This window comes from Castor canadensis, chromosome 11 (genome assembly GCF_047511655.1).
Source record: "Castor canadensis chromosome 11, mCasCan1.hap1v2, whole genome shotgun sequence".
NCBI classification, from domain to species: Eukaryota; Metazoa; Chordata; class Mammalia; order Rodentia; family Castoridae; genus Castor; species Castor canadensis.
The window spans coordinates 52,757,238-52,817,825 of NC_133396.1; the positions used below are offsets into that span (position 1 = coordinate 52,757,238).

The 60,588-nt window shown below is 38.8% G+C and overlaps 1 protein-coding gene and 1 non-coding gene across 3 annotated transcripts; one reads left to right on the forward strand and one right to left on the reverse strand.

Moving 5' to 3' along the window:
• Nucleotides 1–1,163: 1,163 nt before the first annotated feature.
• On the reverse strand, nucleotides 1,164–22,331 carry Znf286a (zinc finger protein 286A). 2 transcript variants are annotated; one of them, XM_020173057.2, is made up of 6 exons: nucleotides 22,216–22,331; nucleotides 21,649–21,899; nucleotides 20,612–20,700; nucleotides 9,262–9,376; nucleotides 7,581–7,673; nucleotides 1,164–5,787 (listed from the first exon to the last, which is right to left on the reverse strand). In XM_020173057.2, exons 2-6 carry the CDS (start codon nucleotides 21,701–21,703, stop codon nucleotides 4,547–4,549), a joined length of 1,593 nt encoding a protein of 530 aa, XP_020028646.2. In that variant the 5' UTR covers nucleotides 21,704–21,899; nucleotides 22,216–22,331; the 3' UTR covers nucleotides 1,164–4,546. The 2 variants fall into 2 exon arrangements, with proteins under 2 accessions (XP_020028646.2, XP_020028668.1); XM_020173079.2 differs by lacking the exons at nucleotides 9,262–9,376; nucleotides 20,612–20,700; nucleotides 21,649–21,899; nucleotides 22,216–22,331 and having other exon boundaries at nucleotides 1,164–5,845.
• A 16,056-nt stretch (nucleotides 22,332–38,387) lies between these two features.
• Nucleotides 38,388–38,578, forward strand: LOC141414204 (U2 spliceosomal RNA). Its single transcript, XR_012439282.1, has one exon. It is a non-coding gene; the product is annotated as a U2 spliceosomal RNA (small nuclear RNA).
• The last annotated feature ends 22,010 nt before the right edge of the window (nucleotides 38,579–60,588 follow it).

The window sequence follows — 60,588 nt, forward strand, 5'->3', positions numbered from 1 at the left end:
AACAATTCAGAATTGCCAGTGGACATAGTTGTTTCCAAATGAGGAGACTGAGGAAAATAAAACCAACCCAGAGGAACAGAGGTAGAGGTAATAGTCTTTGATTTGGCAACGCCTGAATCTCTGGTTTCACCTTTTAGACTCCCCAGGTATATGAACTTTTCCTGATATGACAATAACATATTTGTGGGTGAAATGGTAAGGATGAGAGGGAAATGAGATATGCACATTTTATATACAGTCAGCACAATCTAAGGGCAGATTATCAGGTTTAGGGATGAATAGAGGTTAAGAAGAGGTTATATTGTGAAAAATGTAAACAGCAATTCGGTGAAAGTATATTTTTGAAAGCATTAATTGGAAGTACAGCTTCCTCCCTTGCTAAGAAAACTAACAGTGAGGGTGAGGGGCTGAGTCCAGTCCTTGAAAGAATTAGGTAAGAAAGGGAAAGGGAGAAAGCTTCCAATGTAAATCATTTTTGGTACAAAAAAGAAAAAAAGGAGGGAGCCAGGCAGGGTGTTGTATACCTGTAATCTCAGCACTTGGAAGGGTGATGTAGTTTTAGGCCAGGCTGGGCTACATAGCAAAACCCTGGCTCAAAAAATGGACAAAAAACCAACCAAACAACAAAACAATAACAAACAAAAAGGAAACAAAGTGAAAATACATTTTAAGAAAATAAAACCCACGTCTGACTTTCATTAGATAACTGAACTAGTTAATTGCCAATGAATTTGAATGTTTGGTATTCTTATACAATCATTTTTAGGTGACGTTACATTCATTTCTCCCAAACCAGATGTGATTCAAAAATTACACTAAATCATTTTAAACCATATTTTGCCTAGTTTTAACTGTGCTTTTTATACAAACTCCCCACTCCCTGCCACCCCTTATAAGTGAATGGGGCTGTACTTGGCCTGAGGACTCAGCACTGTTTTGTAGAAGCAACCTTCCTCTATTTCATAATCTCTCACAGATACATGGGCTACTGAGGAAATTCTCCACCCCATGTCCTCAGAAGCTGTGAAGCCCAGATCAACAATTAAAAATCTGATTGGTGTTCTGAATGATATGGAGATGTTTTAAGCCTGGTCTTTCTTTACATCTTAAAATATTCTCAAATGAGAATTTAAAACAATTTACAAAAATTGTAAATTTTGTAATCCATTTACAAAAAACATCTTTATTGACAGATAGATGGCCATAAGAACAGTCAATTTCAATTTATAAGGTACCAAAAACATTTAAAACGCATATCATTAAAACTTGTAAGATTCATGTTGGGATACAAACAGGTAGTCATGTTGAACATCAGGCATAAAAAGGACAAATACTGAAGTGTAAAGGACCAGAGTTCCCAGTAAAACTAGCTGACAGCAAGTCCCTTAACATAAAACTGCAATTAGCTTGCAAATTAGAATATCTGGAATCATCTGCTAGCTCCTGCTTAAGTGATATTCACGTGGAAAACCAGCAGGTTCCACAAAGTCTTAAGGAAACTATAAGGAACAGCACCAGACAGAAGCAAACACAGAAAGTGAAGCTCCTTCTCTATGATGGTCATAGCTCTAAATCAGTAACCAAAAGTTGGGAGAAAAATCACTCATTCTTAAGGAACCTGTACTGTCCAATGCCTAACCACTTCATTAAAAGTATATATATTTAAAAATATGTAATATTATTACATGTTTACATATATATAGAGAAAGCACACACTTGTGAGCACACATGATCAAGGCTGTCTATATAATTACTTATTGTATGCTAAGCTCCTTTATATGCGTTGTCATTTCACAGAAAATTTAGAGTAAGTAGTGGGTCACATAATTGCTAAGTAGGAAAGGCAAACTCAACTTTGAAAAGCTCATGCTGGTCTTATTTCATTAGTTGAATTTTGGCCTCCAAATGAGTTTCTTTTCATTCAAGCTTTTGGAATAATAAAAAGAAGTTTTGATAATTGCAAAATTTTCTTGACAATATATAGTAAAATCTTAAGGTTAAGACTATTTTGATGCATCATTTCTCATCTCTTATTCTCCCCAGCTCACTTCTCTCAATATTCTGTAACTTTAAAAATAGACTAGAGTGAGAGTACTACTGGGCTCATGGGTAGTCTCACTGGGGATGTTCATCAGCCATACTCTGCTTAATAGTCTGCCTTACGTGGTAACTATAATGGCTTTAGTCTCTACTGACGAGCAAGGTCACCATCATTACAACTTTTCTATTCCACCTGATTTCTGAATAGTTTAATCCCTCAACCCTCCTCTTGACAAGGATGCTTTAGCACAGGGGCCAGCAAACATATTCTGTAAAGTATTAAGTAGCAAATATTTTAGGCTTTTTGGGACATACAATCTGCTATGAAAGAAATGTATCCCTCCAAAACTCTTATTAGGCAACCTAGGAAGCAAAGCTTTGGTGTTAAGAAATGGGGTATTTGGGAGGTGATTAGGGGCCCTATGAAAGGGATCAGTGTGTTTAGAAGAGGCTGAAGAGACCAGTGTTCTTGCCTTCTACCATGTGAGGACACAGAGAGAAGGTAGCTTCTATGAACCCTTCACCAGACCTACTGCTGCCCTCACCATGGACTTAAGCTGTAAGGCATAAATTTCTGTTGTTTAAAAGCTACTCAGTTTATGAAATTTGGTTATAGCAGCCCAAAGACACAATCTCTGCAGCAGCTACTCAATTTTGCTGTTGTATACAAAAGCAGCATGTAAATAACCAGGTGGCTGAGATCCAATAAAATTTATAAAACCAGGCAGTGGGCCAAACTTGGTCTACGATTTCAGGCCCTAGTTTGTCAGTACCTGCTCTCATCCACTAATAATACAGATTGAGGTGATCAAAGAGTTGAGTTCTTTTTCCTATATTGTCTCAAGTCAGTCATTCTCCTAACTTGACCTCTACCCCTAAGTCTTTCCACCCACCTTGACCCTCTTCAATGTGTTTCTCTATTCATTCTAAAATCTCTGTGAGGAATCCTTTCACCCTCAATTTCTGTTATTTCCATCTCTGTTGAACTTACTCCAATCACTCTTTATGACAGCGCTCTTCCCTGCGACAACTTCTTAAAAACTCTATTCCCCTAATTGTCTTCAATCATAGAAGTTAAGATCTACTAAGTGGCAATTAGAAGTGGTAATAAGAAGTAACAAGGATAATGTAGAGGAGCCAAGAATATAAACTAAAGGATAAGAATCAGGAGACAAAAAGGAAGAAGTCTGTGATAATTATTTTTTCTTTTTTTTCTATCATTTTGTATAGCTTTCTTTTCATAACATGTAATATGGAAGAGAATAAAAAAATTAACATTTGTATAGTATTTTTCTAAAAATTTATTTGAACTCCTGCTTTTGTGTTTCCAATCTCACCACTGATCTTTGGTCACCCATGTAATTTAAGTTAACAGATCACTGGGATTTCATGCCTTGACTGCTTTCTTAAGAAGTCTGGGATAAAGACCAACCGGACATATGGAGAAAAAGAGCCAAAACAAAAGTAGGTAAACATGAAGCCCAGAGAAGTGGCAACTTTTTCTTCAAGAAGGGACACTGCTTATCCCCAAGTGAATCACTTGAGGACTATCCTGTGAGCTTTTTCCATACACGACAAGAAGGTATGTCCCCACAGTTGCTTCAGTTCTCTTCTGAAATGTGACGCTAAATAAAATAACACATTGAACCTATTAACTTTTCAGACTCTCAATATCCTTAGGGCTTGTTCTAAATGTGACAAAGAGAAATGAAGTTTTCCTGATAGTTTCATTGTAGAAAAATCAAGGATTCAGTTAATGTCAGGCACAAGATAAAAAAAGGACCTGACCAATAACTATTGCTAAAATTTTGACCCATCCTGTACTTCAGGGTAAATATTAGGGAACTGGAAAATGAATCTCCACAACAGGATGATAACAACTATCTAAATCTATGACCAACCCAATCCATGTGAACATAACCTACAATATGCTGTAACATTTTAGGTTTGCTTATCGAATCAGACAGCAGCCTTTGTGAGTGGGTGGATCCAAAGCAACTTTCAACTCCTTTGGTGATTAGAGTTTCTATGGCTAACACGGGAAATGATATTTCCTAGGGAAATGATATAGGTGTCTACCTGGACTCAGAGTAACAACTCTGTGTCTTTCTGATGATAAGGACATGAGCACTCAGCCTAGCCTTCAAACTAAGAATTTCCTTACAAAGTGGAGGCTGCATCAAGGCTGTGTTATGACCAAGAATGGGAGGAAATGGATTTCACAATACCTATACAAGCATCCTCTCACAGAAATTTCTTAAATTTCCACAAGTGGGTATTTAGAAGGTTGAGGATAAAACTTTTGAGATATCTGGCTAGAAGACTTCATAATTACCATATCAATGCACTAGGAACATTCTTTCTATGGTTCAAAATTATCTATTAAGCAAGTGAGATTAGATGCATGTAGAAATGCTCCTCAGGATATTATGGATTTCCACCTAAACATTCAAGTATTTGACACAGTGATAAATCCAACTTACAGTTTGTCACATTCAATAATTTTTCAGGGTTGTTCTCCAGTGTGAATTCTTTGATGTCTGATGAGAGATGAACTGCACTTAAAACTTTTTCCACATTCATTACATCTAAAGGGTTTCTCTCCAGTATGAGTTCTCTGGTGTTGAATAAGAGCTGATGAATGAATGAAGGCTTTTCCACATTCACTACATTTATAAGGTTTCTTTCCAATATGAATTCTTTGATGTTTAGCAAAATTTGAGCTCCGGCTAAAGGTTTTCCCACATTGATTACATTCATATGGTTTTTCTCCAGTATGGATTCTCTGATGCTGAACAAGGTGTGTGCTCTGACTAAATGTTTTCCCACATTCACTACACTCATATGGCTTTTCTCCAGTATGAACTCTCTGATGCTTAGTAAGGGATGAGCAATGGCTAAAAGCTTTCCCACACTCTTGACATTTATAGGGCTTCTCTCCAGTATGAGTCCTTTGATGTTTAATGAGTGCTGATGAATGAATGAAAGCTTTATCACATTCATTACATTCATAAGGCTTCACTCCAATATGAATCAATTGATGCTGTGCAAGATGTGTGCTTCGGTTAAAACCTTTCCCACATTCTTTGCATTCGTAAGGTCTTTCTCCAATGTGAATTCTCTGATGTATTGCAAGGGATGAGCTTTCTGTGAAGGTTTTCTTGCATTCACTACACTCAAAGAGAATTCTAGTATGAGTTCTCTGGTGTTTAGTTAAATTGGCTCTGTGGCTAAAAGACTTCCCACATTCATTGCAGGTATAAGGTTTCTCTCCAGTATGTACTCTCTGGTGTCGAATAAGCACTGAATGGTAAGTGAAGAGTTCGCCACAATCATCACATTTATGAGGTTTTTTTTCTTTATAGGTTCTCTGCTTTTTCATTAAGTCTGATTTCTGCTTCAGTCTTTTTCCAAGTGTATGAAAAGCATAGGACCCTTTGGAAACTCTGTCTTGAGTCAAAAGGAGAGATTTCTGATTGAAATTTTTCCAAAATACATCATGTTCATGATCTCTTTCCTTGGGGAGCTCATTATTGTGGGTGAACATTTCTCTCAAGTGCCTCTCCCGATTTCCTTGCTGACTCTCTAGCCAATTTTCACATTCAAGGGCTGTTTCCAAGTTAGAATCATAGACACCATTCCTTGTCAGTCTGTCTATTGCTGCAACCTGATGTCTTTTGCTGCAACCTTCTTTGGAAAAATCTTGCTCTGAAGTTGAATTCTTGCTCTCAGGTCTACTCTCCATGTCTGAAATACATTGGAAATGCAAATTTTCTTTGTTTTCTGTGCTCAACAAAAGCCAGTTCTGTAATAGGCAAGAATTACTGTAGGTGAAAAATATGCCTTTATGGAATAAGTGTATTGACTCTTTCACTAGATGATTTGCAAAAAAACAGCAAATGGAAGGAGACAAATGCTCAGCGTATGCAGAGAAAATGAGTACACCTAATCAGGAGAATCAGAAGAGAGGAAAAGAACCAGAAATATAGAAGAAGAAATGCAGATGAAGCAATGTACCAGTGGACCAGTACGCAATGAGTACTCAAGATCAGGATAGGAGAAGCCACACTTTACAGAACACCTATAGCGACAATAAATATCCATGCAGTTATCATCTTAGAATAGAGTACAGTTTTGGTTTCTGAGTTTCTAGACTTTCGACCCTACTCAAGTTCAGATATGCATTCCATTACCAATTTAATCTTCCTGACAATGTTTTTTATAATATGCTCCTGATTTAAAAATCTCCTGTGACTTAAATACATGAAGTAATATATGCATAAAGCTTTTCACTGCAACACCATCTGAGGTAGCAAAATATTGATACCATCTCTAATAACCTAACATAGAGAAAGGATTGAATGAACTGCAGTTTATTCACACAATGAACTTACTGCATATTAGTTCAGAAACTATGAACTAATGTAATAAACATTAATTACATATTAACAAAAAATTAATAAAATACAATGTGAAGTTAAAAAATAGATTAATCAAAATATACATAATATTTTATGTACTTATATATATATAAATATATGCATATGCACATGGAAATAGTACAATGATTCAAACTTAACTTCAATACACAGTGTTTACTTCTAGAGAAGGAAATAATGAAACAACTTTAATAATATTTTTTATTTCTTTAAAAATATAAGCTATCACAAACCTATAAGAATGACAAAAATAAAGACAAGACAACATTAAGTGTTGACAAGCATGTGCTACAGTTAGAAGTCACATACTCTGCTGATGACAATATAACTGGTATGATTACTTTGGAAACCTCTACCAAAAAATGAGCATGCACCTAACCTATGAGTCAATTTTACCTGTATGTATATATTCAACAGAAATGCATATATGTGTTTATGAAAAGACAGACGAAAAAGAATGTACATAACAACACTTTTCACAGAACCAAAAACTAGAAACAATCCCTATGCCCATCTTCAGGATAATGGATAAACTAGAATGTGACACAATGAAAGCTGTAGGATGAGAATCAACAGTAACAATGAGTCATAACGTGGATATATCTTCCAATTAGTGTTCAAGGAGGGAAGTCAGACACAGAGTCTATACAGTATGATTCCATTCACATGAAGTTCAAGAAGAGTCAAAACTAAACAAGTTAGGACAAGGTTACCCTTGAAGGAAGTGACTGAAAGACGAGGGTACAAGGGTGCTTGTAGGGGTGCTATTAAAGTTGTTATCTTGATATGGACACTAGCTACATGAATGTGTTTGATTTGTGAAGATTCATAGAAAAGTTATGACACCTTTATGTATTTTATATTGCAAAAAAAAAGGAAGCGTCAAATGAAGTAAAATATTAGACGTGTTTAATTGTGGTGATGGATACATGTTATTTTATTTTCTGGATTTACGCATTTAAAATGCTTTAAAATTTAAAATATTTAAAAAAACAATAAAAGCACATAGGCACTTCTAATCTACTTTCTTAGGCACTGAAAAGTGCCATTTATTCACTGTCCTGCTGGACATTTCTGAAGATTCCCATCTATCTGACTCACCTGAATAGCTGCATTTGGGCACTATTCTCTCAAGCTTCAGTGGTTCTTTTCCATTATCCAAATTGTAGTTCTCAGATTTGGAAACAGGAAGCCCTATTTGTTAAAAAGAAAAAGGAAGGAAAATTTTTTAAAAAAGAAATTTCGCTATTTATGATGGATACAAAGATCTATACTGGAGTATAGTTCCAACCTCTTGAGCTACAAAGTCGAGCTATCGCAGGAAGATCTGAGTGAGAAAAGATGGACCCTAAATGCAGCTTAAAACACTTGGAGCAAAAGTTTATGCCCGATACACAGTAAAACTGGGTTTGTAAAGACGAATGATTTTTGTCTGTCGAAAAGGAAGAGAATGTTTTTTAATTTCCTTAGTGTGTGAGGAAATTTTAGCGTGATATTGCAGTTAGTCACAGATTAGTCCTTACTTCAGGGAAGAAGATGAAAAAAAATGAAATTTCAGTGGCACTACAAAATTGTGCTATACATTATATATGTATGGAAATACCACAATGAAATCCCTAAATACTGTTTAGGAAGGAAGGGCATTAAGAAAGAGCAATACACAGGTTGAATTTGATCAAAGTATGCATATGTACATATGGAAATGTCCATATGTACGTATGGAAATTTCAAAACTAAACCCCTTTGTACAGTTAATTTATGCTAATAAAAATTGTGACTATGGTTACTAGTTTTTGCCTTCTGACATTTTTCCTTTCCTTCTGTTTCAATTACTAAAAGTCACTTTCTTCAGGAATTTGTTACATGAGGTTTGGGAAGGGCTACCACAGTCCTCTCTGGCTCTATGATTGTTTCTCTGGTGGGCATGTGACCCTATTTGTTAAACTCCTAGGATAGAAGCATTTCTTTCTTTCCTCTTTCCCTTCCTTCCTTCCTTCCATCCTTTCCTCCCTTCCCTTCTTCCCCCTCCCTTCCCTCCTCCCCTTTCCCTCCTTCCTTCCCTCCCTCCCTCCTTCCTTCCTTCCCTCCCCCCCACCTCTCTCCCTCCCTCTCTCCCTTCCTTCTCTCTTGCTTAGCTATCTAACTGGGAGAATAATGTGATCCTACAGCTGCCAATGGCCACCTCTGTTACATAGGAAGATTCTAAGAATAAAGCTAATACAGGGCAAAGTCATACCAATTGACTAAAAATTAATATATGGATGAAGTTCCTGATGATATATGTGATTTTGAGTCAAGATATATATTTTTTCCTTTAACCTAGTATGAATTAAGTTGTCACTTGAGTCTTCATATACAACAAGCATACATTTTACCAAGAACCTAGAGCAGAAACAGATTTTTCTCAGGTTGGGGTTATGGATCAAGTGGTAGAGCACTTGCCTAGCAAGCATGAGGTTAAGTTCAAACCCTAGTACTGCCAAAATAATAATAATAAATTAATTTAAAAACCCTAAAACCCAAGCAACAACAAAACACAATTCTTTCTAAGGTGAGGATGTAGGTTGGTGGTAGAATACATGCTTAGCATATGCAAGGACCCATTATTAAACAAAACAGAACAAAACGCAAGAAAAGATTTTTCTCTAGCTCAAAAGAACTAATACTTTATGACTTCTGAATGCAAAAATGAAGGTTTTTTAAGTTATTCCATTTTTAACGAAGTAATCATTTCCCCATAAGCAGGTTTCAGAGTCACAAGGAGAACAGAATCCGTTCTTACAAAGTGAGACCAGGTTTCTGTAGTTCTCCAGCATCACGTCCCTTTGTGTAGGATCCAGCTTCCCCCACTCCTCTGGTGTAAAGTCCATGGCCACATCCTTGAATGTCACTGTTTCCTAAGACACAAAACATAACTTTGTTCACCGACTTTCATTTGATAGCCTTCCTTTCATCTGATTTCTGCACTGGGACAGAGGCCTGAGATACATTCAACAAGGAAATGGAATATATTCTAATAGTGCACAGATTCCAAATATTCTATGTAAAGTCACTGATTATTATTGGTGTGCCAGGCACTATGTTAACAACGAGAACCAAATAAAATAAGACCATGGTTGCTCCATTGAGAGATTGCAATTTTTCTGGGAAATAAAGTATTAAAATATAAACCAATGAATCAAAAATGTTGTTTGCAAAGGAAATAAACTATACGTAGAGAGAAAAAAAGGCATGTCTGCATAATTCACCTGTAAGTCCTTAATAAAAACTTGAAAAATCAATCTAGCCTTCAGAAGATAACTGCAATATAAAACTTGCAAACAAGAGAAGTCAAGGAATGAAAAGGCTGACAGTGACCATTAAATTCATTTAAACATGGAATTCATTCAAGATAAAAGGCATTAAATTGAAAAATGAGTGCAATAAACTGATTAAGATTACAGATTTCACTCAAAAACATTTATGTGTAAAACTTCGTAAGGTTGTATTTCTATAAGGCAAAAAATACAAAAAGAATAATGGTGTGATAGATACACATCGGTAGTGAACATACCCCTGTAAGTAAAACCACAGGGAATGGAAGTATTTTTCCAAGGTGCTGGAACAAACATATGCCAAGTGCTGTAACCAGACAGAAAACACCTTTTATTTAAATATTCATGAAGCATTTGCGAAAAGTAATAGTGAATTTCAATAAATTCCCAAACAGAAACAGAACAGAGCAATGACTGATAACTGAAAATCAGAATATAAAAATAATGAAATATTATTTCATTAATAAAATACAAAATCCAATGCCAAATGGATAAAGCGTGCTCAGAAAATTTCATAGCCTTAAAACTTTCATTTTATTAAAGAAAATTATGTAAGTAAATGAGCAGAGCAACAAAGACATTATAAGGAAAAATGATCTTGATTCTAGAATCTGTACATACATAGCTAAATACTCAATGACAACTGCTAAACTTTTGGAAGAAAAAAATCAGAACAAAAATGCAAACTGCTGCATAAAAGGTAGGAAGAAATACAAAAGGAGAATCAAAGAAAGCACAGGAAATAGAATTATAAACATCACATGGCAAGAAACATTTGAAACACACATATTAAATGTGAATGTGCACATTTCCTTATTTTAAAAGTTTTTTAAAAGCTATATCCTGTATATAGAATAGGCTACCCAAAACATTATCCCAACATTGGTGACTGACAGGAAAATGGAAGGAAATACAGCATACCATGTACATGCATACAATAGTGCAAGCTCAACAAAAATGGAAAAATACACAACAGACTGTTACTCTCCATAGGAGAGGTGAGGGACTGAATTTGGGGAGGGAAGTAATAATACCTTTATATTATATTCAGTGTTGTTTGCCTTGTTATATGAGTAAGAATTAAAATTACTATTTTAAAAAATCTAATAAGTAAGAGATTATTAAAAAGGCCAAATTCTAGTAAGTTGCACTATTAGCATCAAATGAAATCTAATGAAATAGAAAAGAACAATTTTTCTAATTTCCATAAAAGATTCAACTTACCCTGATGCTGTAACAGTTTTGAACCTAATATCAAAGTGTTGAACTATAAGAAGCATTCACCCTTCTTTTGGTACTGGTACCCTGATTTTCCTCTGGCTGCTGTGTCTGGTCACTTTTAGTCTATACAGCTCAAGTAATACTGGTTGTATCTTGGAGTAATGGGTGGAATGAGCTTGTATATGTGCACACAGGTCTATTTCACAATTACTCTTAGACAAGGTTAATAATGACTCAGGAATAGGGCTGATATGCTGTAATCATCACAGCACTTCTGCTGGAATGATTAGGAGAAACTGTTCTTTTTCTCTGGCCTTCAACACTGCAATATGTAAGCAAAAACTTATTTGAGGCCAGACAAAAAAAAAAGCCTGCTTGAGAGCTAAACCCATGGAGAGAAAATCAGTGGTCACGTAGGTTTTAATGTACTGCTCAAGGCCTCTCTAGCCAGACCTGGATTTTTCAGTCAATAAATCTATCTTTTTTGCATAAGTCAGTTTGAGATGAGTTTCATCAAATGGAACTTAAAGCTTCTTGACTACTAAAGTATTCAAGACTTATGTAAAGCAGGTGAGAAGCCAACACAGACAGGCAAATCAAAGGGTGCCGGGAAGTCACTTTCGCAAACACTGCCAAAGTACAACGTCTACTAATATTCATAACTTGGATTATAGTACCAATGAGAAAGACTGCTTGAGAAATCTTTGAGTAGTACTATGCCACAAGCATCATGGAGCGCAGCTTTCTTTCTATCAAACTTCTTTATATAAAAACTTTCACACAGAATCATAGCTACTCAGGAGGCAGAGATCACGAGTATGGCGGTTCAAAGCCAGCTTGGGCAAGACCCTAGCTTGGAAAAACTCATCACAAAAAAGGGCTGGTGGAGTGGCTCAAGGTGTAGGCCCTGAGTTCAAACCCCAGTTCCATCAGAAAAAAAAAAAAGCCTATAACTATAGAATTTCCTTCTTACTGGTGGTGTAGCTCAAGCAGTAAGCACACCTACCTAGCAAGCATGAGGCCCTGAATTCAAACCCCAGTGCCACCAAAAAACAAAACAAAACAAAAACCCCACCAAATATTTCACATATCCCAAAGTTGAAAGAGAAACACAATAATTATCCATAGTACAACCACCACCTAAATTCAAAAATTCTTACTGGCTACACTTGTTCTTGGGGGTTGGGGAACAACAATGTAAAAGTATGCTGTAGACATAATACTTCAGTACTTTTCCTCTGGGAGGCTTGGATCTTAACTAAATTTTTAAGTCTTCATAGGCTTTACTTTTTTAGCATTGATTTGAATTGAATATTTAATCATTTTGGCATTTAAGGTGCTTTAAATTCCTACTTATAGTCAACATGAGTGAGAAACACAAGTTTTAAGATGAAATGTAAGTTTTAAGAAGTATGAACCGTACTATCTTTAAAATAGTTTTCCAGATGGAAGATTCAAAATGGCAGCTAAGGTAGGGAATCAGATCTCTGTGACTCCAGAAACCTCCTTGAGATGTTGGAGCCACATTTGGGTAATTCTGATTGCTCCTAGCCAAAATAATAACTGCCATCACATTAGGTACAGATAAAATTCAAAGACTGACCCTTAACTCAGCCTTTAATTGCACCTAATAGTCAGGAAAATCCAACCTGGCACACCCATCAAGGTGTGTCCTACCTCTGGCCCTGGGAATAAAGTCCCTGGCTGCTTATTTTCTTTTTTTTTTCCCTTTTCTTTCTTCTCCCAAGAAGCAGAAGACAGAACATCAATCAGAATCAAAATGTATGACATCCTGGACCCCTAGCCCAAGGAAAGTTTCCCTATGCTGCGCTGCACTGAAACAAAAACGCCATTTCTCCATGCCAGCTGGCTCCAAAGCTGGCTGTGTGAAACTGCAGAAGAAACAGGAGAGTATCATGTACCATGCACCGCTCCAATATCCACCTCCCCACTCCACCCCACCCTGGAAAAATAATGCAGCGCTGCCCCTGGGCAGACTGAACTCCCCCTCATCAGCAAAACTGAAAACCATAAACAGGGAACTGTAATCTAACACCAACATCAGAGGTGGGGGTGGAACGTTGAACCCGCCCTGGAGAACAGGGGCAGGGAAAAGAGCCAATCTCTCACTGCTGAGCCATCAGCAGATAGGTGGGGCAAGGAACCAAGCTCTCAGAGCTGAACTCTCAGTAATGCACCATAAAGCAGCAAAGACTGAGAGCAGGGACAGGCTAACAAGCCAACCACCTAGAGGAGATGCCCAGCACCCAGCAGAGATCGGGAGAGGCATAAAAGCTGAGAGGGAGTGAAGCGACAAACTAACCTCCCAAAACAAGGTAGGAGGTGGATCCCAAAGCTGATCTCTGGGACAGAGGGCAGCATTCAAAACTGAATTGCACCACCATGCTGGGGGAGGAGCCGACCAAAGAAAGCCGCAGATGAAAACCAACACAGTTGCCACCTGCCGAAAACAACAGCTCTGACCACCCTGCATGAGGTGGCAATCTTACTTCACCTCACAACTCCAACTAATCTTGTGGACAGAAGGTCCAAATACCACTCCAGTCACCTGGTAAGAACACATCAGCGCTTCCACTTGAACACCAATACTAGGATTGGTCACCTAAGGAATAACCCCAGAACTTTTATTAATAGATTGAACTTTCTGTGGTTCCTGAACCTGGTGTTTTTTATGGTATTCCTGTTTTTTTTTTCCTCTTTCTTCCTTTTTCTTTTTTTATTCCTGCATTATTAACTCCATCATCACTATTCTCTTATCCCTATTTTCACCCTCTTCACTCACCCTCTTTTTCCTGTACAATCCATTGTCCTCCCTCCCAACTAGTCTATCTGCCCCTTTTCAACCACTCTTTCCTATCTTCACCTCCCCCTCTCAGCCTCCCCCAACCTGTCACCACACTACACCTCCCTCCTATACACTCACCACCTGCTGACTAGCTTGCTGTACCAACTGCACACAACACCAGCCCCTTGCAATCCCTGTCACAAACACCCTCCATTATAATAACAGGAATACACCCAAACACACATAAAGGCCACAAAACCCAGTAGCTCCCATACCTCTTAACCCACCCACCTACCCCCTTTCTTAGTGCCACCTTTACCAATTCCCCAAAATCTATGATTAGCCTAATAACCATTACCCCCCCCAAACTCTGACTGTTTATAGACATTATAATCAAGGGGTTTTGTATAGAATACATTAACAACTGGTCTGGCATTGAACCAGTGAACTTGTTATTGCTAAATTATATCCCTGGACCAGGGTCAGATAGAGCACATCAACCTAGCTAACATTCAAGTCAGCTACAACACAAAAATTAAGTCAGGGAAAGAAATAAGGCAATCAAATCCACCAACTAGCCTACCAAAAATATAGGGGCACAGCACCAAGTGGAGCAATGGGAAGAAGAAGAAGAGATGGAAACCTCTCCATCAAAAAAATAATTCAATACAGGATTCAGTATGAAATGAAGAAAATGGATACCCAGTTCCTGACTTCAACAAAACAACGAAAAATTTAACTAAGGAACTCAGAAATGTCCACAAAAAAATCCTCAAAGAAGAAATCTGGGAAGAAATCTCTGAGAAATTCATGGAGAAGATACTAGACATGGCTAACCAGAATGCACTCAAGAGATTTCAAGACACCAAAAATAAAGAACATTAGGACTGACAGAGTGTCTCAAGCAGCAGAGCACCTGCTTTGCAAGCATGAAGCCCTGAGTTCAAACCTCAGTCCCACCAAAAGAAATGAATAAATAAAAAATAAAGAACTTGAGATGACACAGAAACAAAGGAACTGAGAGGACCTTAATAAACAGCAAAGTGAAATAAAGGACACTATAAAAAGAGAGCTACATGAATTAAAGAGGACAACACAAATTATAAAAGAGGAGTTGAACAAAGATATGGAAAACCTCAGAAGAAAAACTCAAACAGAAATCCTGGAAATAAAAAGTCCCTATAGTCAAGCAAAAAACACAGTTAAAGGCCACTCCAGCAGATGAGAACAAGTAGAAGACAGAATCTCAGAGCTCCAAGATAAAATAGAAATTAAAGAAAAAACCTTAGTCAAACAACTCAAGAGCTGTGAAAGGAATATGCAAGAGCTCAGTAACTCCATCAAAAGACCAAACCTGAGAATCATGGGCATTAAAGGAGAAAGGTGCAAACCAAAGGGATATATAATATATTCAATAAAATAATAACAGAAAATTTCCCAAATCTTGAGAAAGCTTTGCCCATTCAGGTAGATGAAGCCTTCAGGACACCAGACTTGACCAAAACAGAACCTCCTATCATTAAAACAACAAGCATAGAGAACAGAGAAAGAATATTGAAAGAAAAAACAAATAATATATAAATGTAAACTCATCAAAATAACAGCAGATTTCTCAACAGAAACCTTAAAAGCAAGAAGGGCAAGGAATGAAGTATTTCAGGCCATGAATGAAAATAACTTCAACTCTAGGATACTCTACCCAGCAAAACTATCATTCAAAATTGATGGAGCAATAAAAATCTTCTATGATAAACAGAAACTAAAACAGTATATGACCACCAAGCTACCACTACAGATGATTCTACAAGGAATTCTGCACACAGAAGATGAAAACAAACAAAACCACGAGAGGACAGGAAGCATCAAACCACAGAAGACAAAAAGACAAGCAATCAGAGAGTAGCATTGATTCAACAGCACACAATCAAATCCTTAAACAACAAAAACAACTTAATGGCAGGAATCACTATATATGTATCAATATTAACACTGAATGTTAACGGACTCAATTCCCCATGAAAAGACACCATTTGGCAAACTGGATTAAAAAGGAAGATCCAACAATCTGTTGCTTACAGTGAGACCCATCTCATTGACAGAAATAAACACTATTTTAGGGTGAAAGGCTGGAAGAAGATTTATCAAGCTAATGGCCCCCCCAAAAGGAAGGAGTACCAATACTTATATCAGACAAAGTAGACTTCAAATTTACATTGGTCAAATGAGATAAAGAAGGACACTTCATACTAATAAAAGGGGCAATACATCAAAAAGGAAATAAAAATCATCAACCTATATGCACCCAATGTCAGTACACCCAATTTCATCAAACATACACTAAAGGACTTAAAAGCACATACAGACTCCAACACAGTGGTAGTGGGAGACTTTAATACTCCTCTATCACCAATAGATAGGTCATTCAAACAAAAAATCAACAAAGAAATCCTAGAACTAAATGACACCATAAATCAAATGGACCTAACTGATATCTACAAAATACTTCACTCAACAACAACACAATATACATTCTTCTCAGCAGCCCATGGAACTTTCCCCAAAATTGATCACATCTTAGGACAAAAAACAACCCTCAGCAAATACAAGAAAATAGAAATAACCCCCTGCATTCTATCTGCATTAAAACTAGAGCTCAACAACAAAAACAGCAGCAGAAAACAGGCAAATAATTGGAGGCTGAATAGTACATTGCTCAACGATCAGTGGGTCATAGTAGAAATAAGAGAGGAAATCAAAGGGTTCCTGGAAGTTAATGAAAATGAAAACATGACCTACCAGAACCTATGGGATACAGCAAAGGCAGTCCTGAGAGGAAAGTTTATAGCCATGAGAGCATATATTAAAAAGACAGAAAGATCTCAAATAAATGACCTAATGCTATATCTCAAACTCCTAGAAAAATAAGAGAAGCAAAACCCACAACAAACTAAAGGAGAGAAATAATAAAAATAAGGGCTGAAATTAAGGAAACAGAGACCAAAAATAAATAAAGAAAGAAAAAGAATCAATGAAACAAAAAGCTGATTCTTTGAAAAAATAAATAAGATTGATAAGCCCCTGTCAAATCTGACTAAAATGAGGAGGGAAAAGTCTCAAAATAGTAAAATCAGAATGAAAAAGGGGAGATAACAACAAACACCATGGAAATTCAGGGAATCAGAGATTACTTTGAGAACCTATATTCTAATAAATTGGAAAATCTTGAAGAAATGGACAAATTTCTAGATACTTATGACCATCCAAAACTGAACCAAGAAGACATTAATCACCTAAACAGATCTATGACACATAATGAAATTGAAGCAGCAATAAAGAGTCTCCCAAAAAAGAAAAGTACAGGTCCTGAGGGATTCTCAGCTGAATTCTACCAGACCTTCAAAGAAGAAGTAACACCAACATTCCTTAAACTTTTCCACAAAACAGAAAAGGAAGGAACACTACCAAACTCATTCTATGAAGCCAGTATTACATGCTTCCCAAAACTGGACAAGGACACATCCAAAAAAGAGAACTACAGGCCAATCTCCTTAATGAACACTGATGCAACAATCCTCAATAAAATAATGGCAAACCGAATCCAACAACATATCAGAAAGATCATTCACCATGACCAAGTCGGCTTCATCCCAGGGATGCAGGGGTGGTTCAACATATACAAATCAATAAATGTAATACAGCACATTAATAGAAGCAAAGACAAAAACCACATGATCATCTCAACAGATGCAGAAAAAGCCTTTGATAAGATTCAACACCACTTCATGATAAAAACTCTAAGAAAACTAGGAATAGAAGGAATGTACCTCAACATTATAAAGGCTATATATGACAAACCTATAGCCAACATCATACTTAATGGGGAAAAACTGAAACCATTTCCCTTAAAATCAGGAACGAGAAAAAGGTGCCCACTCTCCCCACTCTTATTCAATATAGTCCTGAAATTCCCAGCCAGAGCAATAAGGCAAGAAGAAGAAATAAAAGGAATACAAACAGGTAAAGATACAGTCATGATCCTGTACCTCAAAGACCCAAAAAACTCTACCCAAAAACGTGTAGACACCATAAGCAGCTTCAGCAATGTAGCAGGTTACAAAATCAACTTACAAAAATCAGTAGCCTTTCTATACACCAACAAGGAACAAATTGAGAAAGAATATAAGAAAACAAGTTCATTTACAACAGCCTCAAAAAAAAAATCAAATACCTAGGAGTATTTGATTTAAAGAAGGACATAAATGATATCTGTAAGGAGAACTACAAACCACTGAAGAAAGAGATCAAGGAAGACTACAGAAGATGGAAAGATCTCCCATGCTCATGTAGTGGCAGAATCAACCTAGTAAAAATGGCTATACTACCAAAAGAAATCTACATACTCAATGCAATTACCATCAAAATTCCAATGATATTCATCACAGAGATTGAAAAATCTATCCTAAAGTTCATTTGGAAACACAAAAGACCACGAATAACCAAGGCAATACTCAGCAAAAGGAGCAATGCTGGAGGTATCACAATACCTGACTTCAAACTATATTACAGAGCGATAGCAATAAAAACAGCATGGTACTGGCATAAAAACAGATATGAAGACCAGTAGAACAGAATAGGGGACCCAGATATGAATCCACACAGCTATACCCACTTTATTTTTGACAAAGGCGCCAAAAACATATGATGGAGAATAGACAGCTTCTTCAACAAGTGTTGCTGGAAAAAGTAGTTATCTGCCTGCAGAAAACTGAAACTAGATCCATGTTTATCACCCTATACTAGTATCAACTCAAAGTGGATTAAGGACCTTAATCCACCTGAAACTCTGAAGTTAGTACAGGAAAGAGCAGGGAATATTCTGGAAGAAATAGGTATAGGCAAGGACTTCCTAAATAGAACTCCAGCAGTCCAGCAACTAAGAGAAAGGATGGACAAGTGGGACTACATGAAATTAAAAAGTTTCTGCACAACAAAAGAAATGGTTTCTAAACTGAAGAGACCACCCCACAGAGTGGGAGAAAATATTTGTAGCAATACGTCAGACAAAGGACTGATAGCCAGAATATACAGGGAGTTCAAAAAACTAAACTCCCCTCAAATCAATGAACCAATAAAGAAGTGGGCAACTGAAATGAACAGAACTTTTTCAAAGGAAGAAATCCAAACGGCTAAAAAACACATGAAAAAATGTTCACCATCGCTGGCCATAAAGGAAATGCAAATCAAAACCACACTAAGATTCCACCACACTCCTGTTAGAATGGCTAGCATCAAGAACACCACCAACAACAAATGTTAGTGAGGACATGGGGAGAAAGGAACTCTTATACACTGCTGGTGGGAATGTAAGCTAGTACAACCACTTTCAAAAACAATATGGAGGCTTCTTAAAAAACCTAAACACAGATCTACCATATGATCCAGCAATACCACTCCCAGGAATATACCCAAAGGAATGCAACTCAGATTATTCCAAAAGCACCTGTGCACCCATGTTTATTGCAGCACTATTCACAATAGCCAAGTTATGGAAACAGCCAAGATGCCCCACTACTGACGAATAGATTAAGACAATGTGGTATTTATCCACAATGGAATTTTATGCAGCCATGAAGAAGAATGAAATTTTGTTATTCAAAAGTAAATGGATGGAACTGGAGAACATCATCTTAAGCGAAGTTAGCCAGGCTCAGAGGCCAAAAATTGCATATTCTCCCTCATATGCAGATTATAGACCCAAAACAAGTACAGTAATATTATTGGACAGGGGTCACACACTAAGGAGAGAACATGCACAGGAGCAATAGGGAAAGGAAAGGAAACCTAAAACCTGAATGTGGTTGATGTGCTCCCTGTTGAGGAGTGAATAAAATAATCTTAAATTGGCAGAGGCCACTATGGGAAGGGGACCAGGAAGTAGTGAAGAGGTCTGGTAGAAACGAACCAATGTGGGTTGCAATACAAAAGTGCATGGAAGCAACACTAGGAATCTCTCTGTATAGCTATCATTAATCTCAAACTAGCAAAAGTGATGTCTTTCTTATTATCTGCTATGTTTTCTATTCAACATACTTGGAGAAGAGAGTGGAAAAGGTTCTGCCCCGAAGCAGGGCTGGGGGTTGGGGTGGGGAGGTGGAGGTAAGGGGATTGGCACAAATAATGTATACACATATAAGTACATGTAAAAACAATAAAATGGGGGGGGCATGGCTCAAGTGGTAGAGAGCCTGCCTAGCAACCATGAGGCCCTGAGTTCAAACCCCCAGTACCACAAAATAAACAAATAAATAAAATAAAATGAGAAAAAAAAAAAAACACTCCTAGCAAACAACAAAAAAATAAAATAAGTTTTGCGTATGACCAAGCACAGAAAACAGAATAGTAAAGAAGGGAAATGCTGCTTCCCTGCCAGTAGAGAAACAATAAGTACTGGATGGTAGAAAATATTTCCTACTGAGTCCATTAGTCTCTTAGAATGAGAGCTCAGGTCTCTACACCAGCTTTTGTGGACAAAAATACCTCACATAAGTGCTGATGGCTCATGCCTATAATTCTAGCTACTCAGGAGGTATAGATCAGAAGGATCACTGTTAGAAGCCAGCCAGTGCATATAGATCGAGAGACCCTATTTGAAAACATCCAACACAAAAAAGGGCAAGTGGAGTGGCTCAAGTGGAAGAGTGCCTGCCTAGAAAGTGCAAGACCCTGCGTTCAAACCACAGGACAGCCCAAGGAAACAAGGTGGAATTTCAATCATCAGTAGATAAACTCACCTGGGATCTGGCTGTGAGGCGCAGGGTTGCCACTCCTCCCTCTTCTGTGCTCTTCTCTTGGGAAAGGGGAAAATCCTGGGAAGACAGAGCTAAGGGCAAGAGAGCAGTAATGATGGGGCCTAGACCAACAGGCTGCAACTCAGTCTTACAAGTCTGAAAATACCTCCACCATTCTAAATATGCTGTTTACTGAGGGACAGTGATGGAAGCCCACAACAACCTACTCCCTCCAAGGAGTATGGAAGATGCCCAGGAATGTTGCTCTCCAGGTTTAAATATAACACATCCTGGAAGGTGGTACTGTCTGATCTAGAAATTAGAATAAATCAGTTACTCTCCAGGTCTAATCTATATAAAGTTAATGTCAGGGAAGTAGGTTCAGTAGTTCACAAAAATTATTCTAAAAGCATACTTAAAATGTAAATTGCTGGACCTCACCTCAAAGCCATTATTAGAGTTTGAGTACAATCTAGAAATTTAACAAGCAGGGGATGAGGGGCGAGGGGGGGCAGTGTTTGGGTGTAGGAGGTCACAGACCAAACTTCAAGAAACACTGGTCTAGCAGTACTACAAGTCAGTCCCTGACTTCTAAGCCTGTTTTTTTTTTTTTTTCCATATGTTAAACAAGAAACATGTTCTGTATTGGAACCACAGAGTAACTGTAGGGATAAAGTGGGATAACATGTGTGGGAAAGTATTTTTGGCAACCACAAGGCTGAATTCTCAAACCCACTGACGGAGACAAGGATGGAATCATTTGGAAAAAATAACATGTGAGAAAAATAGTTACGGCCATGCTCACACCCAGAAGCTTAGTCTTTTGCTTACATTAGGTGCTACTTTGAACGGTGCATACATAGTGCACCACGCTAGTGTCGAGGGGCGGGGAGGTTCAACCCAGAGGAAGCCCTCCACACTCACTCAAGGAGCCCATTCACCCCCAAAACAATGCAAACAGCGCTGTCTGAAAGAGCCACAGATCCTCAGGCCACGATTTTCCTTCCAAAAGGGCAAGTTCAACACCTGAGCAATGCTACCTCCTTTCTCGGGCACTTGGGCCAAATCTGTCTTCACGATTACCACCTCCTCCATGTCCCGAGGATTTTGCTCTTCACTTAATTCCGACCTCTCTAGCCAGAACAGGGAGAAGTCCCCAGGGCCTCCAGGGTTGTGCGGAAAGGTCACGATCTGGTCAGCTCGGGTATCTAGGTCCTCCGGAGCGCGAGCCTGGAAACGCCGGGACAGCCATCTGAGGCTGGGTCCTCTCAGATGCCTGTTGAATCTGTCCCTGGGGGATGGAGCACCGGAGAGACAGTGCTGGGGCTGCCGCGAACGCGCCAGGTGCCCAGACATGCCCCGCCGCGCTCGGAGCACCTGCCCCAGACCCTCAACTGCCCCGCGCGCCCCCAACTCCACTCCTCTCGCCCGGCCCGTGCGCACCCGCCAGCACCGCGCTCGCATCCCGGTCCCGGGGGGCAGGGATTTCGGCCCGAGCGCGACGGGTTGGGGTTCAAGGTCTGTGCGCTCCCAGACCCGGCACGGAACGACCCCTGGCCACCGCAGAGGCGGAACGGAGAGGAGCGGCATTGGACCAACCAACTTACCTCCCATCACCAGCCTGACAAAGGCTGTGAACTTCTTGGGCCAGCTAGGAGTCGCGCATGCGTGAGGAGCCGCGCCCGGAACTACAATTCCCAGAAGTCCCTGCGCGCCGCCAGCCTCTGTCCTCAGAAACTGGGAGCCCAAGAGCCGCGGCTGGGAGAATCAGAACTCTCCGGAGCTTCTTCAGTCTCGCGAGAATGCAGGATTGCGTCTCCAGTGACTGATCGCCCAACAAGGTAGGCGTGGCAACTTTCCGTGCTGCTGAATTCAGCGAAAATTACTCTACAGTAAGGTGTATGATAGCATATGGCTATAATCCATGCTTATGTTCTCCCCATACTCATCCTTTGCCTTCAAACAGTATGGAAGGTATACTTTTAGGAACAGCAGTTTCCTGCTTGCACACTCATTTCAATGCTGCTGTATTCATAGACTACTTGTAATCATAAAGATTCACATATGAGAAAAGTTGAAAAAATTGAACTACTTTCAACAAATTTGAGCAATAGGTTCTTGCAGGCAAAATGAAACGTGATTAAGCCTGTCCACAAACCTCAAACTAAAACTATTCCTGATATTACTGCCAGCTCCAAAATATCTTCAAGGTTTTTTTCCTTACCTAATTATCACCAAATCTTATTTATTATATTTGTTAAATAATTCTCTAACTTGTCCATTTCTCTCTCTTCTCATTTAGCATTACCTTAGTTTAAGCCTGTTAGGAAAACGCCACACACTGCACACAAAGGAGGCTCAGGAGAGGTATCTCATGTCCAAAAGTTTAATAAGCAGGCTGGCTGGTGGGGGTGATGTGAAGGGGGGTTGGGGTGTGGGTGTGGGGTGTGGGGTGTGGCGCAGCAGCTTCTCACGGTGGGTCTGGCCTTAAGTAGCATTTGGGAGAAAGCAAGGCTAGGGATGGGCAAAGAGAGGTGGCAGGAGATAAGGAACAGTGGGGCTTTGTTCTGCAAGGGATGAGACCAGCTACTGAGGCAAGGTCTAGGGGCGGGCAAAAGAAGGTGGCAGGAGATAAGGAACAGTGGGCTTTGTTCTGCAAGGGGTGAAACCAGCTGCGGTTCAGGCTACAGAATGGTGGAAAGGGGCAGTTCTTATCATTCCCCCATTTTTTGTTTATTAGAGAGGGAGAGAAAAAGGGTTGGGTATTGGGGTGCAGTTTGAGCCTCTGGATGCTTCTGGCTGGTGGGGGGCAGCGCATGTTCTCAGGTAGGGTCCTTAGGGTTTGGTGTCTCTATAGGGGTTTGTGGGGGTCCCCTCGGTGGTCCCGGAGGGGTAGATATCCTTGGAGGAGGAGTTGATTGAATCTTTGGTTGGTGGCTGCAGATATGCAATCTAGTAAAAAATTTTGTAAAGTTTTTATAATGCAGGGGAGAAAGCTCAGGAGGGTAAAGACACAATAAGGGGCGCTAGGAAAGGCAGGAGCCAAGAGAGCAGAGGAGATTGAATCCAATCTAGGACAGAGGAGTTTTTAGTCCTGCAAAGTTGGATTTCTTCGCTTAAGCGAGACAGGGTATTAATATTTTGTTCTACTAGGCCTGACTCATTAATATAGTAACTGTTAGAAAAACGCCACACACCGCACACAAAGGAGGCTCACGAGGGGTATCTCATGTCCAAAAGTTTAATAAGCAGGGGGGCAGGCTTAAGTAGCATTTGGGAGAAAGCAAGGACTAGGGACGGACAAAGAGAGGTGGCAGGAGATAAGGGACAGTGGGGCTTTGTTCTGCAAGGGGTGAAACCAGCTGCGGCTCAGGCTGTAGAATGGTGGCAAGGGGCAGTTCTCATTATTCCCCCATTTTTTTGTTTAATAATGATGAGGGTAGGGGCTGAGGATCAGGAATTGGGGCAAAGCATCGGTCTCTTTAGCTGCTTCCTGCTGGCAGGGGTGTTCTATGGGGCAGGATCCTCAGGCTCCTGTGGCGTCCTGGGTGGGGCCTTCACAGTAGTTTTTCCAGGAGGTTTTGGAGAGGTTGATGTCCCTGGAGGTACAACGGGTTAAACTTTTGATTAGCAGTAGCTGACATGTAGTGTGATACAAGGGAGGAAGCTTAAGAATAGGAGAGCAAGAACACAGGCATCAGGATGGGCATTGGCCAGGAGAACCACTGTGAAATGTTGTTCTCTAGAGGATTTTAAGAGTCCATTACTTAAGAGGTGCTGCCATTGGGGGATCCTATTGAGCCTGACAGCAGTGGGTGTCGTGAGAATGACCAGATGAGGGCTGGTCCATCGAAGCCCCAATGAGAGGGTAGAAGATCTTTTAGGAGAAAAAGATCCCCTGGTTTAACAGAAATTGTTATAGGGTGGGGCAGGATCTGGTCTGTATGCTCTTTGAGAAGTTCCCTGAGAAGGTTAAGATAAGGCAGGTAGTCAGCCAGAGGAGCAGGGTCTGTTGGAGGCAAGTTTTCTAAGAGACATGGGTGGTCATATATTATTTAAGACCCAAATAGGAATATTAGGAGGAGCATAAAAAGGTGTCTGCTAAGGGACTGCATACCTAGGGATCTAAATTTTGTAAAATCCTATAACTCCCAAGCTTGCTGTAAGCTGTCTTATGGTATGGGGGGAGGGAAATGGAAGATTGGGTTGATTTACTCATGACTCAGGGAGTGAGTCTGTCCCTTAAGAACACACCGAGGTAGGTGACCTGAGGGAGACATAATTGAGCCTTCTCCTTAGAGACTTTGTATTCCCGGAGGTGAGAAAGTTTTAAAAGAGACTCAGTTACATTGCAGATAAGAGGCTCTGTGGCTCTGCATTGAAGAAGGGTGGCCTCTGGGTAGTGCCAAGCTAATAAGTCTCTGCTTAGGGCCTGTCCGCAAAGATGAGGGCTGTCTTTAAATTCTTGTGGCAAGACTGACCAGATTAGTTGTTATGAAGCATTTGTGGGACCTTTAAAGGTAAATAGAGGCTGACTGTCAGAATGTAGGTTAAATGTAACACTTTTGGATAAAAGAGAGATTTAGCTCATCATTTTACATAAACTGACACTTTTAACTCTGTAAATGTTTGTGCCATATTTAGATAAAGTCTACACACCAAACACAGTTACAAGGTGGTCATTTAAGAGACCGTTGCATGAGCAAATATATAAATGAACTCTGATTTAGTAGTACTTAAAGTTTGACAAGATCAACAGAAAACACAAATAATTTCTTTGATTAAGTCTTTTTCTGTAATGGTTTTTTGTAGATGTTACTTAGAACAGAATAATATTAAGATAACCGTGTTATTTTATAGACATAGAGAATTTGATTTTAGTTTGATATGACCTTAAAAATCTTTTAGGCAACTCTTAGATTATACTTAACTTTAGCTTTATTATACATTGAAGCTTTTTATTATATATTTTTAAAACTTACCCAGACTTTTATGTAACATATTAAACCTTTTGATGTCTGAAGTGGCATTAATACCATTTATCCTCTTTATTATTATTTTTGATTTAGTAATGTTGGGGAATTGAACCCAGGGCTTTGCACATGCTGGGCAGACATTTTTCCATTGAGCTACTTTTTTAGCCCCAAATATTTTTTTGTCTTTGGCTGTGCTGGATTTGAACTCAAGGCTTTATGCCTGCAAAGTGGCACTCTACTGCTTGAGTTATATCATTAGTCCCTTTTAGTGTGGATCAGTTAAGGGGACTGTCTGTGCCCCTGTAGGCAGGTGTATTTATTTCCTCATTTCTAGGTGTCACTAGCATTGGGGCTTATTATAAATGGTAATCATTTTTAACCTGAGTGGCCTGGGCCAGAACCCACTGAATTTTTAATGAGACAAGAGTCTGGTCTAAAAAATCATATGTTCTCCCTCATATGTGGACATTAGATCAAGGGCAAACACAACAATGGGATTGGACTTTGAGCACATGATAAAAGCGAGAGCACACAAGGGAGGGGTGAGGATAGGTAAGACACCTAAAAAACTAGCTAGCATTTGTTGCCCTTAATGCAGAGAAACTAAAGCAGATACCTTAAAGCAACTGAGGCCAATAGGAAAAGGGGACCAGGAACTAGAGAAAAGGTTAGATCAAAAAGAATTAACCTAGAAGGTAACACCCACGCACAGGAAATCAATGTGAGTCAATGCCCTGTATAGCTATCGTTATCTCAACCAGCAAAACCCCTTGTTCCTTCCTATTATTGCTTATACTCTCTCTACAACAAAATTAGAGATAAGGGCAAAATAGTTTCTGCTGGGTATTGAGGGGGGGGGAGCGGGAGGGGGTGGAGTGGGTGGTAAGGGAGGGGGTGGGGCCAGGGGGGAGAAATGACCCAAGCCTTTTATGCACATATGAATAATAAAAGAAAAAAAAGAGTCTGGTCTAGTAGAAGCATAATATCTTTTCATGTCAATTGAAAGGTTTGGATCACAGAGATAAAGGCTTGAATGTATTTGTCTGGGCATCAGTACAGCTGTCCAGATGTTTTTAAATTTTTCTTAGATCTGATAGCTGGAAGGGGACATAGATTGGCCCTCTTCCTACCATTACCTATTGAAGGGGGAAGCACTCATTAGGACGTTTTGAATATTGGGGTGGCTTAGAAGGTAGGGCACAAGGTGGAGCAGTAGGGGTGGGCCTTGTCATTGATAAGGGGCTTTTTTGGTCCTCCTTCCCATGTTTATCCTGTGACTTACAAAGAATGGCCAGCGTTTGAGTATCTAGATAGTAATTGTGGAGCCAATCTGAGATGAAAGAAAATTTGTATGGGGACCTCAGTTTACTTTTTTTTTAATAGAAAAGGTCTAATTGGAGTATGGTATTGTAATTTAAGGAACCCTGTGAAGGCTACTTTTTTTGGTCACCCAAGGCATATTGAGACCAGGCCTCAGTACAAAGCTTCCAACATCTACCAGCCAGAAGACTGGAAGGTGCAGGTCCCATCTAGAAAGAACAAAATGTTAGGATCCTGCCTTTTAGCTAACAGCAGGCAGCTTCTTTAATAAAGGCTACTTTTTTACTAAAGGAATAAATTGCCCATAAAGTTAGAGAAGGGCATTCAGAGGGCATTTCAGGCCAATAACAGTACCATATGGGACAACTAGTGTTAATATTTGGAAGGAAAAATTTATATTGAGGCCAAAAGTATAGAAAATTTTAAATGAGAAGTTTAGAGACCACAGTAGTGTGTTGTTTTTGGGACTATAACCTTGAGTTAATAATTGGCTTATAAGGGCTGGGTCTGGTGCCAGGTGTGAGGTGGGGCTAGGAGCAGGACTTGTGCAAGGCATTGACCCCCTCCACACACACCTGGGACAAGTGAGCCTGTCTGCCTAGGCCCGATCCTGCGGCCTGTTGCCCCTCCCCCTTCCTGTGTACTCTGTGCACGTTTATTCTAGGGGAAGTGTTGGCGGGCTGCAGCCATCACCACATGTGGCTGGCGGTCCAGGATGTTCTGGGTTCTCTCTATGGATTTTCTTAGCTATGGCAGGCATTTTTGCTGTGTCCAGGAGCTGGCATTCCTGTGCACAAGTGTGCCTGTTTGTTTTCCCTCCTCCCCTTGTGGGGGCAGAGTTAGGGTGTGAGCATGGCAGTTGCAGTTCTGTAAGCGCTTTTATAAAGGAGCTGATTTAAAGTTACTTTAGATTGAGAAGTCTGGCAAACTAGTTGGAATAACTTAAGTCATAAGGTACCATGTTACAAGTTTTTCATGGGGAGGCAGGGTCCCAGTAAGCCTAGGAAGGGGAAGGCAGACAGAGACAAAGGACATGTAGTGAGACCATGGAGGAAGCAGAAAAGGTGTCCCAATATCTTAGGTAAAGGAGGGGAAGGCAGAGCCTGGGGGCATGACATACACCTGAGGGATTTGCCTTCACCTGTGTCTCTAGGTCACTCCCATTGACTGGTACTGGAACACTTTTAGCAACATGAAACCTCCATTCTCCAATCGCTGTCTCAGGAAAAAGGGACATTAGACAGGGGGAGGGGGAAGAGAAGCAGTCATCAGATGCCATAATCAAACAGGACTCCACCAATGTAGCATGAGGCATACCAAATAAACCTGGGGCTTGATTTCAGCCTACAGGGAGAGAGCATGAGCTCTCCAGAGCCTGATTGCCATGAGGCCAGAGTTGGCAAGGAGTGGCTTGTTTAACTCCATGACAGGGAAAGTCCTTCAGGAAGATAGGAAGAGACAAGCAGCGTGAGCAGCACAAGAAGTCTGCTTATATGGGGAATATAAGCAGGAGGTTTGGGAGAGGATTTGGTTTGTTGGCAGGGTTAAAGGAAGGGAAGGTTTCAGAGTCAGGGACATTAATTGGGGTTTTATGGCCAGAAAACACCGCTCACCACAGACAAAGGAGGCTCATTAGCAGGGTCAAAAGAAGGGAAAGCGTCAGAGTCAGGGAGGGTAGTTGGGGTTCTTGTAGCCAGAAGGACCTGGGCAGGGGAGCAAGGGGTAGAGAGAGAAGGTTTAGAGCGCAAGTAAGAGAAGGCCTGGACATAGGGAATCTCCTTCCATTTTCTAGTGCATTCACAGAAGTTATAGAGATCCCTGAGAATGTTTGGGTCGAGTGTGCCATCAAGTGACAATTTTGAGTCATTGTCCAATTGGTATTGTGGCCAAGCCTGATTGGAAAGAAAAATTAGTTTTTGGGCTTTGAGATCAGGTGAGAGCCGTAAGGGCTCAAGGTTGGCCAGTAAGCAGCCCAGAGGAGTGTCTGAAGGAATTTTGGAAGGTCCAGTACCCATAGTGAGACCTGGTCCAAGGAAGATTATGGCAGGTGTCCCCAAGATATTGCTTTCCTGGATGAAACAGAGTAGTGGAGGACCTTCAAGGGAACATCTTCACCAAGAGGATCATCCATGCCCCAGGAACCCGGTTCCTGAGCCGATGTGAGCTGGGACCTAGTACTAGGATTTTGACCAACAGAGAGAGATAGAGAGAGAGAGAGAGAGAGAGAGAGAGAGAGAGAGAGAGAGAGAGAGAACCGCGACTCATGGTGCGGCAGTGTGAGGGAACTCACCAAGGGAGGATCGAGGAAATTAACCAGTGGTGGGTGAGTAATGGGAGCGCACTGGCCTTGAGGAGTTTCCCTGTGAGCGAGAGTGGTGATGGCAGCACTAGTATGGGGTCAGGGGTCCTGGCAAAGCAACCCAGATCCCAGTAAATTTATCCAGGCTTCAGGAAGGCAGCTCCTACCTACGTGGCTTTGGCAGACCAGTATAATCCCCTGGATAGGCTCTCCTATATAGGGAATATCTGCCTTGTGGCCAAAGTAGGCTTGGGAGCACAGTGTATATCAGGAGGGCCTGAATTTACTAACGGGAGAGCAAGATCAATGCTGGAAGCTCACCTGGATCCGAGTCATGGCACCAAAATGTTAGGAAAATGCTGCACACCGCACACAAAGGAGGCTTACGAGAGGTATCTCACATCCAAAAGTTTAATAAGCAGGCTGGCTGGCCAAGAAAAATGGCACAGCAGTTTCTCTCAGCAGGTCTAGCCTTAAGTAGCATTTGGGAGAAAGCAAGGGCTAGGGACAGATAAAGAGAGGTGGCAGGAGATAAGGAACAGTGGGCTTTGTTCTGCAAGGGGTGAAACCAGCTGCGGCTCAGGCTGTAGAATGGTGGGAAGGAGCAGTTCTTATCAAAGCCAGCACCATGTCACAAGGATTGCAGTCAGTTTCCAAACTGGATTTCATAACTCAAGTTTTCTCTCCCACTTTCTAGCCAGTGGTTGTTTTAAAACAAGAAAGCAATGTTACCATACCTTTCCAAAAAATTGGGGAAAAATGATTTCCAGTTCTCTTAAGAATTGATTTATGACTCTCATTATTTGAGCCTCTTGGTAGAAACGGTGTGGATATGACTGTAACTCACTTCTAACTAATAGAGTATAGTGAAGATGAGGTAAGAATCTAATACTGTCTCGTGAGGAGGCTCTACTTTGCTGACTTTGATGAAGCAAGTGATGATGTTGGGGAGATCCACATGATAAGGAGCTGAGGATGACCTCCAGCCAACAGCCAGTGAGATTCTTCAAGCCCTCAGTCCCACAACCTACAAGGACCTGAAGCCTTCCAACAACCCCAAAATGAATCATTTCTTATAGTCTTCTGTTGAGAACCAGGTCTCAGCAGCAGGCTGCAGCAGACCCAGTTAAACTGTGCCCAGCCCCTCATCCACAGAAATGGTTTTGAGCCACTAAATATGTGGTAATATTGTTACACAGTAAAAGATAATGAATGTAGTATTTTCACAAACAGCTGTTTCTTTTCCCCAAACTCAGCATGGAGATTCTCTAAAAGGGAACTGGAGGTTGTTGGTTTGAGAAACTATTGAAAAGTTGATTTGAAACCCTGTGGAAGACAGACCGTAACACAGTTGGTCCTAGAATGTGCGTGTGTGTGTGTGTGTGTGTGTTGTGTGTGCATGTGTGTGTCATGTGTGCATGTGTGTGTCGTGTGTGTGTGTTGTGTGTGTATCGTGTGTGTGTGTGTGTGTGTGTGTGTGTGTGTGTGTGTGTGTGTGTGTGTGTAGGGGGAATGGAATTCTCAATGGAAGATTCCTAGATGCTGCAGGGGCATTGTGGAGAGATGCTATAGGCAGTGGGGAGAGGTGCATTTGTTTTGTTCTTTTCTGTGCACTTCCCACATTGCCTTTGATAAATCTTTACCTACTCTTTCACAGTTGCACAGGATAGCCTTGGAGCCTGGCTGGAAGAGAAGTGGATATCAACAGATAAAGTTCCACCCTAAGGGTTTTATTTATCTTTTCCCAACACACACAAGGCCAGATAATTACTGCAGAAAAGGATAGAGACAGAGAGGTTTTCTGAGGATGATGAGGGTGATGAACAGAGAATGAGCTTGCCAACTTTGATACTATGGATTCTCCACATTGAGAGTAAGTCACTGTCTCCCTCCCAATCAACCAGGCACACATGCAATTAATCTACAGCTTGTGCCCGTCCTAGTGAGTTGAAGAAGGTGTTTGGAATGCCTCAGTATTTTAGTTCTCTTCCCTCCTTGCATTACTACTTTAAAACCTGGACCTGGGAAAGATAAGCTCACAGGGGAAAAATAAAATATCTGGGGAATTCTATTACTATAAAAGAAAAACTATAAGCTGAATAATCCCTAATAGGTGAGCCAGAATTAATACCATAATACACACAGACACACACACACACATATATACTAAAGGTACCTAAAATGATAAAGAAGGATACAGGAAATATAAGTGAGAATTTGTTATAAAAATGAAGCACAACAAAAATGGTGTGTGTAGGGGGAAATGTAATAGAAATAAAGCATTCAATACATGGGTTGAATGTAAAACCAGAGTGAATTCCATTAGGTCTTTCTTCCATAAGAAGAAAGAAGCAGGAAAAAAAAAGTTGAGTACATGAAAGAAATGCTAACAAAATGGAGAATAACTACATTTTTTATGAGAGCCTTAGAAGGGTTGGGTACCAGTGGCTCACACCTGTGAGCCACTGCAATCCTCAGAAGGCAGAGTCAGGAGGATCGCAGTTCAAAGCCAGCCTGGGCAAAAAGTTCCTCAAGACCCTATCTCAAAAATATCCAATACAAAAAAGGGCTGGTGGAGTGAGGCAAGGTGTAGACCCTGAGTTCAACCAGTACTGCAAAAAAATAAAGAGCCTTAGAAGGAATGAAAAATAAACAGGAAGAAATATTTTTAAGAAATAATAACCGGGCTGGAGCTGTGGCTCAAGCAATAAAGCACCTGCCTAGCAATTTCAAAGCCCTGAATTTGATCAAACGATCAAAAAATTACCAAGAATTATGGAGAAAGAAAAGTTGAAGTTCTTAAGTCAAAAATGCTCATGAGAGTTGTGAGAAAATTATGAAAAGACACCATATATTATAGTGAAATCTAACAATATAAATAACAAAGAATAAATTCTAAAACTTTGAAGAGATAAAACACAGATCACACCTATAGAAAGAACAACAACAACAAAAAAAACCTAAAAAGATTGGAGCTTAGTGTTGGAAACATTGTCTGGCATTTTGTAGCCTCTCAACAAATAGTAATTAAATGACTGTAGGATTTGTCAATAGCAATAACTACAAAAAGAAATTGACACTTTAAAATTGTAAAATATAAAATTTTGAGTGTAGAAATTTATATTTTGAGTTTCATGTAAGTGAGACAAAAAAGAGCATATGCACAAAAGACTTTGGGGGAAGTATTTTGACAAGAAAAAATTTCAGGAAGATGAGTCAAGATATAAACTAAGGCTAAGAATAATTTATTAAGGACTTCATTTTTATTGTCTTTAATAGAAGTAATTAAGGAGAAGCAGTGACATGGGGCAACACCAACTACATGCATAGTAATTAACACTAGAATTTTAGATGATATCACTGAGGATGAGGGTGGGATGTACAAGTGAGAAAGAGTAGCTGAATAATGAATTATTTATCTTGATCAGAGGGAAGATATACATTTAAAAACTTAAGAGGGCTGGCAAAATGGTTCAAGTGGTAGAGAGCCTGCCTAGCAAGCAAGCATGAGGCCCTGAGTTTAAATCCTAGGACTACCAAAATAAATAAATAAAAATAAAAACCTAAGAAAAAGATTGCAGAGGCAGGGAAGAAGCATAGGCACGGATGTTAATAAGTTAGGGTCAAGCCACAGGAGAATAAAAATAGGATGCATAATGTTCAAACCAGAAGAGGAAAACTGTTACTCAATGAAAACCCAGACAAGAGGAAAACAAGAAACATAAAGTTTGGTTAACAGAAAACACAAAGTAAGACCTGTTATATCATTTATCACAATAAATGTAAATGAGTCAGACTCACTTATCAAAAGGAAGAGAATTTTAGTTTGAAATTAAAACAAAAAAACCAAGATATAGTAGTACATTCTTTAGAAAATATACATTTGAAGCCATAAAACACAAAAAGATTATAAACAAAGTAATGGAAAAAAATGGCAGGCAAATATGAACTAAAAGTAAAGTCAGAAAAGTGTTATTATTAATTAAATTCAAGGTAGAAACATCATAATGGACAAAAGATGGACATTATATATTTATAAAATTCACACAGAGAATAGTCCCAGTGTGCTTGTCCATATTTTTACCTTTTCCACCATTCTTTCCTCTTTGCTGGTGCTCCACAATTTTTTTTTAAATCATTTCCTTTGACTGTTCTTTAAGGTTAAGTCTGACAGTGACAAATTATTTTCATTTCCATTAACCTGAGAATATCTGGTTATCCTCTTCAATCCTGAGGGTTAGTTTCACTGGATATACAATTCATCATTGGCAGTTCTTTTCTTTCAAGTTGACAGCACTTTAAAAATACTCTAATTCTTTTTTTGCCTTCATGATTCAAATGGGAACTTGTTATTCAAATTGGTGTTCCCCTATAGGCAATGCCACATTTCTCTCTGTTGCTGTCAACACTGTCTCTTGTCTGCTGCTCTTTTCATTGTCTTTTGTTTATAGTGATGTGGGAAGAATGTGGGAGCAGAGAGAACAAGACTCAAACCCAGGTGATTGGAGGAAAGGATGATTTATTATGCTAGCAGGCCAGCACCTGGATCTCTCCAAAACTGGCACTGGCCCCGTAGGTCAGGGCTGCAGGGTTTTTATGCCTCAGAATGCAGAAGCAAGTGAGAAGGACAAGTTAGCTTCTCGCTGGGAGGTTACAACATATCATACTAGCACAAGGTTACAACTTATCACACTAACACAAGGTTACAGCATACCACACTGATACATCTGTCAAACCAGGGCTGCCAGAGGAGGGAACTTGCCTTCAGATCTTTCCCCTGGGTTTCTTTATCAGTAGCATTTTGATTATAATGTGTTTTGAAACAGATTCTTTGAGTTTATTTCACTTGGAGTTTGTTCATCTTCTTGAATCTGTAAGTTTATGTCTTTCACCAAATTTGGAAAGTTAACTACCATTGTTATTTTAATATTCTATTAGTCTCACTCTTTTTTTCTTCTCTGATTCTCTGATATTAAGATTGCTGGATCTTTTGTCCAGGTCCCCAAGGCTATTTTCATTTTATTTTTAGTGTATTTTCTTTCTGTTGTTCAGATTGGCTAATTCTTTTGATCTGTTCTCAAGTTGACTGATTCTATTACCTGTATTTCAAGTTCATGTTTACTTTATCAATCCTATGCAGTAATTTTTTGAAATTTTAGTAATTATTTTTTTTGCTTTAATATTTCCATTGGTTCTTTTCTTTTTTATAGTTTGTCTTTGCTAAGATTTTCTATTTTTCATCTATTTTGAGACACTTTATAATTTCTTACTGAGGATTCCAAGATGGCGGCTAGAGGTAGGAAGCAGAAAGTGAGCCTCCTATAGTGAAATCTTGGAGAGATGCTGGAGACACACTTTGCAGGCATAATCACTGAGAAAAGGCACAACTTTGACCCCTCCACACCTCCAGCCGGTGCAGAGAATCTCCACTTCATGTTAAACGGAGAAACGAGGAGGGCCCCCGGGCCGCTAGTGGCCAGCACCCACTGGGAAGATGCGGACCAGGTGAGCTTCACAGTACCACGGTTCTCCCACAGACAAGCCTGGGCCAGAGCAGCATAGCCCCCTGGACAGACTGACCTCCACCCGGGAAAAAAAAAAAGAGAAACTGAGTAATAAGCAATAAGAACAATTAAGACACCCTGGAAAGAGGGTGGGGGGCCCTGAGCGCTGAAGATTGGGGGAAGGGAATCCTTCCCAGGACTGTAAATAAACAAGCTGGGTGGGCTGGAGAGGCTCTGTGGGAGCGGGGTGTGCGCCCAGCAACCAGGAGCAGGGAAGCTTGTGAGAGTGGCGGAGGGAGAAAAACTCCACATGAGAGGAGGGAAGACCCACTTCCCACGTGAACTGTAAATAAACATGGCGGCCGGCAGGAGCAGCAGCACCGCCTGGTAAGCAGGAGCAGGAAAGTTTGTGAAAGTGGCAGTGGGAGGAAAACTGCACAGGAGAGGGGGGAAGACCCACCTCCCACATGAACTGTAAATAAACACACAGGCCTGACAACGGGGGCAGTGTCACCTTTCCCAGTGCTTGGAAAGGGGAAAGCTTATAGCAGAGGCTCCCGCACAGGAGAACTCTGAACAAACAAAGCCTGTGGGACCAGGTGAGTGCTAAGTTCACCCCAGAGATCTGCATAAATAACGCCGCCAGCTACAGCAGGCTGAGAGCAGCAGGCAGGCAAGCCACAGTTGCAGATACCACTCTCAGAATGGTCTCCAGACTCTTTTTTTTCCTTTTTCTCCCTACCTTTGATGAGAGAACAACCGAATTACACCTGCAAGCCGAAAAACTTACTGAAACTGTATTGCATTTGAACTTGGGACACTTGGTGGGGCTTTTGTGTGTGTGTGTGTGTGTGTGTGTGTATGTGTGTGTGTGTGTAGTTTTGTTCTACTTTATGCATCCCCTTTGATGAGACAACTACAGAACAACATCTGAGGCACCAACTCCAGGACTGGAGATTGAGACAGACACCCAAATTATTAAGACTGAAACTGCATTGCATATAAACTTGGAAGTTTTTTTTTTAAATTTTCTATTTTCCATTTTATTTTAATTCATTTATATATATAGATATTTCTTTCATTTACTTATTTTTTATTTTTTTATCTTTGATTTTCAATCCTCTCTCTGTCTCTCTAATGTCTGTTCAGCTTACTGTCGATTAATACACTAACACTCCCTGTTTATACCTTTGAAACTCTCTTGTCTGATACCTTGTTCTGCTTTCTCCCTCTTGTCTGTATATTTGTTTTTCCCTTTAACTTCTTGCTTTCCATCTCAGCTCAGCCTTCCATTCTAAATATTACCATTGTTATTATTACAAGCTAGAAAATACTTGATTGCACACAGTACAGGGACAGTAACAACACCAAAGACAATGACAGGAAGACAGAAAAAACAGGGAAACCAGTTTCCCCACAGCAAAAAATTAGTACAGGAACCAGAGGGGAATGAAGAGAACAGAAACTCAGATCCAGACTCCAACAAAATGAAGATAAACTATGCCAAAGGACCCAATGAAGCCCACAAGAATAATTTAAAAGAAGACATACTACAAGTACTCAATGAGAATTTTATAGAGATGATACTGGATAGGGTCAACCAAAATGTACAGGAGACACTCAAGAAATTCCAAGACAACAAAAATAGAGAATTTGAAAAAGCAAAAGAAGAAATATAATTTCTTACTGAAACTTTTTTTAAATGATGGCTGCATTAAATTCTCACCAGATGATTCCAACATCCTATTCTTCACATTGGCATTAATCATTCTTTTTCAAGTTGCAATTTTCCTGGTTCTTGGGTAGTTTTGGACTGATTCTTGGATATATTGCTATTATCCTAGGATACTCTGGCTTCTATTTAAATTTTTAATTTTATTATTATTGTTTCATTTTTTTGAGACAGTGTCTCACTATGTAGTCAAGGTTGGCCTTGAACTTGTGCTCTTCCTGTCTTTCCTCCCACATCAAGTGCTGGGATTATAGGTACACTCTACCATCTCTGACTTAAATATTTTATTTTCAAAGGCAGTCATAGTATTTAGGTTCAGTCTACAGGCCTTGGCTTACTTTATGAGCTGTGCTCCAATGACAATTTAATCTCGAGGCCTTTATGATGTTATTTTTGTCTTCTCTGGGACTTCCACAGGACCCTGCTGTTGCTACTTGACTGGGTAGAAGGAGCTTAAGATTCCACCTCATGAAGAAGACCTGTGTGTCTCTAGATGTGGATATGCTGGGGGAGAGGGAGAGTTGGGATTCCAGAGTATGGCTGGCCCAGTGATTGCTGTAACAGAACTCCACATGCCCACTGGCCTTTTCACCCAGTGTTCTGGGCAGGGAAGGAAAATCCAGGCTTGGTAGGGAAAAGAAACACATCCTCTGCTGCTTATTGTCAGTTGGTCCTCTAGTCAGCCCCCTGGGTTCACCTGGAACTGTGCATGCAGACCCTTATTCCACATGAAGGAGGAATGAGTCTACCTGTGGTACCTTCTAATGCTGAGTTTGGGGTAGTAAGATGCTTTGCCACCATGACCTTTCTCCAGGTCTGGAATTGCTCTGAACCCAGTCTACCTTCCTTTTTCCACCTGTCAGAGTTCTGGTATGTTATTTAAATCTATGCCACCTTATCTGGGTCCATTGTCTAAAAGGAATGAGAGATCACAAAGACATTATAATGACTGAGAAATCAATCAATAATCATAATAGGAAAGTTTTACATAACTCTCTGAGAAAGTGATATATAAAGTAGACAAAAGGAAAAAGAGCTTCATGTGTTTTAATAAAAAGATTGAGAATTTCAAGGTCTATTTGCAACTTTACATGCAACAGAAAACATGTATTCTTTTCTAGCATACATACATTATTCAGAAAAATGGATACAAAATGTGCCTTGAAGAATTTAAAATAACTAATATCAAACATCTATGTTTCTACTTATATTATGGATGATTATAGAAATGTAATACAAATCATATCTATAACTTAAAAATTAAGTAGCTATATTTTAAAAGCTTTTTCAAATAGATTAAATCGATTACATAAATATTTAACCCAACATAGCCAATATATTGTTATTGTAATTTATAACCAATCTCAAGCTTATTAATATGATACTTTTCAGCAGGTGCCAGTGGCTCATGCCTGTAATCGTAACTACTCAGAGATCAGGAGAATCACTGTTCAAAGCCACCCCAAGCAAAGAGTTCCTTGTACCCTATCTCAAAAAAAACCCTTCACAAAGAAAGGGATGGTGAAGTGGATCAAGGTGTAAGCCCTGAATTCAAGTTCCAGTACTGCAAAAAAAAATACTTTTCACTTTCTGCACTAGTCTTTGGGGTATTTTACACTTATAACACTTCTTAATTCAGAGGAAGCATATTTCAAGGGCTCAGTGTCCACATATGGTTATTGGTTACCATATTGCACAGCACGGATCTATGCTCTTTAATCTTACAAAATATTATTAGATATAAAAATGTAAAACTATTTCTGAATATTAAAAGCAAAAGAAAATGTAGTGCTAAATAAATCTGGATTTGAAGAGAAAAAATGAGAGAAATGAGGAAATACTTAGACTTGAATCACAATGAGAAAATTTATTTAAAATTTGTAGGGCACAGAAGCATACTTAGGGGAAAACATACAATTTCAAATATATTTAAGAAAAATTGGAAACAACTGCTTCTTGGCATTTTGGTTAAGATCAAGTGTAACATCTGTTCTCATCAGTTTAATATCTGTTATGTCCTCTATCTGAGGACAATATATTAAATGGATTTGTGGAACTAGGAGATGGAATATGAGCTTGTTCTGTCTACTCCACCCATTGACCTCGTATTGCAGTACTTCCAGGAATGGTGCATCAAAAAAAAAAATAAATAAACAAAAAAACCCAAACAAACAAAAAAAGAAAAATTGGAAACAAATGAGCTAAGAGGTCCATTCAAAGAGCTTTTAAAAGGATGTGTTAAGTCAAAGGAACAAGAAATACAGAAATAATAAATGCTGTAAATCAATGAAGTAATGTACTCAAAAACTAGTTGAGATGATTATCAAAGCCAAAAGCTGGTTCAATGAATACATTGATAAAATATACAACAATAATGATAATGATGAACTTAAAACCTATGACAGATGGAAAATACAGATTAAATAAGCAGAAAAAATGAAAGCACAACAGAGATTATTACACACCAATACAGCAAAAATTATAAAATAAAATAAAAAAGGCACCAATACATTTGAAAACACTTATAAAATAGATAAATTTAGGAAAATATGAAATGAAAAAAATAGTACCAAATGAAATAAAAAGTTTCAGTAGATTACTTACCACACAAGAATGGGGTGGGGGAATAGGCTGGGGATGTTCTCAATGGCAGAGTGCTTTCCTGCATTGCAAGACTTTGGGTTTGATCCCCAGCACTGAAAGAAAAAAAAAGCCAGGCATAGTAGCACATGCACCTGGGAGGCTGAGGCAGGAGAATATTGATTTCCAGGGCAGGCTGGACTACATAGGGAGACACTGTCTCAAAAAAAGCATTTCAAACTCAAACTCTTATGAAACTTTCAAGGAACAAGTCTTCTCTATCTTATAAAAGTTGTTCTTACAAAAGGAGAATAAAAAGAGATAAATCTGCCAAATTCATTTCAGTAGTTTAGTATAACTTTGATTCTTAAAATGGATAAGAATACTACAATGGAAGAAAATTAAAATTATAAAATAATTTTACTTATGGACATAAATACAAAAATCCTAAAAAAAAATGGTATTAGCCAGTTGAATGCAACCAATATCATGATTAAGTAGAATTTAGCATCAGAAAATCTAGCCATGAAATTTGCTACATTCATGGATTGTAAAGGAGAAAAGTCAAAATATTTAGTAGGAACAAAAATTATTTGATATGTTCAGTATCTCTTAATGATTAGTTTAAAAAAAACACTGATTTTTTTTAAAACAGGGTCTCACTATGTTGCCCAGGCTGTCCTGAACTTGGTCCTCTTATGTCCATCTCCCCAGTGCTGGGATTACATGCGTGTGTCATGCTGCCTGACTATGATTACCTAATTTGATAAAAATCTATATACTAAAACCATAGAGCAAATGTGAATTTAACAGGGGAGTTTAGGAGTGTTCTCTTTAAACTGCTATTATTTAATATAGTAGAGTAGGGTTTGTCCTACACAGTAACAAAAAACAAGCAACAACAACAACAAAAAGAAGCTACAAGACTGAAAGAGAAGATACTTGATTTGAATGGCAATTACTTAAGAAGAAGTGTAAGTATTTATAGTGGTTAAGAGAATAGACTCTAAAGCCAGGTTTTAAAGTTAAGGTCTTTGCTTTGATGCTTGCTGTTTTTCCTCTGGTATGTTACTTAACTTCTCTGTGCCTGAGTTTCTCTCACCTGTAAAGCAGAGATAGTACGTAGTAGCTACTGCATAGGATGATTGGTGTTAGGAAAACGCTGCACATCGCACACAAAGAAGGCTCATGAGGGGTATCTCATGTCTAGAAGTTTAATAAGCAGGCTGGCTGGCCAAGAAAAAATGGCGCAGCAGCTTCTCTCAGCGGGTCTGGCCTTAAGTAGCATTAAGGAGAAAGCAAGGGCAAGGAATGGACAAAGAGAAGTGGCAGGAGATAAGGGACAGTGGGGCTTTGTTCTGCAAGGGATGAGACCAGCAGCAGCTCAGGCTGCAGAATGGTGGCAAGGGGCAGTTCTTATCAATTGGGAAGAGTAAATGAGCTATGTATGTGAGAGTTAAATGACCTCATTTTAAATGATGTCATTATGTATGCATTTTATTTGCTTATTTCCTGGTGATATAGGATGAGTTGATTAAATAGAAATCATAAAAGAATCAACAAATCATTAAAACAATGAAAAATAAAGTTCAGCAAGGTTTCCAGATTCATCAGTTTACTGATGTCATTATACTCCTAAACCAACAGTAACAAAACAATATACCATTCACAGAATGTCTTAAAACTGGATGGGTAGTGAATACATAGACATGTGTTTTATTATTTTAAGCATCCTGTATTCTTTTGCATGTGTGATATTAATATCATAATAAAAAAATTAAGATCCCAACATAAGTGCAACAAAAAGTACATCTGAGTGTACCTAATAAAGAAATACAAAGGACAATACCAATACTTATTAAACCCTTATTTTGGATGCATTGGTCAAAACAGAGGCTCTTACATTTGGAGTCAAGATAGGGAGACAGTAAACAAACACATAAATATACATTGTCAAATGGAGATAAGTGTCAGGAAATTACAGAGTTGGGTAACCAATATTGTAGGGCTTCTATTTTTATATGCTGTTGAGGGAAGTCACTGATAGGAACCATGATGTTCAAGCAGAGATGTGATGGAGGTGAAAGTGTAAGCTTTGTAGGTCTGGAAAGGTCTAGCTTGGCATGTTAAATAGCAAGAACACTGGAGTAGATTGAGGTATGGAGGAGAGGGGGATGTACACACACACACATTACATTGCAATTAAGTGTGCACAACAGAACAAAAGCTTATTTTTTTAATTGTTTTATTATTCATATGTGCATACAAGGCTTGGGTCATTTCTTCCCCCTGCCCCCACCCCCTCCCTTACCACCCACTCTGCCCCCTTCCTCTCCCCTCAACCCCCTCAATACCGGGCAGAAACTAGTTTGCCCTTATCTCTAATTTTGTTGAAGAGAGAGTATAAGCAATAATAGGAAGGAACAAGGGTTTTTGCTGGTTGAGATAAGGATAGCTATACAGGGAGTTGACTCACATTAATTTCCTGTGCATGTGTGCTACCTTCTGGGTTAATTCTTTTTGATCTAACCTTTTCGCTAGTTCCTGGTCCCCTTTTCCTATTGGCCTCAGTTGCTACAAAAGCTTATTAAAACAATACTTATCCTCACTATATATAATGCACTCTACTGTTTTTTCTTCTGTTTTATTTTTTCTTTCATTTCATTAAAAATAACACTGATTATGTGGCCCTAAGTAGGTGACATAAGCTCCCAAATAATACAAATTGTGGCTATTACTCTGCAAAGGGAGGCCAATCAAAATTTATGAGCATATAGAGGCATGATCTATCTTACCTTGTTTTTCAACTTAATTTTTATTGTTAATATTTACTTTATGGAAATTTTCAACATACACCAAAGTGTAGGGCAAAGCATAATGAATCCTCATGTATCTATTAGTCAGTCAATATTATCAGTGATTTTTCATTACTGTCACAAAATGTGTGGAGTAGTCCACACATTTTTAATAAACCATTAGACTCCTGAGGGCTTTGAGGGGAAAACTCAGCTGGCAGTGTCCTATGGGGTTTACCTCTTGGCTACTGGACCCCAATTTGTAGCGGCCTCATTATTTCTTCAGAAATCCTGGCATAAGTTCTCAATTTCTGGACAGTAGCATCTTTGCTGATGCCAAAAGCATTCTGGCCAGAAAAGTGCCTAGAAAGGCAGGATCCACAGCATAAAAGAAGACTTCATAGGCTGATTCAGATGGAGTGTCTTCACCTCAGGATGCAATTGGTGGTGGAGGTTGTTGTAAGCCTGGGGCTGTTGGATCTGGGAGATCAGAAGACAAAATGAGCCAATGCCCCCATCCCCCATGAAAGTTCTGTGAACCCCATATCCTGTAAAGGGACAGGTGGCTTCACAAGTCATGGCCCCGTGGGGATGCCTCAAAAAGCCACAAGGCTGATAAGCAGGAGGCTTTCACAGAACTGTGTATATGTTCCTGCACAGATACTTTAAGAGACCACTCCGCTCCTGACTCCTACACCTCCCCTCTCCAACAGAGTGGGTTTCTACAGAGATCGCAAAAGGCCACTCCAGCCCTGACTCCTAACTCTCCTCCCCAACAAAAAGGACCAATTAAAAATCCCTACTCTGTGAACAACAGGGAGCTACTGATTTTCCAGGCTCCCTGTCTGACTCTAAGGGGAGCTCTTCCTTCCTCTGTAATAAATCTTACTTTTGTGCTGACCTTGTCATCCCGAGAATTAATGTGCTGCCTCATGAGCCACTTCTTTGGCTAGTGAAGGCAAGGACCTTCAACACCCGCCTGCAATAGGGCTGTCCTAAAAAACTGGAGTACAACCCTCCCAGCTCCTGATTCTGTAATGACAAAGTAAAAAACAACAATTCAACTGTCTTCATTCTTGTCCCACATACATTCTGATGGACCCACCATACATAAGGTGGTGCAGAATATATGTCCAGTTTGCTGCATTAACTGAACATGGATACAGACTAATGACTAGGAAGTAGGACCAAACAAATAGGATATCACAAATAACTGGGCACTTTTCTGGGAAGAGACAGGTATATACTGTGGTGCTATGATGGTCTAGGAGGGCCCCAAATCTCCACAAATCACAGCCTAGTACTTCAATGATAGAACCCAATGGGCCATTAAAGGAACACGTTCAGCTGCAACTGGAAACAACAGTGGAGGAGCCCACAGAGTCAGACCCAGCACTATGAGTGTAGAGGAACGTTAGCGACCATTGACTTGAATGATGACAACATTTGCAGTGTTTGTAAACTGGAACCCTCTCCTTCTGCCACATTTGTTTTGAACTAAATATTGAGGGAGTGCCAAATCCTAATCTTTTACACACCACGTAAAGGGAACATAAAGACAGTTTGACAAATACCATTTTATTGCAAACCAGGATTGTCCTCAATCTAAGCTTTCCAAAAGTACTGATGAAGGAGTTAAAACTGTTTTGCTTAAGAAGATAGACACAAATAAAGATCTAGGCTCTGATTCCTTCAACATCACCTATTTAATTTTAGGCATAAGACAGATAAGAAATTACTCCCACAACTGACTCTCAGGTGCCAAAATATTCTGCAAAATGGATAGTAGGGGAGTAAAGGTGGTATCTCAAACTGTACACAAGGACTTTCGGAGCAGAGGGAAAATAGAGACTGGGCTTGCTATGTTACAAGATTCCGGTGCCACTTTGTACTGTGACAGTGTGTTGTGGCCTCACAGTTACAAGCAGGCACAGAAGAAAAGAGACATTATCTAGACCAGAGTTCAATGTCCAGAGCATCAAGCAGAGAAGAATTGAATCCAATGACTCTTTGTGAAGTAGAGCAATGGAATGCAAAGCTCCAGGTAGCAAATCCAGGAAGTTTTTGAAGAGTTAACACACCAAGTTCAAGAAAGATTCTTTGGCCTCAGAGCTCCAAGTCGGTCATGAACAGCTTCTCAAGAACTATTCCAAGTTGCCATGCTTGTAAGTAGGACAAACAGGAATGAAGTCACCTATGCAGAAACTCATACTCAGTTCATATGTTCTACCCTTTATTGGTCTGCTAAGCATGCAGACTTTGAAGAAAGTTAATGGACTATTTTTTATGGTCATTAAATTTGCAAAGCATAGGCAGTATTTAACATCTTTGTCTAATAAAGCAGACCACTATACTCTAGTCTCCTAAGATTTTTCATTTGGCTTTACTTTGGGAATCTTATTCCTATAATTACTAAATGTCTGTCCCTAACTTTTTATGTGACTATTTAAACATACTGTTACAGTGTGATTTTATTGAACATATTTAAATGTAATTCACCTGTTAAAAAAACATATGAATAAACTCCTAATATTAGTCTGAGCTACTAGAGATGATCATTAAAGAGAAATGGAATTAGTATCACCAGTTATTTATTTATTGTGGTACTGGGGCTTGCCCAGAGCCTTCACCTTGAGCCACTCCACCACCCTATTTTTGTGAAGGGTTTTTCGAGATAGGGTCTCATGAACTATTTGCCCAGGCTGGCTTTGAACTGTGATCCTCCTGATCTCTACCTCCTGAGTAGCTAGGATTACAGGTGTGAGCCACTGGCACCCAGCTCACCTCTTATTTATGATGAGCAATATTTTAACATAAAATTTTTATATATAAAACATACCTAAAATAGGTAACTTTTCATTTTATTTATAATGTGATTTGAATGGCTCTGTATTATATACTTTCATGTGTAAATATGTTTACTCACATTTCAGATCACTGCATTTTATTCTTTTAATACAGTAGTTTTTTTATAACTATTATCTTGCTTTCCAAAGATACAAGTATTTTGGCATAGAAATCCATCTTATTGAGTTGTTTTAACTTCTAATAACTTATGAAAGATAAGTTAGAATTTTATTAAAGGCAAGTATTCAAGTAAATAAAATACATTATTATTTTCTAACAAAAACAATTCTGAGTTAATTTAGGAAGAAAATGCTTTATGACTTGACATCATAAAAGTGAAAGCTTCTACTTCATTCAGTGCTACTTTCATTTTAGTGACTTTGATGTGTTAGAATTTGGACAGAGGAAGTCAAGCCTCAGTTCCAAGTCAAATGTGATATTTATTTGTCTTCAAATTAAAATTGTTGTCCTATTGTTGAAAAAAATTTAAATTATTCCATGTGCCACTTCAGATAGTTTCAAGAATCCTTAAACTATCCAAATTCTTTTATCATGATCATTGAAGTCAGTACTCAAAGAGCATTGTAAGGTATTTTTCTAAACCTTAGAATCTAAAAGGAAAGAGAGGATTGCTTGACACAAGAAAAACAAAACTCCTAACTCAATAAAAATAAGCCCTGCATGTTTAGATGAAGGATATTCATCTAAGCTGTCTATGATGTTTCCAAAATGTTCTTAACTTATAGATTGTGTCAAGCAGCTAGATAAATTTTAATAATATATTATAGTGAAAGTTATAGCTGCAAGTTCTGGAGGTACTGCAGTTTGAACTCAGGGCCCCATGCTTGCTAAGAAGGAACTCAACCACTTAGCCACTCTACCAGCCCTGTTTTATGTTAGGTATTTTTGAGATAGGGTCTTGGAATTGTTTGCCCGGGTTGGCTTTGACATTCCATCCTCCTGATCTCTGCCTCCTGAGTAGTTGGGATTACAGTTGTGAGCCACAAGTGTCTGCCTTAAGTTCTGTTTTTAAATGGTACTTAGAATGTACTTATGAGGTAAATCCTTTGCTTGAAGGAATCTACTTAAAAACCCATTAACTTGCCAGCTTCATGCATAAAGATATAAATTGGCAGCAAATCCTGGCTTGGATCAGGTTTCAATCTTGAACACAAACAGTATATGACAATCAAAGAAATACTGCAATCTAATTGAAAACAACTTTTTGTAATGCTAAGATGCATTAAATTAGTCTGAAGGTATTAATTGATCTGTATTAATTGGTTTTTTTTTCTTTGAAATGTGATTTAACCGTTAAGCTTTTTGGAGGGAGGTTTTGAAAACTGCTTTCAGTTTCTCTCAGTCTTTGAGTCAGCTCAATTGAGCTTAAAGTTCATGGTGCTTTATTTTTTATTTTTATTTTAGTCTTTTGATCAGTACTGGGGCAGGGCTTGAATTCAGGGTCTCATGTTTACTAGGTAGGCACTCTAATACTTCAGCCACTCCACCAGCCCTCTGAGGTGCTTTAAATGAATGTATGCAATATGAAAATATACAGCTGGGTGCTGGTGGCTCACACCTATAATTCTAGCTACTCAGGAGGCAGAGATCAGGAGGATCACAGTTCAAAGCCAGCCTGGGAAAATAGTTTGATAGACCCTATCTTGAAAAAATCCTTCACAAAAAAAGTGTAGGTCCTGAGTTCAAAACCATAGTACCAAGAAAAAAAAAAGAAAATATCCAAACTTACAAGTTGGATATGGTCATGTCCTAATTATGCCAATTAGTATTGTAGTGCTTAGTTGTTATATTTTCAAATTTGATTTTACTCTTTTTTTTTAAACATAATTCATTAAGTATGTTACCAGCCAGCCAGGCACCAGTGCCTCACTCTTGTAATCCTGGCTACTCAGGAGGCAGAGATCAGGAGGATTGCCATTTGAAGCCAGCCCAGGAAAATAGTTCACAAGACCCCTTCTCAAAACAACCCATTACAAATAAAGGGCCAGTGGAGTAGCTCAATCAGTAAGAGTGCCTTCTTAGCAACTGTGAGGCTCTGAGTTCAAGCCCCAGTACTGCCAAATAAATAAAAAAGACTGCTACAGTGGCTGCTGTTTAGATGACTTAAGGGCAGTCACAAAAGTTTGGGATATGTTGTTTTTGATATCAGTAGTAGTATTTTCCAGACTATGTGCCATACATTACAATCCTAATTACAACAGTGTTATCCAAAGAAAATATTTGTTTTTCTCTTAAAGAGTTTTCTGGCAAATATGTCACTTTACTAATGAGTTTGGAATAATTGGATTGGATTGTGCACGAACTACAATCTTTATTGGGTGCTCTGATTTATTCCAGTTAAATATTTCTACTAGAGGAAAGGTGCTCACACTAGTACTTATTCAAATGAATTGCTAGGAAAAATTTTTTGTTGAAATATCTTGCACAGCAATTTATCCAGATATTTTGTAAATATATTTCTGTACTTTCTTAATTGAATATGCAGTTGTTGTGTGTGAAAATAAGAATCAGGTTTCAGAGTTGATACTAACTTGGGAAAACATGAGCTATCATAAATACTGGTTTCCAGTCTGGGATGGTGGGTGAGGCTCAAGTAGTTGAGTGCCTGCCTAGCAACTGCAAGGTCATGAGTTCAAACTCCAGTATGACCATAATAAACAAACGAACAAATACATATTGGTTTCCATACTTGCTGTTCTTCTGTACAGTTGTCAGTACATTTTGTGAAAGTTTAGGAGAAAATCTCATGTATGGCTTCAGTTTCAAAAATGACTGAAGATAAATTGTATCAGCCATCACTAACACTGTCAGAAGTAATATGATTAAAGGGAAAGAAAAAAATCTCACGTTAGATTTCATAATTAGACAAGGTAAACTTGAAAAAAAAACAGAAGTCAAAAGTGATTTTTAACCAAATGGTTGTTGTCTTTAAGGATTAAGGTTTTTCTGTGCCCAGCATACTCAAGACCCTGAGTTTGATCTCTATTACTACAATAAAATTTTTAAATAGTCCAGCCTTATAATGTTTACTTTGAGGATATCATCTTATCCTTTTGCCCTAGCATTAATGTCTAAATTAGTCCTTTGAGCTGAGTACAGTGGCTCATGCCTGTAATCCAAGCTGATTGGTAGTATCAAAGATCAAAATTGACCTTGAAAGTCAGCACAGACAAAAAGTTAGTGAGATTCCCAACCTCAACAAATAAGCCAGGCATGGAGGTGCCCATCTATAATCCCAACTAAGTGGAAGATGGAGGTAGGAGAACCACAGTTAGAGGCCAGCCTGGGCAAAAAGCACAAGACTTTATCTGAAAAAATAACTACAGCAAAAAAAAAAAAAAAAAAAGGCTAGGTGCATAGGTCAAGTGATAGAATGCTAGCCTAGCAAGTATACGGCCCTGAGTTCAAACCTTATACTACCAAAAATAAATAAATTAGTCCTTTGAAAAAGGCATGCACTTCTGAGACACCAGTAACAGATGATTCAAGCATCCAAGTGATGTTTTGTTCCATTATGTATTATGTAGCTTATTTCTTATGTACAGTGTTTGAGGAAAGGGATGTCCTTAGTTTTTCAAAAAATATGTCCATTTCAGAGATTCCAAGATGGCGGCTAGAGGGAGGAAGCAGAAAGCGTGCCTCCTAAAGTAAAATCTTGGAGAGACGCTGGAGATACACCTTACAGGAAAAACCACCGAGAAGAGGCAAAACTTTGACTCCTCCACAACCCCAGCCCACGCATAGCATCTCCACTTCACGTTAAATGGAGAAACCAGGAGGGCTCCCGTGCTGCTGTCAGATGCCAGTGCCCAGACGGCTTGGGAAGACGCAGACCACAGGGTGAGCTAAGTGGCACGTGGTTCTCCCACAGACAACCATGGGCCAGATCAGCATAGCCCCCTGGACAGACCGACCCCAACCCAGGGAAAAAAGAAAAAAAACTGAATAATAAGCAATAACAACAAAAAAGACACGTAACAAAGAGGGCAGGGTGCACTGAGTTCCAAAGAGGAGGGGAGGAGAAATCCCTCCCAGAACTGTAAATAAACAAGCCAGCCAGAGAAGGCAGGAGCAGCAGCACACGACCAGCAACCAGAAGCGGGAAAGCTTGTAAAAGTGGCAGTGGGAGGAAAACTCCACAGGAGAGGGGGGAAGACCAACTTCCTATGTGAACTATAAATAAAAAAAAAAAGAGAGAAAGCGGGTGCAGTGTCACATCCCCCGGTGTGCCTGGAAAGGGGAAACCTTGTAGCAGTGGCTTGCGCACAGGAAAACTCTGAGTAAACAAAGCCTGAGGGGCCAGGTGAGTGCTAAGCTCATCCCAGAGATCTGCATAAATAAAGCCTCTAGCAACAGCAGGCTGACAGCAGCGGGCAGGTGAGCCACAGCCTCAGATAGCCATTCACAGAACTGTCTCCAGACTCTTTTTTATTCTCCCTACCTTTGATGAGACAACACTGAACTACACCTGCATGCTGAAAAACTTACTGTAACTATATTGCATTGGAACTTGGGACACTTTGTGGTGTTTTTTTTTGTTTGGTCTGGTTTGTTTTCTTTCCCCTTTGATGAGACAACAACAAAACCACTCTGAGACACTATCTCCAGGACTGGAGGCTGAGGGACTAACACCAAAATTATTAAGAATGAAACATTATTGCATTTGAACTTGGAGATTTTTTTTATTATTTATTTATTTATTTATTTTCCCAATCCTCTCTCTGTATCTCTAATGCCTGTTTAGCTTACTGTTGATTACTACACTCTCTCTCCTGTATATATCTTTGAAACTTTTGTTTGTTTGTTGTGGTTTCCTTATTTGATAACTTGTTTCCCCTCTTTTTAAAACTTCCTTGCTTTCCCTCTTCTCTCACCATTCCATTCTAAATATCACCATTGCTATTAATACAGCTAGAAAATACTTAATTGCACACAGTACAGGGACAACAACAACACAAAGGGCAATGACGGGAAGACAGAAAAAATAGGGAAACAAGTTTCTTCATAGCAAAAGATTATACAGGAACCAGAGGGAAATGAAGAAAACAGATATTCAGATCCAGACTCCAACAAAATGAAGACAAACTATGCCAAAGAACCCAATGAAGCCCACAAGAATAATCTAAAAGAAGAAATACTACAGGTAATCAATGAGAATTTTATAGAGATGATACTGGATATGGTCAACCAAATTGTACAGGAGACACTCAAGAAATTCCAAGACAACAAAAATAGAGAATTTGAAAAACCACAAAAAGAAATAAAAGAAACCATAGAAGCACTGTATAAACACCAAAGTGAAACAAAGAACATGATTAATAAAGAAATAAATGAACTTAGGGCAAAAATGCACCCACCTGCTTTACTCAGGCTGCCTACTCAAATGTTAAATCTTACCCAGGAATACCCTTGAAGACATGCCCAGAATAATGTTTGATTAAATGTGGGCAAGCTGCGGCCCAGTCAACTCGACACATAAAATTAAACATCGTTTCTCTCTAATGTCAATGTTCATATATAAAATATTAGTTGTGGTCTAGGGTTCTTCAAAATTAATTTAATACTATCTTTTTTCTCTGAAACAAAGGTCTTTATTTTGTGTCTGAGATACTCTGTTTCCTATCATCAAGAAGCCCTGGGTTTTGATTTCAATCCACAGAGCATGTTGATAGGGCCCTGTCCCAAAGGACCAAAGGTACTTTTCATGCACTCCACAAAAATGAAGCTGTTCCCATGTCCTCCTTTGAGTTAGATATGGGAAGGTGGATTCAGAGAGCTGGGAATCAGATATCTAGGTAGAAGAAAGCTCCAGGACAGATCACAAGAGGATAGTAGGAAATAAGATAGGGACCTGTTTGCTGGCTCTAGGATCTAGTCAGGAGCCTGGACTTAGAAACAAGATGAATCCCGTATCTGATACAAATGTATCTGTTCAGAGTCAAATGAGTCACAGATTAATTTGATGCTGGGCCACCCACCTAAAACTGTCTTGAGCAACTTTTCCCATGCATGATTCCATGTGGGCTCCATATGTGGACTCTTTCCTGCAGGGTCTTTAGTGAAAGAAATTACAATTTGAAGTCGCCTTTCTAGTTGAAGTTTCTCAGGGAATTCAACTATGCATTAGATGACACCCCTTGTTATCTTGCTACCTTTTCACCGAGTCTTCACATTTCTGTGATTTCCCCACTAATGACATTATTTATGAGTCTTCTTGTTCTGTGCTCTAGGGTTTTTTTTTAATTCTGCTTTATAAAGTTCCAAAGATAAAATTTCCTGGTGATGATGGAGATATTTTATTCTCTGGTGGGTGGGAGAAGACAGAAACTCTGGTTTGTTTTTATGTAGCTTCAAATAAGTCTAGAAAAAGCTTCATACTCACCAAAAATTTTGTGCTTTATTTTTTCTTTTTTTGGTGGTACTAGGGTTTGAACTCAGGGCCCCACTTTTGCTAGGCAGGTGCTCTACCACATGAGGCACACCCTCAATCCATTTTGCTTTTAATTATTTTTCAGATAGGGTCTTCTGTTTTTTTCCCCCAGGCAGGCCTGGACTGTGATCCTATTTATACTCGGGCATAGCTGAGATGACAGACAAGAACCATCACATCCAGGTTATTGGTTGAGATGGAGGTGTCACTAACTTTTTGCTCAGGATGGCCTCCAACTGATCTCTGCTTCCTGAGTAGCTGGGATTACAGATGTGAGCCACTTGCCCAGACTGTGTTTACTTTGGATCCACACATGGTTAAGGTTGGTGAAATGAAGTGGCAAGCTATCTGTGTATCTTTGTCTATAAATGAGAAAAGTCTTTATCTCATTGTGTTTTAAATATTTTCCTATGGGTAGAGGGGATTAGTAAATTAGGATATAAAGATTCTTTATCTGAAGTGAATAAGTACTGAATTATACTTCTGGCAATTTTTTTATGTCAATGGTAGCTGTGTCACTATACATGTATATGTGCATATATATGTATATATATATGTATAGATGCACATATATGTGTGTGTATATGTATTTATATGTATATATGCACATATATATGCATATTTGGGCCATACTGCAGTATGAACTCATGGCCTCATGCTTGTTAGGCAGATGCTTACATATACACACACTCATCCTGGCTGACTCACCACATTGGCACCAGGACCTGCAGTTTCTCTGCCTTCATCTGGATTTTTCCTTTAGTCTCTCTGACTCCTTGGTTACTGGCATCTGTTTACCTCCATGAGAAGAGATTTCAGTCCATCCTTGTGGGATTCAGCCTTTGCTTATGGAATTCTAGCATGTTTTATAAACTTCCCTTGTTGATTGCTATGAAATTCAAGCATCAGACACAGAGGCTGCTCTCTTGGGTCTTACAAGTTCCCATCCTCAGGAAAGATCACTGCTGGGATCCTGGGAATTATGCATCCTGTCTCTGTGGTCACAGTGGTAACCATGACACCACACAGTTATTCCTTCTATGCAATAATGGAACAGGAACACAGAGAGCAGTGGGAGAAAATCCTGAACTGAAAGTTTGATTTCTTAAAAACTGAATGCTTTACATATAGATAAACAAGAAGAAAGGACTTTTCTGACCCCTTTATCAATTAGGTCATGGATTAGCGTCTTCTATGAAAGCAATGTTATTGATGGGTGTTGTTATGGTTTAGATCTAAAATGTCCCCCAAATGCCTTGTGTTAAAGGCTTGGTTGGAGGCTGTGGGCTTTGGGAAGGTAAGATCCTGACAGTTCTAACCTCATCAGTGGGTTTTGATGGATTCATAATTTGATAGATTATTGGGAGGTGGTAGAAATGAGGAGGGTGGCCTACTTGGAGGAAACTGATCACTGGGGGTGTGCCTTTGATGAGTATGCCCTGTCCCTGGCCCCTTTCTGTTTGCTTGCTGGCCACCATGAGGTAAACAGCCTCCTCACCACACACTCCCTGCACCATGATGTTCTGCCTCACCACATGCCCAAAGCAATGGAGCCAGCTGATCAGGGCTGAAACTCCTGAAACTGTGAGCCAGAGTAAATCTTCCCTCCTTTAAGCTGATTTCTTTTACATATTTTGTCATAGTGACAGAAACCTGACTAACACAGGTGTGGATAACTAGCTCAACTTTCAAATAAGACTAGAACCAGCACACTGTAAACATAACTGCTTTTGTACACTCACCATTAAACAGTTATAGACCTTCAGTCATAAAAACTTAAGCTCTATAATTGAAATACCTCTGTTTGGAGTCTTCCAGATGACTTTTTCATAAGATGGAAATAATATTAAGATTGAAAGTTTTATTATAATTTTATTATTTGTTCAAAATAACAAAAATGGATTCAAATACATTTGTTGATGCATAACATACACATCCAAAAGCACAGAAATCTTTATTCTACTCATGAATGATGTATAAGATGAATACACACTCAATAACTATAACACAGTTCAAGAAAATAAAAATAGCAACTGGGAATTTGGGTTTTTGTCCTTGACCACTACCAATTTTACCTTTCCAAAGCTATTAATTATCTTGTTTTTAACACCATAGATGAGCACTGTCTGTTGTTATAAGTTGATATGTTTAGAACTATACAGTAGGGATTATTTTGTGTGGGGCTTCTTTTGCTCACTGTTATTTTGTGACATTAACTCATATGGTTTTCTTGAGCAGTTTCTCCATTTTCAATGCTTGGTGCTATTCATTGTATGAATATACCACTTTTACCCATTCTGCTGGTAATGGACATTTGTTTTGTTTCATGTTTATAAAGCAAGCATGAATATTCTTATTAATTTCTTTTGGCACACATGTATAGGTATTTTAGTTAAGTATAGATGTACAAATAAAATAGTTTGATCATAATAATGACATATCCAAATATAATAATTTTAATGAGGAAACCCTAATTAACCCTCCAGCCTTACCTGCTTAGCTGACTTAACAATCACTAATTTTGACAGTCACACAGTTGGGCAATACAAGTTTCCCTCTAGCTTTGCTAAAGATAACACCTCTGTCATATTGGGTATGATAACAGTTCCCTAGGTTACTTTTCAGGTACCTGAAGGTCACTTTTATTAAAAACAAAAATGATTACAGCTTTCTTCATGGGATTGCATTCTTGTCCTCAGGGAAGGTTATAAGAACCTGGCACCTCTCTTGAATCCCCATCAAGAACTCATTGACTCCATCAAAAGACCAAACCTGAGAATCATGGGCATTGAATAAGGAGAAGAGGTGCAAACAAAGGGAATGTGTAATATATTCAACAAAATAATAACAGAAAAATTCCCAAATCTAGAGAAAGCTATTCCCATACAGATGCAAGAGGCCTCCAGAACACCAAACAGACCAGACTAAAATAGATCTACCCCACGGCATATTATCATTAAAACAACAAATACAGAGACCTGAGAAAAAATACTGAAGGTTGTAAGAAAGAAAAAACAAATAACATACAAAGGTAAACCCATCAAAATCACAGCAGACTTCTCAGCAGAAACATTAAAAGCAAGAAGAGCTTGGGGTGAGATCTTCCAGGCTCTGAATGAAAATAACTTCAACCCTAGGATACTCTACCCAGCAAAACTATCATTCAAAATAGATGGAGCAATAAATGTCTCCCATGCTAAGCAGAAACTAGAATAATATGTGGCCCCAAAGACACCACTACAAAAGATTCTTTAAGGGATTCTGCGCACAGAAAGTGAAACCCAACATAACCATGAAAGGGCAGGCAGCACCAAACTACAGGAAAAGAAAAAGCAAGAAAGTAGAGAGTAACCTCAACTTAGGTACACACAATCAAACCTTCAAACAACTAAGACAACTAAATGACAGGAATCACCACATACCTATCAGTACTAATACTTAATGTTAATGGATTTAATTCACCCATCAAAAGGCACTGTTTGATATAATGGATGAAAAAGGAAGATCCAACAATATGTTGCTTAAAAGAGACTCCTATCACTGACAGAAATAAGCATAGGCTTATCATGAAAGGTTGGAAGAAGATTTACCAAGCCAATGGCCCCCCCCAAAACAGGCAGGAGTAGCAATACTTATCTCTGACAAACTAGACTTCAAACCTACAATGATCAAACGAGACAAAGAAGGACATTCCATAGTAATAAAAAAGAGGAAATAGACCAAAAGGAAATAACAATTATCAACCTATATGCACCCAACAACAATGCACCCAATTTCATCAAACATACCCTGAAAGACCTAAAAGCATATATTAACTCCAACACAGTGGTTGTGGGAGACTTTAACACCCCATTATCATCAATAGATAGGTCATCCAAACAAAAAATCAATAAAGAAATCCTAGATCTAAAATATACAATAGATCAAATGGACCTACTTGATGTCTACAGAACATTTCATCCAACTTCTACACAATATACATTCTTCTCAAGAGCCCATTCAACCTTCTCCAAAATAGATCATATCCTAGGGCACAAAGCAAGCCCCAGAAATATAAGAAAATAGAAATTATACCATGCATTCTATCTGATCACAATGCAATAAAACTAGAACTCAACAACAAAAGTAAAGACTAAAAACATGCAGACAGCTGGAAACTGAATAACTCATTGCTTAATGAACAATGGGTCAGTGATGAAATAAAAGAGGAAATTAAAAAGTTCCTGGAAGACAATGAAAATGAAAACACAACCTACCGGAATCTCTGAGGCACAGCAAAGGCAGTCCTGAGAGGAAAGTTTGTAGCCATGAGTGCATATATTAAAAAGACTGAAAGATCCCAAATCAATGACCTAATGATACATCTCAAACTCCTAGAAAAACAAGAACAAGCAAATCCCAAAACAAATAGAAGGAGAGAAATAATAAAAATAAGAACTGAAATCAATGAAATAGAAACCAAAATCACCATACAAAGAATTAATGAAACAAAAAGTTGGTTCTTTGAAAAAATAAACAAGATCGACAGACCCCTGGCAAACCTTACTAAAATGAGGAGGAAAAAAACCCCAAATTAGTAGAATCAGGAATGCAAAAGGGGAGATAACAACAAATACCATGGAAGTCCAGGAAATCATCAGAGACTACTTCGAGAACCTATATTCAAATAAATTTGAAAATCTTAAAGAAATGGACAGATTTCTAGATACATATCATTATCCAAAATTGAACCAAGAGGAAATTAATCACCTGAATAGATCTATCACACAAAATGAAATTGAAGCAGCAATCAAGGGTATCCCCAAAAAGAAAAGTACAGGACCTGATGGATTCTCTGCTGAATTCTATCAGACCTTTAAAGAAGAACTGACACCAACCCTCCTTTAATTGTTCTATGAAATGGAAAGGGAAGGAAAACTGCCTAACACATTTTATGAAGCCAGAATTGCACTTATTCCAAAACCAGGAAAAGACACCTCCAAAAAGGAGAACTATAGGCCAATCTCCTTAATGAACATTGATGCAAAAATCCTTAATAAAATAATGGCAAACCGAATTCAACATCACATCAAAAAGATCATTCACTACAACCAAGTAGGCTTCATCCCAGTAATGCAGGGGTGGTTCAACATACGAAAATCAATAAACATAATAAACCACATTAACAGAAGCAAAGACAAAAACCATTTGATCATCTCAATAGATGCAGAAAAAGCCTTTGATAAGATCCAACACCATTTCATGATAAAAGCTCTAAGAAAACGAGGTATAGAAGGAAAGTACCTCAACAGTATAAAAGCTATGTATGACAAACCTACAGTCAGCATTATATTTAATGGAGAAAAACTGAAACCATTCCCTCTAAAATCAGGAACTAGACAAGGATGCCCACTGTCTCCACTCCTATTCAACATAGTACTGGAATTCCTAGGCAGAGCAATTAGGCAAGAAGAAGGAATAAAAAGAATACAAATAGGTAAAGAAACTGTCAAAGTATCTCTATTTGCAGACAATATGATCCTATACATTAAAGACCCCAAAAAATCAACTCAAAAGCTCCTAGACACCATCAATAGCTACAGCAAGGTAGCAGGATATAAAATCAACATAGAAAAATCATTAGCATTTCTATACACTAACAATGAACAAACTGAAAAAGAATATATGAAAACAATTCCATTTACAATAGCCTCAAAAAAAATCAAATACCTAGGTGTAAACCTAACAAAAGATGTGAATGACCTCTACAAGGAAAACTATAAACTTCTGAAGAAAGAGATTGAGGAAGACTAGAAAGTGGAAGATCTCCCATGCTCATGGATTGGTAGAATCAACATAGTAAAAATGTCTATACTCCCAAAAGTAATCTACATGTTTAATGCAATTCCCATCAAAATTCCAATGACATTCATTAAAGAGATTGAAAAATCTACTGTTACATTTATATGGAAACACAAGAGGCCACGAATAGCCAAGGCAATACTCAGTCAAAAGAACAATGCAGGAGGTATCACAATACCTGACTTCAAACTATATTACAAAGCAATAACAATAAAATCAGCATGGTACTGGCACAAAAACAGACATGAAGACCAGTGGAACAGAATAGAGGACCCAGATATGAAGTCACACAACTATAACCAACTTGTCTTGAGAAAGGTGCTAAAAATATACGATGGAGAAATAGCAGCCTCTTCAACAAAAACTGCTGGGAAAACTGGTTAGCAGTTTGCAAAAAAAACTGAAACTAGATCCATGTATATCACCCTATACCAATATTAACTCAAAATGGATCAAGGATTTAATCTCAGACCCCAAACTCTAAAGTTGGTACAGGAAAGAGTAGGAAATACTCTGGAATTAATAGTTATAGGCAAGAACTTTCTCAATGGAACCCCAGCAGCACAGCAACTAAGAGATAGCATAGATAAATGGGACTTCATAAAACTAAAAAGCTTCTGCTCAACAAAAGAAATGGTCTCTAAACTGAAGAGACCATCCTCAGAGTGGGAGAAAATATTTGCCAGCTACACATCAGACAAGGGACTGATAATCAGATTATATAGGGAACTTAAAAAACTAAATTCTCCCAAAATTAATGAATCAATAAAGAAATGGGCAAGTGAACTAAACAGAACTTTCTCAAAAGAAGAAATTCAAATGGCCAAAAAACACATGAGAAAATGCTCACCATCTCTAGCAATAAAGAAAATGCAAATTAAAACCACACTAAGATTCCACCTCACCCCTGTTAGAATAGCCATCATCAGCAACACCACTAACAACAGGTGTTGGCGAGGATGCGGGGGAAAAGGAACCCTCTTACACTGCTGGTGGGAATGTAAACTAGTACAACCACTCTGGAAAAAAGTCTGGAGGCTACTTAAAAAGCTAAACATTGGGAGAAATAACCCAAGCGTTGTATGCACATATAAATAATAAAACAATAAAAAAAATAAAAGTTAATTCTCACTGCTTAAAAAAAAAAAGCTAAACATTGATCTACCATATGATCCAGCAATACCACTCTTGTGGATATACCCAGAAGAATGTGACTCAGGTTACTCCAGAGGCACCTGCACACCCATGTTTATTGCAGCACTAGTCACAATAGCCAAGTTATGGAAATAGCCAAGATGCCCCACCACTGACGAATGGATCAAGAAAATGTGGTATTTATACACAACGGTATGTTATGCAGCTATGAAGAAGAACGAAATGTTATCACTCTCTGATAAATGGATGCAATTGGAGAACATCATTCTGAGTGAGGTTAGCCTGGCCCAAAAGACCAAAAATCGTATGTTCTCCCTCATATGTGGACATTAGATCAAGGCAAACACAACAAGGGGATTAGACTTTGATCACATGATAAAGCGAGAGCACACAAGGGAGGGGTGAGGATAGGTAAGACACCTAAAAAACTAGATCGCATTTGTTGCCCTCAATTCAGAGAAACTAAAGCAGATACCTTAAAAGCAACTGAGGCCAATAGAAGAAGGGGACCAGGAACTAGAGAAAAGGTTAGATCAAGAAGAATTAACCTAGAAGGTAACACACATGCACAGGAAATCAATGTGAGTCAATGCCCTGTATAGCTATCCTTGTCTCAACTAGCAAAAACCCTTGGTCCTTCCTATTATTGCTTATACTCTCTTCAACAAAATTAGAGATAAGGGCAAAATAGTTTCTGCTGGGTATCGAGGGGGTGGGGAGGAGAGGGAGGGGGTGGGGAGGTAAGGGTAAGGGTGGGGGAAGGGGGGAAAAATGACCCAAACATTGTATGCACATGTGAATCTAAAAAAAGTCCATTTCACCATGATGTGCCCACTTTAATATACATGTAAGGATTATTTTTAAAATACCAAGTTCATGTGGGAAAGTGGCCTCAGGAATACAGTTATAATATATTCTACTTTTTTATCATCTTGATAGACATCTTAATATCTCTCAGTCTTTTGTTTTATCCCATGGAAAATGGTTTAAAGTGCTTTTTCTGTATTATTTATTTTTGCGTTTACACTGTTGAGGCTTGTCATCCATTTTTTTGCTAATTTTAAAGTAAAGATTTTTGGGTTTATTTGTGAGTTTACCAGTTTTGGTTTTATTTTTTATTGGAAAAGAAATGTGCTGATACAAATAACATTGCATAATGTAACACAAAATATATATGTCTAAACTTTAGCAGGAATTTTTATAGGTTAAATTATTTGTATAGCTTATTAGGAGGTTCAGGTTAGTCATCCTAAGAGTAGGTTATTTGTATGTGAAAACTTAAATTGTACAGTGTAAAATTCTTTGTGGTGTTTTTTTAAAACTTTTGCCAGCTCATTTACTGACAGATGTTGTTATTGCTAATGTGAAAACAAGATATTTGAGTATTTTAAAATACTTACTAAGACGTTTAATACTCTATAAAAACTTTAAATGCCTTCCATTCAAATGTAACTTTAAAGCAAAGAAAAGTGGTTTCATTTCAGTATATGGTTGCATTTTTAACTTTGGGTTGGTAAAAATGATTATTGGAGGAAATCTGTGGCAAAAATCAGTACCAGAGGACCAGGGAGCATGGTTCCAGTGGCAGAGAACCTGCCTGCAAGAGTGAAGTCCAGTACGACTGAAATAAACAAATAACCAGTAAGAGAAGAAACCCTCAATAACTTCCTCTTGCCAAGTTACGTTTGTGGTAGAGAGACAGTGCCTTTACCAGTACAATCTGCTCATAGAGCTGCAGTTCATCTTGCTGGGTGTGGGGTACTTTGGCTGTGTGTCGAATCCCAGAGTTCTCTTTACTTCATCCTTTCACATCTGCCTTTGTCATGGTGCATCTAACCACTCAGTAACATCAGGCCACTTTACCTTGATGTCAACCATATTTTATATCAAGTCTCTAGTATGAAGATTTTAAAAAAAGAAAAGACCAAGTTTATAACACATTTTCGCTATTATTTTGTTTGAGTCCACATTAGTAATGCATTTTAGCAATTTTGAATTATTCCACAATTTTAAGCTTATCAAGGTGAAACAAAATCATGGATTATCATCCTCCCCCAAAACAGTGTAAATTAAATTTACCCCACCTACATCTGTTCATTCCTTACTTCCTTTTAAGCATGTCTAGAGTAATATATTTTTTTCTGTCCTACAACCTTCAAAAGAGGCAGTTTAGGAAGTGTCCAGGACTGACTCCTGTTTAATGCCATTCCAGTTTTATGTGTGTGTGTATACGTTTATCTATACCTTGCTTTAAATCCGAGTAGCATATGCTATGGTCATTGAATTTTAACCTCTTTGTTAGGAATTTATTTTGGAAAACTCTGCTCAGACATTTGGGGGAAAAAAATCAAATTGCTGTAGGGCTGGTGGAGTGACTCAAGCAATAGAGTGCCTGCCTGGCAAGTGTGAGACCCGAAGTTCAAACCCCAGTTCTGCAATCAATCAATCAATAAAGATTGCTCATAAAAAGGAAACCGCTG

What these genes read in the sequence shown, in the direction of transcription:
- Znf286a (XM_020173057.2), bottom strand. Translation starts at nt 21,703, where the DNA reads ATGGAGGAGGTGGTAATCGTGAAGACAGATTTGGCCCAAGTGCCCGAG. An exon ending in CCAAGTGCCCGAGAAAGGAG is followed by an intron (nt 20,701 to 21,648) that starts GTAGCATTGCTC and finishes TCTTGCCCTTAG; the next exon opens with CTCTGTCTTCCCAGGATTTT. An exon ending in GCCCAAATGCAGCTATTCAG is followed by an intron (nt 5,788 to 7,580) that starts GTGAGTCAGATA and finishes AATGTATTTCAG; the next exon opens with ACATGGAGAGTAGACCTGAG.